The sequence below is a fragment of the Penicillium daleae genome, assembly GCF_028827525.1.
Source record: "Penicillium daleae strain IBT 16125 chromosome Unknown utg000005l_segment0_segment0, whole genome shotgun sequence".
In the NCBI taxonomy this organism is placed as follows: Eukaryota; Fungi; Ascomycota; class Eurotiomycetes; order Eurotiales; family Aspergillaceae; genus Penicillium; species Penicillium daleae.
Window position 1 is genome coordinate 1,142,430 of NW_026623153.1, and position 68,666 is coordinate 1,211,095.

Genomic DNA, 68,666 nt, shown 5'->3' on the forward strand with positions numbered 1-68,666 from the left:
CGAGTAGTGTACACTAAGCGCGTCAAACTACCTCAAGATCTCGATCCGTTACTAGCAGTATTTTGCATGTAATACCTCAAATGCTGTGGCGCATCCATGTCCCAATTGTTCGTTGCGTCATCATGACAACAAGGCATATCGAAAACTGTCGATGTTGCCACCCTTATATTTCTCGACTATTGTTTTCGCTGCGTTCTTGGGATTTGCGTGAACGTTGTCTTAACCATCTTTCCGCACTACTTATCGCAACGTTACAACAGATACAAAATTGCACCACCACCATTCAGAATGACCCGAGGGAATACAATGCAGTCCAAGGCTTACTATAAGGGCCGGACTGAAGACTTCGTCATCTTCGTTGAGGACATTACCGCGGTGCAGAACTGGAGGAAAGATCACACTCTACCACTTGCGCAGGTGATGGATGGGTGGAAAATATTTACCTCACATCAGTAGGTGCCTGCTTTCATTTATCCACGTGCATTATCCGAGTTCAGGAAATATCTATCAGCCTAATAATGAGAACCCTGGAGGCGCACGCAAGGCTATCTGCTAATGGAATCTTGCAACCCTGCAGACATGGGCCTCAAGGGATACATAATGAAGCCAGCAGGGATACTCTTGAGCGCGAGTTCGGAACATCCAATGACCAAGAGGTCATATTTCATATATTGGAGAAAGGGGAAATTCAGGAGTGTGTCGTGAGTACTAATCTCTCCTTTATCTCGCCATTGTTCATATTCATTACCGATACCGATATCAATACCCAGTACCTTGCCCTTGAAGTCGAGTCCTAACTATCAGATCGCATACAGAATTCTGAACGACAAGGAATTAAAAACGAATCCCAGGGATCACGAGGTATTCATTAGGACCCCGAGGGAACTTATTTGGTGACTGATTATTACCTCATCCAATGATTATGGTGGTCGTATTTAAGCTGTTTTTGATTGAAGAGCCTCAGTCTAGTGCACAACAATCTTTTCAGAAGTAGCGGGATGTCTATATAGCTAGTTGATGTCGGTCTTAGAGCCTATTTCCTAAAATCAATGGACATTCGTTTCAGTGAATCTGCCCAGTGTCGATAAGGCCCGACTGAACCCACAATAAAATAATCGAACCCGCGGATTTGCAATATAGATTGAAGAATCAGAAAATTGGGCATCGGTGTTCATTTCTCTGTGACCCTCTCACTTGTTTGAAATGGAGACAAACTTTTCTAATATTGCTCGCAGGAAACTATTGTACTATTGAATTGTCAGGCTAAATCAATAATAGCACTTGGCGCTACTCCTTACCTTCACTGACACAGTGTCCTCATCATCAGGCATCTCGAACTTCATATTTCGGAGTGTGCTTGAAATACCCCCAGTGAGTTGTTTGATTTTTGCCCAGTTATGACCCTCAGATATAACTCGTTGGCTCTCATCATGGAAATGCATAAAAGCTTTCATCATATACTTCGTTTTCCATAAAGGGCAAAACTCGTCATACTCACTGTATCCGTTCTGTTGTAGAAAGTCTTCTTCAACCAGTGAAGCCACATCAAGTGTTATCCTTTCGTGGTCATTGAGTGCAGCCTTGCCGACCAGCTGTATTAGCTGTTTCAAGTTGTCAGAGGAATATAGAAGCTGTTTTATCTTGTCCCTGAGCTGCGGAAAGCCAGGGTGTTCCTTCTCGTAGTATTCATCCAATACTGCTAGGTATTTGCTGTAGGATAACGAGATGTTGACGGACGGAAAGTGCTTTCTCTGTGCTAGCTTCGTGTCAAGGCCCCAAAACACCTGAACAATACCAAGAGTACAGCTGGTGACGGGGTCTGAAAAGTCTCCACCGGGAGGGCTCACCGCACCGATAATACTGACGCTACCCTTTCTTTTCGGGCTCCCATGAGCCACGATCCCTCCAGCACGTTCATAGAATGAAGCCAGCTTGGATCCTAGATACGCAGGGAACCCTTGATCCGCAGGCATTTCACCTAGGCGACCAGATATTTCACGCAAGGCTTCGGCCCAACGAGAGGTAGAATCGGCCATCAACGTTACATTTTTTCCTTGATCACGGAAATACTCGGAGATAGTGATAGCAGTATAGATTGAAGCTTCACGAGCGGCGACAGGCATGTTAGAGGTGTTGGCGATGAGGCAAGTTCGCTTCAGTATAGGCTCGGATTTCCCCTTAAGCTTTATAGACCGCTGGTTTTCAAATTAGATCCTTAAAATCAACGTACGTGCCGGATCCCCAACATACCATAGAAAACTCCATCAAGACCTCAGCCATTTCATTACCACGCTCCCCACAGCCAACATACACGACAATATCACTGTTCGAGAATTTGGAAATGCTTTGGCTGATGACGGTCTTGCCACTTCCGAACGCACCGGGGATACATACTGTACCGCCCTGGGCACATGGGAAGAGAGCATCTAGGGTCCTCTGTCCAGTGAGTAACGGGGCATCGCAGCGCAATCTCTCAGCAACTGGCCGAGAAACACGCACCGGCCAAACGTGCATCATACTATACTCCGTGGTTTTCCTGTCAAACTTAACAGCCAAAAGCTTCTCTGTGACTGTGTAGCTACCTGCCTCTGCTATTCGAGTAATCTGTCCCCCCGCACGTGGCGGAAGCATGATTTTGTGGTCACCAAGTAAATTATTCTCGATGACACTTCCCCAGATATCGCCGCCTGTGATGTGATCTCCCACTCTGAACGTTCCCGGCTTGAAGTCCCAGGATTTTTCACGGTTGAGCGACGGGACATCAATGCCACATGGGATGTAGATGGTTTTTGCCTGGGACGATATAGCTTCCAACGGTCTTTGGATTCCATCGTAGATTGTGCCCATCAATCCAGGACCAAGTTCGACAGCTAGTGGCTGTCCTGTACCAGTGACAGGATCGCCGACTGCTATACCACCTGCGATTTTTAGCCGTATCAGCGGGTGTAGCTGAGCAAAACTTTGCAAACACGTACTTGTTTCCTCGAAGGATTGTATGGTAATCCTGTCTCTCTCTATTCTGATGACCTCACCCACTAACTGGCCGTACCCTACTCGGCACTATGGAAAAGGCAGTCAGGATAATTATGCTCAAGCTGGCCCCGTTATACTCACAAGTTCGTACATACAGCAGCCTCTCATGTTCTCCGCAATGATGACAGGTCCCGAAACAGAGAACACTGAGCCGTGCCGTCCATTTTCAAGTTCTGGATAATCCACTTCGGATGCCATCGGAGATTCTTTCATAGATATTGTTATTTATTATCCAAATACCGTTGGAGATAAGTTGGAATGACCATTACGTCACCTTACGACGGGCCAGGCGTATTCAATGGTTGGAGCGGTTGTGTGCCCATTAAGGAACCTCTGGACGCCCCAGTCAAGAACAATGTAATTAACTATGGCAGTTAGTCATATGACTTTGCTAGTCTTATACGTCACTACCCGCATACTAGTTCACGATATGTGTGTACAGTCATTATCGCAGACAATTCCACCATAGCTTACCCCACTGCTAATAAAGCCTGGATTCCAGTCAAAGTCTGTCGGAACATAGACGGGTAAGTTGACTTTCTGAGAAGTTAATTCTCATAGTCAGGCATAGTCACGTCATAATTTGGGGATCCGTTAACTTCGTCTTTTCTCCGACTTCTGCGAGGTCTCATCATTAACATCGTGGAATTTAGCTCGATATGCCCAAACCCACCTCGCGGCTATTTTATCGCACCGTCGATTTTGCTTCTGTCCTTAAGATCGGCAGGTTATTCTATGGCTCAAAACCAGATTGGGCGACATTTCGCAAGCAATTTCGTTCATATGCCATTAACGCCAAGGTTGGGTCCAATGGAGTCTCTTCAACGCTGGAACGCCGAATACACGGCATTGAGGAGGATACTAAGTTAACAGAGACAGGCCGAGTTTTGTCTGTTGGTGACGGAATCGTTCGCGCCCGTGGCTTGACTAATATCCAAGCTGAAGAGCTGGTCGAATTTCCGTCCGGTGTGAAGGGTATGTGCATGAACCTGGAAGCTGCTCGTGTCGGTATCGTGCTCTTCGGTTCGGATCGCCTTGTCAAACAGGAAGATACTGTCAAGCGGACTGGCGAGATTGTTGATATTCCTGTTGGCCTTGAGATGCTGGGGCGAGTGGTTGACGCCCTCGGAAGTCCAATCGATGGCAAAGGGCCCATCAAAACTACCGAGAAGCGGCGGGCTCAGCTCAAGGCCCCTAGTATTCTACCTCGCCAGTCCGTCAACCAACCTATTCAGACTGGTATAAAAGCGATTGATGCTATGGTGCCAATTGGCCGCGGTCAGCGGGAGCTGGTCATTGGGGACCGTCAAACTGGGAAGACGGCCATCACTCTGGACACTATCCTAAATCAGAGAAGATGGAATAGCTCCTCCGCTGAATCTGACAGGCTGTACTGTATTTACGTCGCTATCGGCCAGAAACGCTCCACCGTGGCCCAGATTGTCAAGACTCTTGAAGAAAATGATGCCATGAAATACTCGATCATTGTCGCAGCTACGGCCTCGGAAGCTGCTCCTTTACAATACCTTGCTCCCTTTGCTGGCTGTGCTATGGGGGAGTGGTTTCGAGACAGCGGCAGACATGCTATTATCGTGTATGATGATCTGTCAAAGCATGCAGTGGCCTACCGTCAGATGTCGCTGTTGCTTCGCCGGCCCCCTGGACGTGAGGCTTACCCTGGAGATGTTTTCTACCTCCATTCACGTCTTTTGGAGCGTGCAGCAAAATTGAACGACAAGCATGGCGGCGGCTCTCTTACCGCCCTTCCTATCGTTGAGACTCAGGGCGGTGATGTTTCTGCGTACATCCCTACCAACGTGATCTCTATCACAGACGGGCAGATATTTTTGGAATCCGAACTCTTCTATAAGGGCATCCGTCCTGCGGTCAATGTTGGACTTTCCGTGTCTCGTGTTGGCTCTGCCGCGCAACTCAAATCAATGAAACAAGTTGCCAGTTCCCTCAAGCTGTTTTTGGCCCAATATCGCGAAGTTGCGGCCTTTTCTCAGCTGGGTTCGGATCTGGATGCCGCCACGAAGCAAACTCTTCGACGTGGCGAGCGTCTGATGGAGCTTTTAAAACAAAAGCAGTACGCTCCTATGGCTGTCAATGAGATGGTACCCTTGATCTATGCTGGTATTAATGGTCTTCTTGATGATATACCTGTTAACAGGATTATGGACTGGGAAGCTGAGTTTCTCGCCCACTGCAGACACAACAAGCCGGAGCTGCTCTCCAGGATCGAAGATGAAGGCAAATTAAGCAATGACCTAGAAGCTCAAATTATGGAGGTCATTGTCGCCTTCAATAAAGTTTTCTCATAGACCGTGAGTTATTCCTAGAGCACTACTCGCCGTTGAATCTCTTTCGTTTGATGCTTTGTTCCTGGAAGGTTTCTATTCGCGATCTTTGCACGTTTATTCAGATAGCCAGGAATAGGCCTGGATCGACATGATTAAATGTATTCCGCCACTTTAGCACTCGAAATTTCTCTGTATTTCTAGGGGAAAAGATGAAACTTTTATATCAAATCCTTTACGGTATCCTGGTATACATATCAAATAACCTTTAACGCCGCTAATTTAGTTTTCAAAATTCGTAGTCTACTTCACCCTTACGAAAGGCTTTTGAAACTGATACCCCATACTTAGATGACATGAACCTTTATTTTAGTAGCTAGTACCCTAGCTCTCTGAACTTGTCGGTTGTTTTCTCAACCGCAAGAGCTGTTTCTCCGGGCGTTTTGTTTTCATAGTAGTAAGCTAGGATGATCAACTTGTCTGTTTTAGCACAAACAACCCCTGTCGTGTTCTAGACATGTATAATTAGTATAATGTCGGATAAATGAAGATCCAAAGTCTGATTTTACCATTCTCCCAGATATAAACTTGTCATCGGCTTGGATGCACATGTAGTTTTTGCCACCCACAACAATGCCTTGTTCGAAAGCAGAGCTAGGGTTCCTGAAGAGATCTATAAGATCATGGAGTTCGCATTGGTAGACCTATCTGTCTCATTAACTCCTGTGCACACAAAGTTCGACATGCTCAGTTAGATCAAAGTACCATATAGCCAGGCGAAATCGCCCAATCACCCCCATTCTCGGCATCAAGAAGAGCAGCGTCTGCTCACCGTCCCTCTCTCCTCACAATGTTAGAAAACAACCTCCGAATCCTATAGTTGAATATCATGAAATCGAGGGCGGGTATAGAGGCCCTTATCAACGATCACCAAAGCAAAAACCTAGACATTCTTCTTGTCTAAGAACCACTAATTACCGTATATCGAATATATATAAACCACAGCGCATAGCGACTATACAAACCAACAGTGGAGGACGACTTAGCTCGATTCCGAAGCCTCATCTATATCAACCGTAGGTTTTTAATAACTTCTCACTGATAAGTGAAATACGACTACCTAGACCTAATAGCAATCAGGATCTTCAATTGCATATTTAATACCAGACCTGATATTAGACCGTCGAACTGCGCTAACAGTCGATCTAGTTCCCTTTTCAATGCGTTGGAAACTGTCAATCAGCAACTCCATGTTACGGAATTGACTGTTGAAGATCAGAGCCAGCGAGTTGAGAGCAGCGATGGCAGCAGTCATGCGTGGAAGCAGGCTATTGATCTGGCTACTCATGGACATTACATATTTCCGGCAGTTGTAGACTTTAGACTTGTCGCTTTTTGCATCGGCCAGTTTGTCCACCACTTTCTGATGGGCGTTGACAACCAGGGTACTCAAATAACCCCCTGGTAAGGAGAACTGCTTAACCCACCATTTCCACTCGCCGGGGTTGTTGTATTTGTCCTGTGGGACGAGATAAGTAGCTGAAAAGATCAAAAAGTTATACCTTCTCTTTCTCCAACTTCTCTTTGTCTTTGAGGGCTTTCTGCTCTGCCTTTTCCAGGTCAGCCAGGTCGGCATCAAGATATGCGATGGGCTTGTCGTATTTTTTGTCCTTGACAGTGACAGCCTTAGAATAATGCGTGGGTCACCGCAGCAGTGATACACTACACTACCGACCGCAGTTGGCTTATATTCGGTGGCCAACCTGCAGACGGCGGAAGTCTGAGCTAGCAGCGGGCCGCAGCGAGACGTATTCTCCCGTTGGCTATTTAATAGTTGCTATTTCTCCACCTATTCCACCTTTTAAACAAGCAGCCTTCCTGCGCAATTTTTGACAACCTTTGTTCTACGATCACATTAGCCACAATGCCTTACTGTCTGGTAAGTAGCTGTGTACCTTATAACCGTGTCATTTCAGCTCCTTTCATCTGTTCGATTTACCAACACGTTGAATGCTACGAAGGCGTTCCGCCTGAAAACGTCAATCAGTACGCCTTCTAATCCAGCAGACTCTAAAATTACGAACTAACTACCTTTTTTTGCAGGATCAAAGAATTCGTTAGAGGCAACAGAGGCGAGATTCTGTAAGTTTACTTTGGTATTTACAGTGCTGAAATTTCCGAAGACCTGGCTCGTTTGAAATCTCACGAGGTTGTAGAAGACGTTGAGCTTGATGTGCTCGCGACGAAACAATTATCTTCAACTGAAGAAGCACCGGCCCATCCTGTGCTAGACGATGTCGTGTCACTAGAGAAGAGGTGCCTCATTCGACATCTAGGCCTCGAAACCACACCAAGTCGAAAACCATTAGGTGCGGCTAATACATGCCGTTATTGTTTTTCATCATCGTCTGCCCCGAATTCTACCCGTGGTGCGAAATGCCGACTTTCCGGGTTATGATCGAATGATCTAACCGTGGTGACCTACGCCTCGCCATGTATCCGGGAATGGACCAGGGGTCCTAGGGAAGACATAATGCATGTATGCAAACCATTTTCCTCAACTAAGTTCACTGTACTTCTGACACCGCTTTCCTTCAGCATTATGCCATATAGTCTGCTTCGAGAAAATCGCTGATTTCTCCCAAGTAGAATTCCTTGCCCGCCTTCAACCTTTAACAAGGAAAGGAACGCTTTCAAGTTCCGAGGCGTGAACGCTGGAGGAATTCTGGGCGGTAACTATTTCGTCAATGTCCATTTCCATTTTCCTGACAAATTTCAATGCGATAATTTGATTTCAACCTTCTTAAGAGACATGATTATCCTGTCCCTCCTTATTTGGAGGTTCTGCATCTTCAATATTGGTTTGCTGGAGGAGAGGACTCTCTTCGGGACTCGCACTCTTCCTATGCAAATCTTCGATGGCATCCTTTTTAACGTTACTAGCGGATGGGATAGGGGCATAAGGATGCGAAATGCTGTCTCGATGTGGATGCGCTTTTCCTGTTTGAATAGCGCCGTTGTCGGTCACGCGATCAGCGGCGGAAAGAGCGTAATCGCCAGAGTCAAAGTAGGTCCGTTCCTTCCGGTAGTTAGTTAGCACGTGTCGTAATAGACTATATTCAAAGTACCTTGGATATTTGACCGAGTAAGCCTCCACGCGGCAGCTTTCCGTACTTACTGAAGTGACGTTTCTCACTTTCAGACATCAGCTTAGGAAATAGTGTCAGTACCTTTGCTTCCAGGCAGGGTAGGGAAAGTTGTTACCTCTGGATGTGGTCCGTTGCCTGCTGACTGCATCTGTGAGATTATCCTTGTGTTTTCCGAGGATTTTTCCTAGCATGCATTGAGAAGTGCATTTGAGCAGGAATACTCTTTGATTCCCGAACCAGCTTTCTATGACGTTTTTGGTGTCATGTGATCCATTTGTGATAGTCATCTCAGCGGGCATGGGAACAACGTAAAATCCGTTTAGGTTACGATACAGGAACATCAATATTCCGGAACCATTCTTGATACAGATTAGTACGTGGTGACACCACCTTCAAGAAATACCGTACTTGCAGGCAGCGAGCCCAGGTTGACGATAAGCGTGTGGCGGCGCACAGGAAACGGTGGTTCATTTCTTGGTGGACTGTCCAAGACTAAGAGAACAGTGATAAGAGGTGCGGCGGAAGGTGGGAGACGCGTTAATTAGCGTTACTAGGAGGATCTGAAAGAGATGGCAAGGGTGTCAGTGGGGAACTGGTTCGCGGTGGGGATCTGCTGCCTGAGTCAAGAAGCTAAACCCAAAAGGGAAGAGAGGATGTTATCGCTTTGTTTGCATTCGCTGGGGCACGTGTGGCTCACGTCATCACTCTCTTAAATCTATCCCGAAGGTAAATCCGAGAGTGTAGAATAAGCGATAAAAATCCACCCCAAGAGCAAGATCAGAGCCCGGAAACAGAATCTGTGGATATTTATTCGATTGAAAATCTGGTCTAAGATGAATCGTCAACAGAAAGCTGTCCTAGCCCAAGACCGTCGGACACCTAGCAAGGTCAACGCTTGGATACTAGGGAGCAGTATTGCGTCATTGGCATCGGCTGTTCATTTGATTTTGGATGCCAATGTGCCTGCATCTCAGATCCATATCCTAGAGTCTCAAGACACCCCTGGAGATGGAATTACCAGTACTGGCGATTCGCTAATCGGATACGATCATCGACCTGGATGCCTGCCAAGCTTCAATGACGTTTGCATGAAAAAGCTGCTTGCTCTGGTGCCTTCCACAAGCGTTTCTGGAAGGACAGTCTTGAAGGACATCGAAAAGTATTATGAGGATAAAGTTTCCCAAAATGTTCGTGTTACACACGTCTTGGCCCAAGGAGATCAAGGACCAAGGAGAACGGACGCTAGGGACCTCGGCCTAACCCTAATAGACCGAATGAAGTTGACGATGCTCCTATTGAGATCCGAGGAAAGCCTTTCCAGAAAACGAATCAATCAGATTTTCAACAAACCTTTTTTTGACAGCACATTTTGGATTGCTTTTTCTACTTTGTGGGCGGCTCGATCCATAAAAATTGGGTCATTCCACAATGCTAAGATGGAATAACAGATTTACCTTCCAGCCGTGGCACAGTGCAGCCGAATTCCGGCGATGCCTTAGAAGATACTTCTACGAATTTCAGAACTTGAACACTAAGAAACCCCTAGATTGCACTCAGTTCAATCAATTTGAATCAATTATCATGCCGATCATCCAGTTTCTTCAAAGGCAAGGAGTTGATTTCAGACTATGCACCAAGGTTACAGACATTGCGACACTTTCAGACTGTGGTACAGAAACAGTTTCAGCTATTCATGTATTGCGCGATAGCTCCCGGGAAACAATCACTGTCTGTGCCGATGACATAGTTATCGTCTCCCTCGGATCTGACACGTCAGGCTCGTCGAGCGGTACCAACAAAAGCCCGCCGTTTTCAAAGACGATGATAGCTGAAAACGAGTTGGATGAAAATTGGTCGCTGTGGCTAAATCTACGAACGCAGCATCCGACACTTGGAGATCCATATAATTTCTGCACTAGAGTCACTGAGTCTATGTTGGAGACTTTCACGGTGACGCTCAAGGATGCTGATTTCTTTAACCGTTTCGTCAAATTGACATGTGACGAGCCTGGCATAGGGAGCTTGGTATACTTAAAAGACAGCAGTTGGAAGATCAGCATGTGTATCCCACGTCAACCATTTTTTCCCCTTCAACCCGGCAATATACAGACCTTCTGGGGTTATGGCCTTTGTCCAGAACGTGAGGGTAGCTTTGTGAAAAAGCCGATGCTCAATTGTTCCGGGGAGGAAATAATGACTGAACTGTTGTGGCACCTTGGCTTCCTCTCACCATCGATCCTGAAAAACTCCATCACAATCCCATCTGTGATGCCACGGATGACAGCATCACTATTGCCTCGAGCTTACGGAGATCGTCCAAAAGTGATACCAGAAGGGATGACCAATCTTGCTGTGATCGGCCAATTTGTGGAAATACCAGATGAGACGACCGTGAGTATGGAGTATAGTGTGCGAGGAGCCCAGTTAGCAGTGAGCCAGTTGATGGGCCTTGGCGAGGAACCAGAGAACACAAGAAAGAGACTTTTCCTTTCTTTTCTGGATTTATGGGTTTGATGGAGATTGCAAATGACACCTAATCTCGCTTCCAAGTACCCGAAGATCGTAAAGTAATGGGTCCTTTCAGGATCACCAAAGCTGTCCATGTGTTTCACCTCTTTCCAAACTACCACAGGCAGATCTGCATCTCCCGATAGCTTGCGACAGCAAATGACAGAATAAGTGGAAGAGTATGATTTCCCACAGAACATGTTGAAACAAACACGGCATGAATGGCGAGCTGGGTCGAAGAAGATGCCAAGATATTAAACATTGTAGAAGGTTGGATAGTAATTTTGGAAAAGTTCAAACTTACTCGGCAAGTGTAACTATGGTCATCTATTGAATTCTGGTTACGGCTGTAGATTTGTGTTTCGTTCTGGAGACTAGTAGAGTAATTTGGCGAACGAAAGAATAACCCATCTAGTACCTATGGCACACAGCCCCCATAGCTGTCGGTGGATGACGCCATTCTTGCCTTGGAGCTAGGTGAATCTATCCCGCGAGCCTGTCAAATAATTGAAGGGTTCTATGACTTCTGGAATCTCAACCCAGTTGGTAAGATACATCCACCCCTCGAGTCTACCTGATAGCGTCTTGCCAAGGCAAGGAACATGCAATATTGTCGGTAGAACAGCTCCTGGCACACCACAAACAGACACTAACTCATCGTAGGGAACCATTCAGGATTGCGCAGCTTTGCGACCACAGCCGCAGTCAGCCCCGAGGATCTCTTTCTGGATCTTCCAGAGCTTCCCATTCCTTCTCACGGTGCACTGGATGCGGGGGTTGATTGCGAGGAGCAAGGTCAACCATTGCCATGGCTGTCGATTGAGCCGTCGCCAATATATCATGGGCCAACCAGCAGCTTTCCCCTGACTATACACTGTCTTCTCTTCCCTAACTGCGAGGATTGCTTCTTTGTCGAATGGAGGGGACCCGATCTATTGTCCCCGCTTACGTACAGCGAGGATGTGTTTGGTTTCCTTCGCTCCACACTCCCTGGCGGGCCAGTCCGTTGGCTTAGCACAAGACTGTCCATCACAAGTCGGTTTTCGGGCCAGACAGTAGTCGATCTTCCATTCACGATTTCACCGAGTAATTGGAGCGCCGACTCACTAAGCAGGTTTCAGCTACATGTCTACGATGCTCTATTACACTGGGTTTCCTATTGGTGTCGGGATGCTAGTTTCGATCAATTTGTGGTGCAATTAGCGATATGGCCGTGGCGAGACCGACAACAGAGAGGCGGAATCGAGCACATGGAAAAGAACTATTCAGAGATCTCTCCCCTTGATCCAGGGATTTTTGTCCACAACATCATCAGCAATTTCTAAAACAAGAATCAACTCTGACTTGTTGCGATAACATGCATCGTATGTAGGGTAGCACCGAGGAAGCCGTATATTACGACTCCGCCATCCTTGCGGCAGTATCCTACCATAGTTACCCAAGGAGGTGACCTTGTCTCCTTGTGCTTTATGAATTTCCTCAGTTGAACTTTACCCAGTTGAACAGACTATCTGGCACGAGTGCCGGCTCTTGGTGTTTAAACTGGTATTTACACTGCTGCAGCACCCTGGCCGATGCATTTCCGGCTCCTCTTGCCGTTCAAACAAGTTTCCAAAGATTTTTCATCTCAACTGGCGGGATGACTGTATAAAATTTTTCTGAGTTAGATTATACCATCTATGCCATCCATAAGCCGGCCTGTTCGCCAGACTAAATGCAATACAGGCTGAGGCACGAGTCGTGTGCTTTCCAGCACTCCATCATCGTGGGTCCCGATGGAGATAGATAAACGTCCCAATCACTAATAAAGTCACTGCGAAGTAGACACGGCACGGTTCCTTAACCTTCAGAATTTTTTGGCCTTTGGATCCGCGATGAATTGGCTTTCTGGAACAAGATTGTGGCTTCATGCGCGGTATGTACGCCTCATAGAGAACCTCAGTATTGATGGTCTGATGGAACAAATCCTGTCAGGTATAGGAGGTCACACTATGTGCCCATGGTCTACGAAGATGCTGAGAGGGTAGGCCATGAGAACACATTGTTTAATGTGGCCCCCGCGAACAACCGGAGTTTTGCGTTGTATACGCTGCCACCGCCGCCGATCTAAAGCCTACCACTGGAAACACTGGCATAACCCCGTGCTAAACCCGGCGTCTGGTATCTGTTCAAGGAAGAGGACGAAGTGCGCTGAGATTCGGGCTCAGACCTACGCCGACAACCGTACAGTCGTCTATGAGCTTCCTGCGACACAGTCACGTACATGGAAATCGGACCCATATGCGGCATGAATTATGCCTGGTACAGAATCAGAAGAGCATTAGCATTTTGGATAATTGGCCATCTTTTCCATTTAGCAGAACGTATTGCCACTGTAGCAAAGTGCAGATCGCATATTCCAGTTTGGGCAATGACAGTTTAGACAGAGTGTTAAGCGGCCCGTCATTCATTGCGGTGGCAGATACTGTCAAGCACCCTTGTTGACACTTGTTTTTTGAGGATGTAATGCAGCTGGTGGAACGGCTCGTGACAGCTTTTCTACCGTCAAACGGCTCCAGCTTCTGCACGTCGACAATCGCGCAGGTGTCTGTTGCTGTTTTATTTAATCGCCTAACAAGCCCGCACATGAAGCACTCACGATAACAAATAACTCCGACTTCAAAGCGTCGGACGGGAGCCAAGTTGGCATGCCTCGAGGAACCAGAAACCACAGACGTTCACGACCCCGAGCTGCGAAGATCACACAAAGCAAGCAACGCGAGATCGAGAGAGATGAGTACAGGCTCTTTACGTATCAGGAGTCTTGCTTCAAGTGTGTCGCGATTGTCCAACTGTCCGACCTATCCGTTGGGCGTAATGCGAGCCGGCTTATTGAAGATCGCCAGAATGTGGTGCGGCTGAAACGGACTTTGAGATCACAAGGATGTTACCGTATGAGCAAAGCTTTTCATGTGCCCGTCGTGATCGACGCGGTGGTCTGGGATGCTGGACGAGTCTGGCTCGAGGCCTCCGCGTTGCCTCCTGATCTGCCATTTGATCAACTATGTAAAAGCCCGGACTACACACTGCTAGCCCTGGATCAAGAAAGTCTCATCACGGCCGCCAGAGCGAGATTCCAGGAGCTAGGTGAAGAAAATCCATGGTGGATAGTGGACGTGTATGTGACTACCTCAGGTCCGTCGACCGCAACGTAAACCCCACTGGCATGGCTGCTGACACAGATCAAGGTCACCCTGGATCTCTTGATCAGGAGCTTATTCGCACGCTTCGAGAAAATTTCCGCAAAGAACGATTTCCCTGCGACGGGCGCATCTACCAAAGTATTCGTTTCTATCAAGGCGCGACTGGTGGGCGTCGTAATCAAATCGCCGAGAACTTCTGGTGGGCGGTCCTACAGAGCGAGCCTGGCAGCCGAAAAGCAGACTACCTGCGTGCACTTCCTCAACCCCTGGTGGACGGATTCGATGCACTTCTGCCCATAAAGGGCCTCTGGGCCGATATGAGTATTGGTGTCTTGCACAAGCTGAGAGCCATGCGATGTAACGAGGTGATGCTACTCGTCTCTACCCATGTTCGTGTCGTCGATGGAAAGATACTAATCCGATATGTGTATTTAGCCCATAATTTGTTACTTGAACTACATCCAGCGCGTTTTCTATAACCTGGTAGGAGGGCAGGTGGATCTCCTTTCCCAAATCGATGCGATGACGGTTCACCTATTGCAGTCCCGAGCGCCTGGGGTCTCAGCCCGGGACTTGAATTTCCTCCGCCTGAAACAAAATAGACTCTTTAAGTACATCGACTGCCAACGAGACCGTGATGCAATCTGGCAGAGAATGGAGCGGATTCATCTCCCCATCCCGACACTGAAGACCTTCTTCCAGGATATCCTCTTCCTCGATGTCGGACAGAGCGTAATGCGCCAACTCTGTCGTAGCCCTTTAACGGCGACGCGATCAATTGACCAAGCTTTGGAAGAACAATACATTGTAGAATCAGGAGGACTCGGGTACAATCTGTCAAGAATTTCTGGAAGTCGGTTCCGGTCGGGACTCTGGAATCTTTGGCGATTCAGCCAGCAGTTCGCTTTCGAGCTGACAACGCAGAAGGACCATCATCGCCGCGTGCCTCGGAAAATGGAGGATATAGAGCGTGCACAAGAATATGGGCTCCATGAAATCCCCACCGCAGAGATGGTTCCCTCTCTCCGATTCCACTTCTTCGGCCTAGCCCGTCTCCACGGGATTCATCCTCCGGTGTCTGTCAACGACACGGAGAGAGCTATATCTGAGATCCCCTTGCAGGTGCAATCCGATTTCCCGCCAGAGGAGGGCCAAGATGTGGATCTGGAACGGCGCTGTGGCAAGCCTTTTACCGACTCTATTGAAGCCGACCGATATGCCCTCTCCTTCGAGTCGCTCGCACATCCTACTATCCAAGTACGTGTCAGCGCGGTTTCGGTGCGACAGTCCGTATTTAATGCCTTTTTTTCATATCTCCTTCCCCAAGAGATTGACAGTCAGGAGGGTAGCGGATTTTGGCAGGAATCTGATGCTGGTGTGACTGCGGGACCTGAATCTTTTAACCTGGCACCTGAAACTTACGAACATGTGCATCCGTCTCCCGTTCGCCCACCTAGGACCCCCGCAAACTTTGAGCCCCTGCAGCCGAACTACAGCCCGATTTTGGGCGATCCTTTCTCTCATTCAGAACAGTTGCACTCTGTCCAGATCACGCACTTCAGATTCGAGATCCCAAGCTTCCGGGAGGGGGCTATTTGGCTTCCCTATAATCGAGGCGCTCTGGACGCATTTTTCGAACATCTGAGTACATATGACTTCCATTTCTATTTTTTTCCAGATGAGGAGAGACCCCTGTCACGCCAAGGAGATAGGACGCTCAGTCATTGGGAATGTGCTTCTCATTACATGTTATTTCCTTTCTCGACCATACGCGCCGTTTACTGTCGAGGATGTCTTCTTCACCCTATTTATTCAATTGGACATGCAATGACAGGCCAACGGGGTACCAGGGGAGTGATAGCTGACAATGTGGAAACGTTGGTTGAGGGAGCGATTGAACTTGTCCAGAGTGCTCAAGCAGGCGCCTTTGAATATAATGGAATTTGAGAAGCAAAGCCTAATGCTAGGTCACCGTTCCACACAAAGGGATTGCCCAATGATTTTTGGGAATCGGCCGTGGTAGTTCCAAACTGAATCAGATAGTAAGTGGTTAAGAGCCGTACATAGCTCAGGTGAATCCTACGTCCTGCTTTATTCGGGGTAAGCACGACCCTAGATTCGTGGTCAACATGGGGTCTTGGAGACGATGTGTCTAGTGCAAGTATTTGTATAGTGGCGGTCCGTTAGTATCCAAACCCTAGTACTTCACCAACTTTCTTGCGGGATTTTCTACCTTACTAAATGCACCCAATTTCGATCAAATTTTTCCTTAATTTAGTGCACTAGCTTCCATTCTTAATCCTCTTTTCTAGTGACTTTAATGGGCATTTGTGTTGTTAATAAATATGCCCAGATCAGTGTAAAGCATCGCAGGGTGGTGCGAAAGGTAGGCGGTGTAGACCAGGTGGTCAGGAGGTACAGGGTTACAAAGACTTGTGGTCAGACATTGTCAAATATGTATTCTGGTACCGTATACGAGTCAGGGATACCGTGGTACGTGACAGGACGCGTTAAGAATCCTTTGAGAAGCGTGATATCTCGGGAGGAGTTAGTTCTAAACGCTTGCTTTCATGGCCGCTGTGATATGCGCTATACATGGCATGCTTTCGGACTCTAGTGTTTCGGCAGTTCCGATAACATAGCCTGTGCAAGATCACAATACAACCGGCAAAGATGCTTGCTCCTAGTATACTGCCGAAAATCGCCGCCAGGCTTTGTTTCGAGGGCCGTCGCGACACCCCGCTCCAATCCAACTCAGTAGTGGGGGTTGAGAAAACAAAACTTGTCGTAGATGATAAGGAGCTGATGATAACAAGTGTTGTAGATGATTGCGGACCTGAGGCGCCCTGTGTTGTGTCCTCTTGCAGGGCATTTTGACTTTCTACCTGCACATGAGAGAAGTGACCAGGTTGGATACCGCCCTCGGCAGACGTGCGGATGAGAGAAGCCTGTGCACGTTCAGTTGGTTCTAAGTCGCCGATAATGTTGTCACTCGGAGGATTATTGCTTCCTGTCGTTGCTGGTAGAACACGCTCGATGCCAAAGTCGACTTGTGAAGTTAAAGTGAGAAGGTCGTCGGGGAGAGAGCCTGGGGATTTCTGGTTCGTTTCGAGTGTGACTAGGCTTTGAGTTAGGGGGTCGGTAGAGGGCGTTGCGCCGAGGGGACTTGGGTCCGGAGGGCTGGTCGCAATAGATTCCTGGTCTTGGGTGTTGTTGAACTCCGTTGTGCTTGGCAGACCTTCTGGTGATGTTGTTGACGGAGTGAAGTCAGACCCACTACCCGAAGGATTTTCTGAAGGTGCCTCTTCAGTCTCCCTCGTGTTCGGAAGGATCTTGACTTGTATCAGCCACCGTTCCGAGGGGGGCTGGTAGAGCAAGTCGTATGAGCCGCAAGAAAATTACCTGATCAGATACAAGCCTGGAGCTTAGATGGGTGCACGAGAGCCGTGCGAAGTATGCTTGCAGTGTCCGCGACGATGCCTTCTCGGAGGCTAGCCGATGGTATGAAGTTGATACACTAGTAAAGACTAGCCCCTGAGGAGGAGTCGGTACAGAAGTCATTGTATGATATTATCCATAAAGTCTTTCGATAAACCCTTTACTGTTGCAGGAAGTAGTGGGTCCTCGACGATGGATAGGCAACGTCGATCCAAATGGCACAATTGTGGATTTATACTCCTCCCAACATTTCTCTCATGGATGCTCGGATCCTCATAAAACACTTCCATGGATAGAGACTCGTGAAACAGTGAAAAGAAAGGATTTAGCTCAGCCATCAAGAAAGCAAAGGGGGTACGTGCAAGAATGCCGCTTCTATAGTGGCACGAGTCGGCTCGCATTTTATTTAATATTCGCTCCTCCACCCATCCTCTAAGCCCTAGTGAACCGTGGGTTTCGGATTCTGATATGCGACTGGAGTAAGAAACACCATGTCCTATGCCGCTGACTCACTCGGTGACCCACCCCCTTACATCAGGCACGGTTCGTCCATGGTTTCCCTTTCAGGTGTACTTTCTCATCTAATTATTACAGACTGGATAAGTGCACTCAATTTTTGGTCAACTTGTGAATCTTGGTCCATTTCAAAGAAGCTGAGGGAGGACTGGCGTTTTTCCAAAGCGGTCTTGAAGACCGCGGACTGGAAGTCGGTCAAAAGCGCGATACAAGCTCGCAAGGACCTCACGAAGGCTTTTCACCAAGCCAGATATTTACGACATCAGGTTGAAAAAGGAACGCTGGACAAGAGAGAGGCGGATCGGAGGGTGAAATCTGTCTTTGGACAATTTGCCGAATCAATGAACAAAGTGGAGCTTTGGACAGGTGAAGGATAATCTGGCCCAAATGAATACGCACTGTGGGCTGACCAAGTGTAGATTATCGTTTTACGGCTGCGGCAAACTCTGTCGACAAGAGATGGGTGTCAGAATAGTCGTATTGAGAAGCCGTGAGCAAGATGAAATGAGAGCGAATGCGCTTGGACGAATCTGTGTCTAGGTCACCTGAACATCCAGATTATTGGCCAGATGTGAAGGCGGATAAACGGCTCTAACAGCCCCTATTACCGGCCGATATTACAAGTATATTACTATAGAAGAAAGTTTCGTAGGAAATGGTGTTTGATAATACAGGAACCGACCAATGCTCAGCTGATTTTTTGCTTTCTCAATCCGAGAGGTGGTATTTTGCCACTAAAAACCAGCTGATTCAACAAGCACCCACCACCGTGTGTTTTTTGCGGTAAATTGAATGGATTATGATTACAGTCATGCTGTGGTACCAAGCCATATCCGTAGGCCCTGAGGCGATGAGTTGTCAACAGCGATCTCCTAGTTCGTTAATGCTGGGAAATTTTGTTGGGACCAGCACGGGAGAGGATCACAACATTCTTTTGCCCATGTGTTAAGCAGTACCAAAGCGATTCTGAATGACTTGGATTGCGCTCTGATAACCAGGTCCTGTTTCAACCCTTCTGGGATACACTCCGCCGCCACCGGAATTGCACTTATTACCGACTTGTACTTGGGGAACCGCTGTGCGATTCTACCGAGTACCTGTTCTTGGGTAATGTGCGTCGTTTGATCAATCTGTTCGGCAAGATAATGGTGGAATTGTTGAACACACTCTGTGAAAGAGGATTTAATCGCCCTGCGAGCTATTGTCATCGTTCCATGGTCGGCAGCTTGCGCCTGCCGTGCAATTGATCGAATCCCTCTCCTAGCTACTTTGCGAAGGAGGCCATACGCTGGCTTCTTGCAAATGAGTACGATATTCCGAGGCTTTGGTGTGAGTTTTGCCTCCCAGTTCAGTTTAAGGTGCCGGTACCTGAGCGAATGAATGGCACGTCGCGGAAATCGGTGGAGTGGTAGAATTCTCATCGGACTGTGAGGCTGATTGGTAACCTTTAGCTCGTCATGGGTTTGACGCCACTCGAGGGTCAACAAGGCACGATGGTGACGAGTTACAAATTGGTATATATAGAGCTGACGGATGGCGTTTGTCTTCTAACAATCAAGAAGGACGGTAGATAGGTATAATATTGTGACAAGGTATCCCGGTATATCATGAGAAACTACGGAAATAAGAGTTGTAGTTGGGTGTGTCCATCCGTACTTGGGGCGAATGTCGTTAATTAAAAGGGACGGAAACGGGGCTCGGTTGTTATTGGGATTGTTGATTCACTGGAACTAGGCACACCGTACCCAGCATTTTCTTGATAAACCCTCAGCACATGTTGATCAATCAAATTATGTTTTCATGCGTGGCTTTGAGCTGAATGATCACCGGTCGTATTTTCATCGAGGGCGCATAATAACAACGTCTAAGCGTTCCGCATCGATAGTTGGAATGCGGTACCTTCAATTTGAGGCCGTGCTGGATCAAATGCAATGAGATACAGTTCGAGCTCAGAAACTCCAAGTAAATTAGGATATGAAGACTGTAGCAAATGTTGAAAGTTAGGCATGCGTTTTCTTGATGGACTGGCGCTTAGTGTTTGTCCGGATCGATTTGGAACTGCGGCACCTTCAAGGGTACCATTAAAGTGGGGATTTTTGACAGCACCTTGGGTTTTCTCATTTGTCTGCTAGAACTACCATCCTTTGGCAACCATCGGCATATCTCAAGGATAAAGCGGAGCGTTGACGCATCGTTCGCCTAGTTGCGCTGTTAAGCCGCTGTTGGCATTCGGCCTGTATCTGCAAATTAGAACAGCCCAGTTTCCCCTTAGGACAAACAACTCGGTTATTGCTTTCCCGGAAGCTGCGTACTATCATTGCAAATGGCCGACCGGGCGCCCCAAGTGCCGGCTATACGACACTCGATATTTGAAGTGCCATGGCCAATGGTGGATTTGGAGGTTACCCGACAACTTGAGGACGCAGATTTATCGAGTGACAACGACGGCTTTCCTAGCGCCCGCCATTGTAGAAAGGTGTCATTGAAGGACAGCCCAGTATCCTGGAAAATTTTCTCAAAGCATGAAGATACCGGGGCTATCACCATGCAACTCCTGCGGGAGAGCTGGAATATGTTCAAGGGTCTGGGTCTCCGGGACTGGGCTGATGATGTGTTGGGTATGCCGTCGACCAAGATGAAGATCTTCAGGCTATATTACAGCAGACTAGCATTTTCGCTGTTTTCTTTCCTTCGTCAAGTTCCTGATGAGATCACCACATACGATTCTATAGTATCGGTAGGAACACACACTCTGCCTTGGACCCGCCCAGACTAAACATGGTAGACCATTCGAACACACGATCGGCTCCTTTACGCCAGTCTCTTGCACGGTCTCACACACGCCAAAGATCGCAGTCCGTACCCGGCTTTGACACTGGATACATCACCTATTACGACCCCAGTCAAAGACTTACTGTCACATCCGACGAACGACATCATCTGTCAGTTCGCGGTCCTCGAAACTCGCTACCAGCGATATTGCAGAAGCGTAGACCTTGCGAATGGGTCCTACTTCCGAACCGCCACCGCATTACTGACCCTTGTAATCGATCAGTCTGTAGTCAGTGGCTCGAGAATCCTGACTCGCGACATACTACGGTCCTTTCGCCAAATCAGTCTTGAGGGTGTCTGGAACGATGACTGTCATCTGAAAGCGCTCGCACGTCGATGGAGCTGCCTCTGCCACGAGGCAGAGGAGATTGCAGCTTCAGGACGGCTGAACACCAAGCTACTGGGGCTCTCTCAGGTTGGTTCTATTATATTATCCAATGAGCTGGTAACTCACACTGTCTAGGATCTCTACAACCACCGAGATTTTTTCTCGCTTACGGCAATTTTACGTGGGCTATCAAACGGAGGCGTCGAGCTGGAACCTGTATTATCTGCATTCCTTGATGAGAGTCGGAATTATGGACAATATCGTCTCAAGCTGCACAAGGAACCCTGCCTTCCGTTTATTTACCCATTTATCAAAGACCTGAAGTTGGGAAATCATAAGGCTGTACAGGGGATTTTTGGTTTCCTTTGCTACCATCAAATCTTCACACAGGCTATGTGATTCCGTGCTGGCATCTTTCTGAGGATTTTTTCTGGATTAACTAAGGCTTGGGCTGTGGCGGGAAGCGACAATTTCCAAGGATGCTTTTCGTATTTTAGTTCTTATGACTGGCTGATATTCTTCGATACTGTCACTGTACTGTATAGGCACTGTTGTGAAAAATGAAGTAAAGAAAGCCCGTTCATCCCCAGATTCTGGTTCTATTCGCCATCCCTAATCCAAGCTCTCCCAAGAGCACCAAAGTACTAGATACTCGGTCTTCCACTGGCCGTTTTGGGTAACTTTTCTTTTTGCTATCGCTTTGATCGGTTTGATCTAAACAGAATGGTGAGACAAGGCTGGCCGCAACATAGGGGTTGTCTCATACCGTTCGGTCCTCGTGGCTTGTGTAGTCATATATTATGCTCATGATCGGGTCCTCCGCATTGGAGTTGTTGTCTGAGAAGTAAGAGAGCTGTTCTGTATCGGAAGCAACGAATGCCCGATCTTCACTCATCTCCGAAGGGACATAATCGGAGTCAAGTTCTGAGTTTGGGACATCCTGGGGCTCTGAATCCTGAGAACCCAGCGTGGTTCCGCTACAAGACGTGTCGTCATGAAAACTTGGTGGTGACATAAGTCTACTTCGAAGCATTCAATCGGGGCTAGACTTGTGACGAGTGATCAATCATAATACTGATGAGAAACTCTTCTTATAGGAAATACATGGATTGAGTCGGAGCTTTATCGGTTCAATTCACCACCTCTCGAAAACCATGTGCATTCTCCAGTGTCTAAATCAAGATTTGAGTGCTTGATTTGAACGAGACGAGAAGACACTAACACGCAATCACTTGGCGTGTATTTCATAAATGCTTCCAGATCGAAAGCGAAATTGTTCAAATTGTCTCTATTTCTTTCTGCAGATGGTTGCTTCTAATGATAGAGACAAGACTTCAAGATTACACGGCGGCCGAGTCCCCGGCATTTGAGAATCTCAGTACGCTGTTGGCAGAGCCTATAAAAAGCCCAAATTGACTATAATGTTTAGAAGAAACTATGCATATCGACATTGCTGTCTATATGAGTTTGACCTTTTATATGAAGCATTCCAAATGAACAATCTGCTCAGATGGCATCCCGTGTGCTCGCTTGGTTAGTTACAGTGTTTTCGATCCCGGTACGTTCTGTGCCCGTCCCCGAAGCTCACAGCTGCTTAACTAAAACGATTAGGTTACTAGTCTCGTCATTGATCCAGGTCATCGGTCACAAAATGTGAAGGTACGGTAATTTATTGTATTTTAACCGTAAATCGATCTTACAGTTGAGATTATTCCGAATGATGTTTCTAAGACTGTGCAGTCGCCCACTCCGTGCAGTTCTTGCAACGTTGAAGAGAGCCTGATGCAAGATGTTTCCAAATCTAGTATGTAGAAAAGGCCACAGTAGACAAATCATCAACTAACCAAACGTGTAGAGTTTCTGTTGGTATCACCAGCTAGGTACTGTGTACACAGTTAAGTGGACAGCATGGTTGTTCCATAAGCAGAAAGTAAATTTGTCGGGACATAACATCCTTTTCTTGGTGTACGCATTCTTGCGCCGAGCTGCGGCTCCGGTGTTGTGACCGCCGAGTGTCCGTGCATGGGATTAAGGGGTATCTTGGAACCTGACCTGACTTGGAACAGACATCTATCTACATCAATCAATTTACTTTCTGCTTTTGGAGCATAGATGCTGTCCACTTAACTGTGTACACATTACCTAGCTGGTGATACCAACAAAATTGATTGATGTAGATAGATGTATGTTCCAGGTCCTCGTCCAGTGCCCCTGAATGCATGCGGCGGGAGCCGCAGCTCAGCAAGATTACGTACAACATGTCTTTGCTTATTCTGACGGGAGGATATGTCCCGACAGTTTCATTCAGCCCAGTCTCATATAATACATCCGCATTTGACCCGTCACAGTATGCGGCAAATTCGGCCAGACGACCATTCATCTTGATCTTCTTTGCCTGCTCGGTTGCCGTCGGTCAGTTGAAAAGGGGCTGCCTGTAGTTTAGCCTTCAATGTTTAGAAAGTTCAAGTATAAGTTAATCCAGAGGCAGGAGGCCGATCGTAGCTCTGGAGGAACCCCCACAGAAAACTACTGAGTACGATTCAGGGAGGCCGTGGATTTGGCGCACGTTACCCTGGTACATGTCCAAATAACTTATGCACCCGCTAGCTATCCAGCGATTGTAGCCAACGTGTAACTGCATTTATCAAATCGGCATTTGAAATTTCAGAACTTCTCGGTCGACAATTGGAACTCAAATAGGATATCTTTATCCTTCGCTGTATCTATCAAAATTGAGATAATGCCTGCCGGCTGTTGCTATTTCTTCGGACCGCAAGTATCTTGTCCTGGAGAAGGGAGAATTTTTATCCCTCTCTACGTAGTTAATTTTGACCGACTCTGGTAAGTAGTTCTTGTGCTAGAGTACAGGCGTATCAGCTCACATAGAGATGGATGGCTGATAAAGAGCCCGTCAACTGTCAACTAGGGTTAATTGGGTGGTCAATCTTTCACATTTGTGCATGCCTGCATGTGCCCCTAGTCCACCCAGTGATTGAACTACACAAATGCAAATAACCTTGTTAAATGAGCGGCTGATGCGAACTAAATGAAGAATGATGGACTGAAATTGTCATTTACACAGCCTGTCAATTTGAACAGTCATCTTTGCTCCATGCGGATCATGCGTGAAGCCAATCCAGGTTATTAACCCTGGCGAATAAACCAAAATAGTCCACTAGAAATGTCTTGACTGCCTACACAAAATGCTAGAACTAGGCAAATATACCGAAGCATCCGGTTTGCCCTAGACCAATGGATCAGTGAGCGGACGTCAACACGCAGCCGTGTCGGGAGGTCATGAGGAGGTTGCCAAGCTGTTCATGGACCAGGGAGCGGACATCAGCAAGCAGGGGGCCGAGCACAGCAATTTGATGATACAAAACAGCGCGTAGATATGGTGATTAACTGTCAGCGATCTGAATGGCAGAGACCCAGGGTTATGAATGACCTCCATCACTTCTCACTTCTCCCCTCTCACTCCTCTCTTCTCTCTTGTCTTATTGTTGCGAAATGCACTCTTTTCTTGAAAACGAGGCTATTATGACGGGCAATGCGCCGATGGCCATACTAGGACACTCAAACATCTGGGCAATCTGACATCGACGAATGTGAACCAGGCCTGGTGGCTTGAGGTCGAGAAGCTCTAGATACTGGTGATAGAGACCCGACATGAAAGACCGAGCTCGGTTATGTCCGTTCTTATATGCTAAGGCCCGAGACACCTCTCTCTGAATTGTTCCTCATTTTTAACTTCCATGGAGTTTGATGGCACACACGCCATGAGCCCTATACAATACGCTGTCCCTCAACTTAGTGCGGGCTCGCTCAATAGTTGATCTGCGCTAAGTCTTTGGTGGTGGGACCAGGAAAGAATAATCAAGTCTGTATTAGTCAAGGTAATTTTGAGAATGCGTGTGCTGGATACAAGTCGGCGAATCCTCAGCATATGTTCTACCTTCCTCCTAATCACCGACCTGGAGTAGCACAAGTCTATTCTTTTGCGAAGCAGTTTGTTGTGGAGAAGCATTATCGATAGGGGAGATGAGATGACGTCGATGCAGCTTATATCGGATTGGGGGGGGGGGGGCAACGGAGGTTGCACGTGTTGGTGCATAATGTGATCTGTCACCCCACAGGTCAAGCGACATGCTTTGTTGAACGTCATATCCATCATGGCTAACGATAGAATTGGATGTCATTCTCTTCGCCATACTGTAACGACACACCAAGGGTGAGTGGCTGTTAGTTGAGGCTTATCCCATTAAGGGATATTGAGGGTATTGTTCGCCTGCGAACAACGCTAACTAGATGGTCAGCATCGGCTAATATCACTTGTTGAGGTTCTCTGGGCCAAAGAGAAACCATCGCGATTGATTATTAGCACAAACCGCACAAAAGGAGGAGGAGGAAGAGGTCTCCCAGCAAATCATCAAGCTACTTGGCGTTAGGTGGCCTTCACATAATTTGCAGAAATCTTCCATATTCCATGGAATTCTACTTCTTGTCACAGGCAATGTAATCTTACGACGCATTTTACTGAGCTCTCGGTTTAATGCAGCCCGCTCAATGAATGATCTGCGCTAAGTCCTGGGCAGTGGTGCCAGGAAAGAGTGTCTCAGTGTGTACTGATCAGGGCAATTTTCGAGAATGACTGCACTGTATATCACTCACTCTGGTTTATTCTACACCACAATAGTGACAAGGTAAAAGGATGACACGGCTGGAACTTGGTGTTTCTCTGTGGTGCTGCCGAGATTGATGGACCTGATCGCAAGGTGAAGAGCTTCATGGAATTCAGAAAAGGTGTCGCAGTGCCGCAGTCAAATAAAGCAGTGTACCACGGCGCCCAAAGTATAATCGGCTGCATGACAAGGGTCAATTCAGGGGTCAAGAATAGTTTCGCAGCTTACTCATCTCACATAGCTTGATTATAAAGAGCTATGTAGCACCCATCTCCAATGGCTTAGCACTCTCTAAATCAACCCCATCATGCAGATTCCGTTACTAGCAGTTCTCATCGGAGTCTTCATTCGCACCTCCTTGGGGGCCTCCCTCGGAGTCATCGACCAGGATCGCCAATGTCTGATATGGTCCAACAACAATCATGGATGCACGGGCTACTCTGAACCTTTTGCAGAGCTTAATGGAACTGACTGTTCAGGTATAAGTCAAATCAACATGAACTACCTTAACACCATATATTGACTGTTTCGCAGAACTGAGCGAGATAGTGAACGGCACACGCAAAGACTTCTCTGTTCTCAGTGTAGGAGCGTGTGGGACTGAAGACGGCAAATATGTCGCCTGGATAGCGGTCAATCAGACCGGTGAAGTCACCTTTTTCAATCAAAATGGTGATCAATCAGGATGCATTTTGAATAATGGACTTCAGGCTGGCAGTTGGTGCAGTGCGTCTGATTATAAGTCAACGACCACTACTAGCTCGTCCTCCACGCCGATGACCTCGACTACGGCAATCTCTTCTTCGAGTACTGTCTCTTCTTCGAGTACTGTCTCTTCTTCGAGTACTGTCTCTTCTTCGAGTACTGTCTCTTCTTCGAGTACTGTCTCTTCTTCGAGTACTGTCTCTTCTTCGAGTACTGTCTCTTCTTCGAGTACTGTCTCTTCTTCGAGTACTGTCTCTTCTTCGAGTACTGTCTCTTCTTCGAGTACTGTCTGTTCCTCGACCACTGTCTCAGGCAGTAAGTCGGATACTGCGGCTTCCACGTCGACCTGCGTCTGTCCATGAAGAGTGAAGAGAACTACCTGACACCGAATCGGACATGCTTTTGTTAGTCCGGCCTTATTGTTGCTTCACGTTTTTGATTTCACTCCTGTTCTGTCTATTACAGTCCAATCCATGTTAAAGTCAAAAGGCTTTGATCCTTTGTGAAGTGTCTAGGGGCCCTCGCTCCCCTTTTTCCGTAACGTACAACGTTCTCTGTAAAAGAGCAAATCATGTTGCCGATTCCGTCGGCCATCTTAGACATATCGGGCTTCGAAATAGCTAGGAGACCCTACACCATTAACGAACGACTCAATTGATACTAGATACACGGACTGATGGCAAACTAATCTCCGAAATACAATACAATACACTGCTTGTATAATGCTATCAGTGACATCATTCATAGATTCTATTGATCACTTCAGTAACCCCCACTCAGCCTCTTCAAGGACCAGCATCGATGAGAGACCAAAGCGGTGCCTACATGAAACCACCAAACTCTGATCCTTGGTAGTCGCAAAGATCTGTTTTGCATGTCGTAGAGATCCGTCCTGGTTGTCGCAGGGATCCGTTTTGTATTTCACGGGGATCCTTTTTGTGTGTCGTAGAGATCCGTTCTGGTTGTCGCAGGGATGAGATTGGTATGTCGCGGGGATCCGTTTTGACTTGTAGAAATTCCCGCACGTTTTATAATCAAGGCGCCGTCAGGGGCTTGATAAGAAATCTCACAGCAACGAATATTTGCACGGTTTCGGCGCAAAGAACACGACTTAAAACACATCCGGCGTCCTGGAACAGTTCTCTGCTTTGATGATACCTCCATGTTTGTTTAGCCTCTCGAGTTCAACTCCAATTCTGAAAGCCTTGACCAACAAACCTAGACACTGCAGCGTTGGTAGAATTATCTTTTTCAGAGATTCCGACCCTACTAACAACGTTTATTTAAATATGAATAGCCAGCGAGAATCTTGCCCTGGAGATATCATTCGCGTTCGCCATCAGGACCATGATAGCCAGGTAGACTATCTGTGTCTACCTCTGATCGTGGGTCTTGAAACCGCAATGGTCATGGACGGAAGTTAGTTATGCGCTATTCCACCGAGACGGCATTTTTTGGCTAGATGGCCATTCTCGCCTGCTCTTGGAGGGAGAGGACTGTCCTTTTAAGTAGCCTTGAGTCACATGGAAAGACATAAAGAGCCGAGGTTTTGAATGAGGTTGTTCTGAACCGCGAACTTTAGTCTTCTTGAACTTCGGGAGTCGGCCCTCGACCACAGGTTAGTGGGGAATTTGTGGCTCTCCGGAAGCTGATTGGACGCGGCTATTTGGCGGTTTGAAACTGCGACCCCACGAGGCTTTGAGTGGCTTCAGATTTTCTGACGTCAACGCTTGTTGCTAACTAATCACCTGACTAGTTAGTTAGTTCGCTATTATTTAACTTAACTAGTCAATTAAAAGGCAGGTGAGTCATCAAATGCCGGGAAGACCGCTTCTCAAGTCTACGAAGAGGAACATTGAATATCCTGTTGATATTCTGTACCTAGACATGATCATTGCTCTTCGGAGTCGGGCGCTTTCATTTTAAGTCTCCAAAACAAGACATTTATTGGTTTTCCAACCAAGACCAGTCGCAACTTCGTCTCTGTGCACAAGTCTTCATTTTACTATATCTTCATGGTGATATGTTTTATTTACCACCTTGTTGATTGTTAGTCAACGCTTTGGATTACTCCATGGTCGAAATATGCACCTGAGCATTTGCTTCAACTTGTGGAATGCCTTTACCACTCGATACTGAATCCAAGTTGTTCTGGCTCTCCCAAAGAAAGCATATGAAGAAGTCTGCACTTCTTCAGGTTCTGACAGAATGTTTTTTTCGAAGAGAAATCCTCTGCTGAGCCGTGTGATCCGATGCCACCGCTATAGCCATCTGGTTCTCCACCATTAGCTTCTTCAGGCTTGGTTGCCTCTCTAGTGCGACAAAGCACCAAAACCCACCAAGATCTGAAACTTTTCCATAAACCGCGAATAACGCGGCATATAACCGTACGCCATTGCGGGGTGGATATTTTTTCGGCTTCGGTGTCTCTCCGCCATCCTACAAGTAGGGGAGCTTACTCAAGTGATCCCACTTGGGGACCAACCTACTTGGCGTGCATTTCTAGCACGTCCTGCAAGATACTAGGACCCGAGCCCGTGGAAGGCTTAGAATAGCAACGGTACTATGGCGAGGAACTCTTGGGATCCACATTGGAGCCAGGCAAGTATAATTAACCCTATATACAATGACCAGTCAGCACCGCGTACAGTAACACAAAGGTGAGGAGGAGACTGACCCAACTTCGGACAGGTTCCAGAAAAGCTCTACGGTAGTCCTTGCCCTGGAATGGCGCAGTCCTACGAACCTTGAAGTTTTAGGGGGCTTTTCTGCTTCGATGAACTTTTATTCCATTGAATTTCTACTCTTACGGTGCTGTGGATGCATCGGATTAGATGCGTACGTAATGATTCGGAGGTACAGTGCAGCGATTCGAAAATGGTGGGTCTCGATAGCTTCCCGAAATGAAATATGAATGCCGGAACAATTATTCGGTGCATTTAAGACTATTCAACAGTGGCAGCAGCACTGTCAACTTATTCCCAGGAAACAAGAAGAGCTCCATTGAGATCCCAGGAGCCTTGGACATGTTATTTGGCGGTGACCATAGGAGCGCATTTATTTACTTTTACTCTAGCTGCGACATAAGTAGATGTCTACGGAGCGTGATTATTGAGTTTTGCACTTTGAACATGGTTATTCTGAAGCCGTTTGGAGTAATTTGGACAATCCTCTCGTTCCTCTTACATCTTCTCCACTGCATCTTTCTCTGCCCTACTGTCAACTCACCCAATCTCATTCCTCGACTAAGCTTCTCACTGTCTATTTCGGCATGCGCATTGCTGGCGATCCAGTCGGCCCTCATATTGATAGAGGTTAACACACCTGCTATAGCAATCCTCCTTGCTACAGTTGGCGTCGTTGTCTCCATACCGGGGGTATGGTGTTCTTCACCCAAAGATCAAATAAGATTTCGCGAGAGGTCTGATCTTGTCACAGTTTGTTCAAATATACGTCCACCTACGACATCCTACCTTCCAACCTCACGGATTAAGGATATTCTGCTTCATTCTTGCTGGCACCTCAACAGTAACAAAGCTGGTTTTCTGCCTTATTGGGAGTCTGACGAACTCACCAACCCAACGCCTGTTCATTGTGTTCATCTCATTTGACTATCTGCGCATCGCTTTGTTCCACTGGTGGCTAGTGCGATACACGATCCCCGGTCTCCAGTTGCGTTTAACACTGAAGCGTATGGCATGGTTTCTCTCTGGCATAGCTTCGACCAGTTGTCTGATCACCGTACTAGCTTATGTGTTCAATCGTCGGTTGTTACCTGTGGGGGTAAGTGCGTCTAACTTTATCTTTTTTACCCCGACGCTGATTAGCCCAGTTACAAGTTGTTCTGACCAGTGCCTCAAATTTGCTTTCTCCATTTGTTCAGTTAGGGTCCTGTGGAGCCCAACCGGCGGATGAAAGGTTACAGAATTTGGATACGGAGTGTGTATAGAGTTCATTGAGTGCAACCCCAGAATGCGAATTTATTTATACCTTCCCTCGCGCGTAGATTCGCGTGTTGAACGATCATGTGGCGACTTTGCAGTCTGAAGGATACCAATGTTGAACGATGGAAGAGAAAAGACAGTCACGAAGATGACAGTAATTCTGCGAATCAGATACAACCAATAGCCAGCCTTGCCCGCAGAACAACGAAATGGAAGATAACAGCAGGTAGGGTCAGCAAAGAAACCGCGGAAACACTCCTGTAACCTCGGAATGAACGTTGTCCCTGCATTCACTCTACACAGGAGTCCGAATTGTATTGCACTTCCGCCTGGTTGCCCTTATAAAAAGAGGTTACGGCCCAGACTCCAACGCTAAGCCAAATCTCTTCTCAATCGCCTGACGGCTGTATGAACAAGTAACCTTTTCAATGGATGGTCCCACTATTCTTACTCTACGAGACTCCGCGGTCATCGTGATTCTCGATATTTTTGGGATCTCCTACTTTGCCTTGTTTACACTTCAATGCCTTCTCTTTCGTTTCCCTGAGTCCCATGCGGATATCAGTAACTCGCTCGCGACACTTCTTTTCGGCGTTGGTGTCATCTCTTGGTGTTTCCTGAGTCTCGCCTACCGTGTCCTTCTCGTCCTCGGTACCGCAAATGCGTGTGAGTGGGAGAAGCTGGAGTTCGGAGGGATTCTGTTGTTGATTTATACAACCACCGTCTCCTACGTCGCTCTTCAGTTCGCCGTTCGCCCTGTGGCGCAGCTTGGATACATTTGCGCTATCTCTTTGCTTTTTGTGGGACACTTGGTCGAAGTCCTGGCACATCCTTCGGGCACTCCCGTGACGAGTCTCAAGTTTCAATATCACTGCGCCTCCCTGGGCTTGCTCGCCCTGGTACCGATGATCCATAGCTTTGCGGGGCCTCTCGGTCAGCCCGTGCCGCTGACTTGGGAAGTTGCTCGTGTTGCCGCTTATAATGGTCTTGGGGTCATGCAGTATTTCGTCCGGCCCCTTGAGAGAATGGGCCACTTCAATGGATGGCAACCCAGTTTATACATCATGCATCTGGTTCTTGTATATAGCGCTGTAATGCTATCATCAAAAATTGTGCCTGCAGTGCACTAGCAGGCTGCAGCGGTTATGATGGAATGAGGATAGCAGTATCCAGTGCGATCAATAGAAGCTGAGTCCCTCCGATGGGAGCGGAAATTCAGCCAAAAATTGTTCACGTTGATCAAATGCCGCCGTACTCTCACGCGCACAGATGGTGACCGGGAGATCGTTTGTAACTGAAGGGAGGATTTCTACTGGCTCTCCCTTACGTTGCTTCGCCACCTTGGAAAAGCGACTGGGAACCCAGGTGAGCGCTACGTGGGTCTGTTGGGCTATCCCCACTATTTGACGCAGTTTCCGAACGGCCACCTGGCTTTAGGGTGAGCTATCTCTGGTAACTTTAGCCATTTTCATTGTTATTTATGTCTCTGAAAACTAGATTGTCAATTAAATAGACTACTGATTTGCATACTAGGTGTTTGCATGAAGACAGCCGATAGCGCATCCTCTGAAAGAGGGTGTCGATGAGTAATATTCAACAACTCTGTATCCACACAGCAGAAGACGCGATCGAGAACTGATTTCTCTATCGGAAGAGTACAGTGCTACAGGTAAATTCGAAATTGCCTTCCATGTTCTCCACATAGAAATTTGTTCTAGAACCCTGAGCCAAGACATGGCATTCCAATTTCGGCTAGACAGTCCGGGGTTCGATCCATATCATAGGTCGAAGCAGTATAGCTGGATCCGTTATTGCCCTAGTGCTAGGGTCCCAGATAGTTTCTCTGTGTAAAATGTGGAAGGCAATTTCGAATTTAGCTGTATCGGCTTGAATTGTAGACAATATGGTGCCGTACAGTAGAAATGCGGGCCGTGTGCAGGAAAATCACACAAGGGGCCCTGATCTACCCTGTAGATTGTTTTGGTCCAAAGAACTGTCATTCACATGTGCCAGGCAAAGTTCGGTAAGATATTGACACAATTGGTTGACTTTGCTTTCGATAACGTCGGCCCTATGGGTGTCCCATTGATCTAAGATCGCAGAAAGAGCGAGAGCTTCTGTAACTGTTTTTTGCAGAGCTACTAATCGATGACCATCCAAAATAGCCTCGGCCTGGTCTAAAGCCGATCGCAGGCTAGGATGCCCTCGATTCCTCAGGGCAGCCTGGACCTCGAGCTGATCATCGTTCAAAACCCGTTTCAGTTTGAAAAATTTGTAGACGATTAACGAGACGCCGAACAGCACAAATGTCACTGCTGTCACAATAATCGTCGTCAGAGCCATGACAGAGCAGGTTCCGGATTGTGAAGCCAAAATATTGACGGCTGTCGTCAGCAACCCTGCAGTCGCGTTAAGGCAAGCTGGACTGTGAATTTTTCTCAGTTCTGGAAAACGGGCTTCTGCGCAGGGACCTTACAGAAAGATTTTGTTGATGAGCCAGGGATAATTGTCTTTGAACTTGACCCAGAGCCAGCCCAACATGGCACCCCCAGTAATGAGGAAGAGAAACGCAATGACAAGGAGGGGAGGGTTCTGAATCGTCTTCAGCGCCGCCCGACCTGCCCCATTCTTTTGGAGTACATCTTGGACTTCGTTCGACTTTTTCAAAGACGTGAACGTGCCCGGGATGATCACATATCCCGCAAGCAGCACCCAATTGGCTGCGTTGGCGGAAAGGTTGAACCTCCAATCCATCTGTGCTTCTTCTCTCAGCATTTTCGTGTACTCGTTCCCTTTGCTTGTGCGACGGTGGACAGTGCTTGCGCGAATGTGCTGCCCACTGCTATGAGAGCGGATAGTCTGAGTAGCCATGATGTGGACTACTATACGGAATTCAAGAGTTGAAGGGTTTTAATACTACCGACCAAGGTCCTTCAAACCCACAACTGGGAATAAGACGTTTTAATTGAGAATTTGCATCGTCGCAAAGCGGATCAATAGACGTACTTTTCAGAGGTCGGCATCCGAGGGCGATCAAGACCGTAGCCCAGAAGTGAGGGCGGGCAGATGGGCTGTTGGCGGCTGTCGTCTGGCCCGGTGATATATATTCCCAGTCTGTCAAATTCTTAAGGTTTATTATCAATTCCTTATGGGGGCGGTTTATGACTTACCCATTGTCGACTGCAGCGTCACAAAAGCTGCGGGAGAACAGTCACTTTGGAGTGTTCTCCAACGAGGTAAACTCCAGGCCAGAGAACAGTCATTTAAGATGTAGTATAAAGTGCACCCTGTCTCATGCCTTCGCCGTGACTTTTTTACGGAAGCTCCTTCCCTACCACTCCTACTCAATGGCAGCCTGGCTCGACACCGCCAGAGGGAACTCGGGCTGGGCCCTGACGGATACTGGTCGGCTGGAAGCACTGGTGCAGTGGATGACCCATCCCGATACTCAGTATCCCTGCTTGGTTTGTTTCGCTGGAAACGGAAATCGGGTCAGGGCGCTTCGGGCCCTCTTTCCTCATAACAATGTCACTCGCAGAGGCCCCGCTGCTCTCATGCGGCTACACTTGAGCACGGAAACTGCTGGAAAGGACCATCCGGTGCTCTTCGCCGAATGTGGTGCCTATAATAGCTCCGGCTGTGCGGACCCAGCACTGTACAGGAATTCCGATCATAGATTTCGGCAATACTCAGTGTCCCAACGGACAAGCGGTTCGGCGGCAGACGTGAACCTACATATAATCTCACAGGTTATCTTGCCCTGGACGCAAATCCTCTGCCTTTTCGTAGATAGTGTGTCTGAAATGCAAGAGCTTCAGCGGCTGCTTGATCAGCCCCCTCACAAGATACAGGTGGGGTCCCATTCAGTTACCGTTCGCTTGAGAATTCTCATCGTTCTCACCACTTCTCAAAACTATGCTCCACACGAGCTGGCCGCGGCAGTGCCGCAGGACCATTCCGGTGACGTGCTTGCTCCTGAAGTCACATTTGTAGATCTACGAGATCGGTCCGAATTGTCCCCCATGGCTGCCTTTGAGCCATTGCGCGGCATTATTCTTGACAAACTTCAGTCAGTTCGGATTGAACAGACACAGGATGGAGTGCTGTTCTCTGCTACTCATCTTTGTGCACTCTGGAAAAGCAACTTGGAAACCAAGATGCGAAGACTAGACACTGCAGCGTTTGATTGTCTCCGCGTAGCGCGAAAGAATTATCTATCACCGCTGAGTAGAAAGTCATGCATTGTGGAGTTCTTGAGGCAAGCTCAGAAAATCGGTTGCGAGGCTGAGGATGTTAATACGTTTGTCGCTTCGGCCATTTTGATGGACGCCTATCCGCCAGGGATGCATTGTGAGTCTGCCCATTCCCTTACTTGTCGACCCTACCTCGCCCATCCCATGGCCGGCATGTCTCTAGCTTTCTGGCTTTCTTGGCTGACAATCTCAGCTTTCAATCCAAACCACGTCTTTGATGCGCTGTACGAAAGTGACTGTACAGCTGCGTGGACCACGCAGAGTATTGGTGTGAGCCCGTCCGAGTTTTGCGATGGAGTGCTGGCTAGCTTCACGGATCTTTTCAAATCAACCGATCCAGTAACCCCATCTGCGGCTGTTCGACGACGCGTCCTAAGCAGATTTCACCGACGGTGGGGAGGCTTGTACTCCTCCACCAGTTGCTTCTTCTGCCTGACCCGGGCACCGGAACATATGTTGGCTTGTCGACATGCGATATGCGACAACTGCGTGGTAATACTTGGGTCCAAAAGCTCAGCCGCGGAGCACTACTTCGAGGTCATACAGTGCCCGATGTGCGGAGCCGAGGCTCATCTGGCAGTGCGACAGGTGCCACCAACGAAAGGGCCGAATATATTGAGCCTCGACGGCGGCGGCATTCGTGGAATTGAGCAGCTAGGTTTGCTTCGGTCTTTAGAGAAACGGTCGGGTGGGAATCTTCTGACAGGAGTATTTGACTTGTGCGTAGGCACCAGTGTGGGTATGTTCGAAGTTTCAGTTTGCCTCGCTGTTGCTGAGCTGGCCTTGAGTCGCGTTTTCCTGACACTCTCCCTAGGGGCTTTGAATATCATGGACTTGGTCTTCAACCATTCTACCGCAGACAGCAGTTTCCGCCGATTCCCCGACCTCGCACGAAAGATTTTCCAGCAGCCAGCAAAGCCGGTTCAAGCTCTCAAATGCCTAGTCTGGATCTCTGGTTTGAAGCGTCTTCTCCTGGATGGGAAGTATGATGATCATATGCTAGATGAAACCCTGAAGGCTGCGTTAGGGCCGGATCGCAGAATTTTTGACGTCGAAACAACATGCGGCACCAGGAGTCGGGTAGCGATCATTGCCAGCCGAATCTCGGACGGAAAAGCCTGCCTGGTGGCCAACTACCGTGGCATTGGTCGGCATACGGGGATGTCGGCGTACGAATTCTTGATTCCTCGAAGCCAAGATGAAAATCCATTATTGTGGGAAGTGTACGTGATCACCTCTATTTCTGTGAGGCCATTATCATGGGTAGAATCAATCTGACTGTCTTCTAGTGCACGATGTAGCGTGGCTGCACCAGGGTAAGAGCAAAACGGACCAGTTGCGGACAACGCTGATACATCTAGGTTTTTCCGAACTAAAAACCTCCCTGGGTTCGGCCCGCTGCAAGACGGAGGAGTACGAGCGAACAACCCGCTGTCGATCGCCCTGAAAGAGTCCACTCTTATCTGGCCTGGTCGAAACAAGCCCGATCTGCTGGTTTCAGTGGGCACGGGGTATACAGCGCCGGACCAACAGCCCCGCCACAAGGGGCCAGGTGGGATCTTGCAGGACGGGGCCGTTGCTCGCTTGATTCGAGCCACCGTATCGTCCCCCTCCATGGACGGTGAGCAGGCCTTTCTCGAGGCGCTGAACTATGTTTCCAGCCACATGCGGGCGGACATCTACCGTGTGAATCAATTGCTCCACGGACCGCTTCCGTGGTTGGACGACGTGGAAAAGTTGGATGAGTTGGCTGAGTCATCATTCAGTGTGTCAGATGAGTTAGTTCGGGCCGTCTTGGTGACAGGGACATTATTCTTCGAACTTGATGGATGTCCAACGGTGAAACAGGGGATGATCTTCTGTGATGGTTCAATCCTCTGCAGGAGCACAGAACCTCGGAAGATGATCGGTCGGATTCTTGCTGAAATCCCGGGCGCAGAGTTCCAGATTGACCGTCAAGGGCCTCTGGGTTCAATTGGAGAGGACAATGGCTGTCATGACTGTGGATACTATCGCAAGAAAGTATCATTCACGGTCACTAGTCTCGAGGAAACCCTCACAATCCAAGTTGGAAATACCGAGTCTCAGACGCGACTGGGAGGCTTTCCTAAATCCGTTCAAAAGCTCTTGGATGAGCAACAAGTGCAGAGTTCCTTTGGCCGTTCAGATCACCGGACTGATGCCTGGCCGCCTACAAGACAATGCTTCTGTCGCCGTGGAACCAAGAGGCGGATCGCATTCGCCGAAACCCCCCTTGGGGAAAAGAGGAGGCGGTTGTGAGTCTTCGTGAGTCGTTGTGGAAACTCCGTTCGAATTGTCTTACCAGGGCAAGTCTGGCCTCCGAAAACTGACCTAGTAAAGACACCGCATTTTAGTGTGCCCGTTCCAGCATTTCATAAGAGATAGTAATTATAAGATACCGTTTACGAATGATGTTGTATATCTAAATGGTTCAATGACTACACTCAATCCTCACACCACCAAGTTAAGCTACGGTCATCTGTACATTTTGGACGGAATCTCTGCATGGGACCTTCCATCTTTACACATTCTCTATACCGAGGATACGCTATCTGAGTTTCCACTTCCACTGCTTCTTCTATCGGATGGTTTGTCGGATGTTAGTCGGATATCTAGAACGAATATGTTTGCGCTAGTAACGGTTCTTGAGGGGCTCGGTGTTGTCAGGAACATAATAGATTTGTTGGGGTTCGAGTGAGTCTTGTGCCATTGCTGTAGTCGTACAATGCATGAATTATTTACATGTTGAAATTTAAACTCAGTTCGCTTCCCAGCACAGTTTTGCCCAAACCAAGACAGACCGTAAGTTTTCTGAACGTTCAAGCATGACTGTCAGCGGATCATTATGCGACCTCTATGAGGCAAGGTGATTAGAAGCAAGTTAACTGGATGATGGTCTCCTGAAAAATAACCATGGCATTCACAATAAGGTGGCCATTCCTACAGTTGCGCACGAATGAATTTGTCATATATAATTTCCAGTAAGAAGAGTCATCACAGCCGATTTCACAGCTCACACGTTCCTGTCAACATGTCCGATCCCTTCGTATCGAAGGATGATGCTTCCAGTGTCTATAGCCGGTCGCCTGAATCGCCGAAACTGCCATCACTAGAGGAAGTGATACCTCCTTTCAAGTTCAACCTTCCTGAGATCAACACCCTTGATCACCAACTTGCAATGTCTCACGGGACCAGTATGGCCTTAGAAACTACGCGATCTCGGTTGCAGCGGTCCAAGAGCAGACACAGAATGTCGTTACCCGAGCTTCGAGACAGTAAGCTTCGCCAGTGGGAACAGCAATGGCATGAAAACGAATTTTACGCTTCTTGCCGAGAAAATTTTCTCAGTCTGTCAAAGGCAGCATTGGAGGTCTCCCAACAGCTCATACTGCAATATCACTTTGAGCCTGAGGTGAATCCAGTGGGCAACATCCGCCTGCTGCAAGCAATCCAAGCTTTGAAGGCCTCGCTGGACGAATCTAAACGGCGAGAGCTTGAGGCAGAACAAAATTGGAAGCGAGAGTGGAGGGTTATTCGTATCCAACGGTCCCGAAATTCATGGATCTAGCTCTACAGAAAATAGTATATAGCCTGTCTGTAAATGGTGGGTTAGCGTAAACCATCACCGGTCAAATGTTCTTTCTACAAATTATCTTCCAAACATATTCTGTGCAACCCAACATTTGACACACTTCGTAAAATATTTCGCATGACCTCACTCATGACAAGATAGAATGATCGCGAGTTTGCATGCACTGATTCGTCCCCGAAACTCTGTGGTGTGTATTTCTTTCAGAAGGATTGCCGGTCGGAGTGAATTGCCGTTGGCATGTGGAAGTGAAGATGACAATTACCCAAATATCATGGATCATTCCACCGCAGTTGGTTGGCTTCATGATTCTATTCCACATGCGGCTGTTTCATGAGGCTTCGAAGGCTGATAGACTTGGTGGGCTTATCATGGCACGTCTCTTTACCCGATTTCAGTTGTAAATGCATCACGCGCAGTCTTCGCCGATAGAGATTTCTAGCAGCCCCAGAGAGCGGAGCGGAGTGTCACGAGCAAGCTTGGCTTTGACTCGAAACCGAAACAAACGAAGGCCTCATATAAAAGCATCGAAAGCATCAACATCCTTCTCTTCCGGCAATACCTTCGTGCGACCACACTATGGCCCCAGTTTCCGTTAAACTCGCTCACTGGCTCTCAAGGGTCTCCCTCCCTGGAAAGTATGGTCTCTGTGTTGCTCTGATCCTTTTGGCTTGTCTGCTTTATCGCATTGGACGGGATTGTCTAGCTTGGTCCCTGAAGTTGCAACGTGCGGTCTCTTGGAGGCGATTCCTTCAGTCCCCAGTGCCCAGCATCCTATATCGTCTAGATATCCTGTCATATGTACATTGTCTCCTACTGACTGGCCTCTTGGCATCGAATGTCGTTGTTTTGGTCTTTGCCGCTCACTCTTTTGCCGAAGTGCAGAAGAGGGCTGGCTCAATGGCCGTCATCTACTTGTTTCCACTATTTGCCGGGCCCACGTTCAGCCAGATATCCAGTCTCTGTCGCTTGAGCCGGGATACCCTGGCGTGGGTCCACCGCTGGGTGGGTCGGGTATGTCTTGTCCACTGCGCCCTCCACGGCACCATGATAGTAGAACTCGCCCAACGGTCGACACCATTATCAGGTCCTCTTTTGACCGCATTCGGGGTAATTATTTAAATCTCTTTGTTCATCGTTTTCCGTTAGGCGCCACATTCAAGAAGCTTATGGAATATAGGCAGTGATTAGCTTTCTTGCAATGCTACCAATTACACTTGCCGTAATGCTGCGACGCCATCCTCAGCTTATGCTCAAACTTCACTATCTGTTGGCAATCTGCGGCACAGCGTTCCTCGCATACCATCTGCGAATTGCTGGATCAGTCTACTTCTGGGTGTTGGTCAGCGCGGCGGGCCAGTGGGCCATGTCATGTGGGGCTTTGTGGGCACAAACAATGAGCGCGCTTCGGTCCTGGAAAGACGTCCGGCTCCAAGCTGAGGCAAGAGTATCCAAACAACTCCTCTGGCTCGAGATCTCGGCACCCCGACAGTGGAATATCCAGGCCGGTCAGCATGTACAACTGTGGATGCCGCGATCGGGGTATCGCTCTTGGCTCCATCTGCCGCTTTTCTATGTGGCGTATGTGGGAGAAGAGGAAGAGCAACAGCAAAATATTGGCTCTCACACTTCCAACCGCCGTCTACACTTTCTCGTGCACTACCGCCGAGGTCTCACCAAGAGACTCGCTTTACAGGCGGTGAAGGCCAATTTTAGCTTCCCGGTCTTCATGTTCGGACCCTTTGGACACCCGCCCTGCTTTGGAAACTACGGCACGGTCTTGTTTGTGGTTGAAGATATCGGCCTGTTTCGAATTCTGCCCTTCATTCAACAGCTGGTTCATGGCAGTCGCAGGAGAGAGACAGTGGTGCGGAAGCTGGAGATTCTGTGGGCGGTGGATTGGAGCAGTATCGTTGAACTGGAGCTTCTTGTCGAGCCCAGAATGGTTGAAGCATCTGTTTCGGCTAATCATGTCCCAGGGATCTTTGAGCGGTCCAGATATAAGTCGTGGGTCTGGGACAGCATCCAGCATCTTTTTGAACTCGACCGACAGCGGAATCCTGCCCTGAACTCTGGGGATACGCAAGCCTCGGTTAGTTCAGCGAGCATGGGTCAGCAGCAAACGGGGCTTGATGAGACCGGAGGGTTTGACGTAAGCGGGCATCGCTTTCTGAGTGGTCGTGCCGCTAACAACTCGCAGATTTTACAAATGCGGATCTACTGTCCAGATGCTCCTCAGGAGTCCCACGGGCGATTTCCGCAATCAAGGCGTATTCAGTCTCTATTCGAAGACCTCATCGCAGCGAGGGAGGTCGAGGGGTACATTGATAGCCAATGTGGGAAGATGATAATCGCTGGTAGGGTGCCCTGGCACAGATGTCGCCGTGAATGATATTGTTCCAATAAACATGAGGCTGACTTTTCTTCTGCATTCCTCTCCGCCCTTTTTTGCATTCGATCACTGATGCTTTTGCAGTATGTGCGGGCGAATTCATCCAAATGGAAGTGGACCACGTGACGCGACCAAACATCAGCGAAGATCTGCGCTTAGTCAACCTGAGCCTGGAGCAAGCCTCTGGTTGGACAGGCGATGAGATCCCAAGCGGGCCACACGAAAGAACCGACGATCACCGCAACATACCTTCTGCTTCGCGGCCACCAGGTAGTACTTTCGGCTGTATCATTTCCCTTTCTCGCAGTCCACAGCTAATATCTACCTACCCGTGGTTAGAGGAGTTATCGGACATGAGCAGAGGCCCTCCTCTGGTGGCGAAAAATGGCACCTCTGATCACGATAATTTTGTCAGGCAGAGAATAGCCGAGGGGAGGAAAGTAAGATGAGAAGTTGTGAGGTGCTCCGTAAACGAACAGGTCTACCAGAGCTCGTGCGTGTTTACATGATAGTCTCTGGCAGAAGTTGAAGTAATATAACTTAGTGCCTGGTACCAGATTCCCTTTCGTCCACTCACAAAATTCTCCAACCCTAACCTAAGACGCGCTACTGAATATTCAGATTAGCTGCAGATAGTGGCTTGAAAACAGTACAGTCACTCTTCATTAGAGTGTGCCAGAAGTACATCCGCAAAGTTGGTTGGGACAAGCCCCGACCGAATTCGGTTTAAGGCGATCGAAGCTGGGACTGAGAAAGAAGGCCTGAGTGTCTATGGGGTAATCTGCTTTCGACATCTACTGTAGTCCTCAGGCGTCTTTAGTCCCGGGGGACTGAAGACTCGGCAGGTTTAAAGACACCTAAAACTTTATTGCGACCACAGCATAGGTCTTCGACTTTTGCACAGCTGCACGGAAAGCTCGAGTGGAATTTGAAGCCAGCAAGATGCTGTAGGACATCAGCCTCCAAGAAGTTGTTGCATTTATATAATCGTGGGATACAACTAGAAAGGCGTTTCATTACATGAAGCACAAATGAGCAGGGGACAAAACAGTATGTGAAGGTGACCAGCTATTTGCACCCCGGCTCTTTGAGAATCATTTGTAGCTATGTGCCCCAGTTTCTATGTCTTGCTCAAGGTTGTAATATCGATTGGCGTTTAAAGCTTCCCAAAGCGCCTTGATCCAATCTAGGTTATCATTTTGCACCACAAAACAGAGTATGCATTGGAGTCGAATCTCATGGCTTGTGATGTCGAATGTCCCATGCGATCCAAGGTGAGGTGTTAGAGTAGTGGTAAACTGCCAAAGTGAAGTTGTCAGCATCCCCGGGGATAAGATAATTTCATAGTATAGGCACGTCATCATAATGGTGCTTACCCACTTCAAATAAACCTGTTTGAATGGACAACCTGGTATCCCGACCCGTCGAATCTAACAAAAGTGGGATAACTTCTTCCGAAAAAGTGATCGCCGTCATCATTTTCCGAGTCAGCGATGATGGGGAACTCCGCCAGGAGGCCGAGCTGGGTTAACACGCTTTCTTTGAGGGGCGTTTTAGGATATACTGGCTTGGGGCATGTACCCTGGTGGGAGCAGTATCCTATAACATTCTTCCTCCAAGTGTCCAAATCGCCACATCCAGATATGAGTCCCCGTACGTCCTCAAACACTTCTGCAACGATATGAGCTATTTCAGTCGAGCGAATGTCTTCAGGTAGTTCCACTGCTAGTAGCCTTTCAATATGACGATGGTGTAGCGGCTGTCGTAAGCAGGAGCCAGATTTCCGAAGCCTCTGTTCTCCGTATTGGCCAAAAGAAAAGACTTTATTCCTGTAATCAGAGTCACTTACCTTCGGCGTGGGGAAACGGGATGTTGTAGTAGTTCGCAGAATCTAGCCGGGTGAGTGGCTGAAAGGAACCATGTGAACTTCGACGATCTAGGCCAAGACCATTGGTGGGCCTTAGGGAAAAAGTGTGTATGTCTAAAGGGGGAATCTGTTTTCGAAAACCACTACTGTATCGACATCATCATATGGGGAAGCATTCTGTTTGATTTTATTTGATTATTCTAGTCTTTCTAGATCGTTAAAAAGAAGAAATACCGGCCTTTTCGACGTCGCTGGAATGGTGCAAAAACTTATGTGAAGGGCCGCCAGAGCCGATTTTCTTGATACATTTCGGGAATTTCGGAGGCAGAGTCATCGATAGAGCTTCAAGACCAATCGAACTACTAGCAAAATGTGACTTTCAGGTTTGTATGAACATCACAAGCCTTGGTTGCATAATTATCATCCGGCTGGTAATATGTTGATTCACATCGATATACATGCATGGGGCAATCGACCGTCGCGCACCAAGCAAAATTAGGTTCAATCCGGACGCCATACTCGGCATCGGATGGGTCATTAATCTTTGAGAGATCGTAATATATCATATTAGCGGAGCGGCAGTCGACTTTGCTTCCATTCCCAAAACAGGCACTATACTCTATCTGGGTGACCTTTGAGCTTCCCCGGCTAGTCGATACCTTGAGACAGTTTCCTGTACCATGATGTGTAGGGCGAAATCGATCCCAAAATGTCCCCTGAGGCTTTATTTCTATATCGAAGTATGTGGTATTTGCTACCCCTTCAACATATAAAGGAAAGGAACAATTGTTGTAAAGAGAAATGCCACCTCTCTGGTTGTCACTGAGGCAGGTTACCAAGGTCAGATAAATCGATAGACTTAACGTATATGAAAGAGGTTTCCGTAGATACATTGTACTCGTTGTATTGAGTCAGTTAAAACGGTAGCCATCTGGAGGATATATAAGCAGCATATTGTCCGGCTGCAAAATTTGGTTTTCGTATCTGGTGTAACACAGTGTTCAGTGTAATAGAACACCTACCTTTGGGTATTAATATTTGACGATTGGATCTTGGAGTAGAACTTGAAAATGAACCCCGGGAAGCAATAGCTTCATAGACCTTTGGCCAGGTTTAACAAATACTCAAGGTATGAAATCCACTGGATCCGGTCTGTCTTTCGGTCTCAGAGATACCGACTGTAACTTGGATTCCTGCAACCAAATCTTGATTGTCTGCAAATGTGTTATATTGATGTCGAGCATATCAAGCAATTCCGCTATGGCATATGAATTGGTTGAAAAGACAGATAGGGTGGACACGCGCCTCATGAAATACATTTTCTCCACTTACCCATTGGTAGTCCCATATTTTAAACTAGACAAATGTCGGTCTTGAATAACAGTAGATCGCTGACTCAAGATGAATCCAAATCCGAAGGAATCCATACGGTACCAAGTACTCAAGAAATTCTGACTCCGGAGCATCTGTGAAGCTGTTCAGGAAGATGGCTTTGAAGTAGTGAGGGTTTCACCACAATCCAGCTGCATTGTCGAATCATGAAACAGACTCAATAGTAAATTAGCTAGAATGCTTGCATTTTGTTAATGTGTACCTGTTGCTTCTACGCGAAGTTGAAGTCCTAGTTAGCCATGCTCTCAGGGAACTTGAAGCAACGTAAGAGTTCAAATCTGTCGGTACAGTATGTTCAGCTACGTACTTCGTACACAATTAAGTATCCACTTCTTGTGTATTCTTTGAGTAAATCATTGGTCCATTCATATCTCTACTTCTCCATCGGAAAAATGACCCCGGGACCCACCATCTCCCCTCGGGAGGGCTATCTGTCGGTTGCTGGTCCTCTGCCGGACCGATGTATCCTGACACAACTTGAACAGCTTGATCCCTATGTTTGGTACAGTAATGAACTCATGCAATGGACTAAAATAGTGATTATGTACTCGTATCTACTATCCTTCTTGTTTTGATTTCCTCGGCCTTGGCGCCGACATCCTTTCTTAGGTCTCCAGTTCCCCATCGCAAGACCCTCTTCGAGCACATCAACATGTTGACGAGCATTTAAAACCACGGTTTCGCTTTTTCTAAGTTCTACAATATCATCTGTATTGTCTCATTCTCTTTAAAGTTCTTCTCCCAAATCATAAGCCAGATGATGTTGAGTGCTGTTGTAGAGGCCCCGTCAATAGGAAACAAGCTCATGATAATTATGACTATGAGCCATCTACTTGCCATTATTAACGCCGACCAGTCTCTCTGGTTAGGCAAAAGATAACCGAAGACACCATGGCGGTCCTTGGTCACTAGGAATGCTTAGAACTGATCGGAATGAGTCTAATCGATTACTGATCTGGTCTGCTTCTATCCCAAGAAACGGAGACAGCGCATTAATGGAAAGCGGAACAGCAAGAAGGATGATGACACCGACTATTTGCTGGAACTCTTGCAGGAGCTGCCGCTGCTCCGACTCATCAGTCTCTTGATCGTCCAGTAGTCGCGTCAGAATTGGCAGGTATGTCTTATCCATTCTTGATACATATTTAGCTTGGTCTCTCAGAAGCTCTGCGAGTCGCGATTTAGGCTCCCATTTTGCGTTTTCGATGTAACGGCACACAGTGGCAGCCGAAATAAAGAGTGGAACGGACATCGTGACCAATTCTTGGATGACGTCATCGCCAGGCCAGTCGGGCGCAATATATCTGTCGTGTTTGATCTTCGTAAATCGGTCCTGTAGAAATAAGTGTATGTCATGTTCTGTCACTTCTTCGGGAATCTCATGAAGAGCTAGGTCCTGATATTCATGATCTGTGATATCTGCAAAGCCGGCGCTGATTGGGAGTTCAGGCCTACTAGTCAAGAAGATCCGGAGACGACCCGCTTTTGCCTTCTGCAAAAAAGGCAGTAATCGAAGTATGTTTCGGATATCTTGATCGTGTTCACATTCGTCCAAAGCGTCGATCACCATCACAGCGGTTTGAGGTTGTCGACCGAGTTGGTCAAGATAAAGCAGTGGTTGAAGGAGTAGTTTCTCAAATTGCTCCTTTAGCGATTTTGACGCAATGTCAGGGTCATCATCAAGTGCCTTTTGCACGCCAGACCTCAGCTCGGAGATCCTAAGCATCAGTTGTCTTATTAATGTCGGGAAAAACTTCTTCGCGTTCCCTCGGTCCCCTTCCCCCCTCTTGAAGAAGAAGCTGGCGCCTAGATGGTTGGCGTCCTTGAGCGACCTTGCCACAGTCCGAGAAATTGTGGATTTCCCCGTCCCAGCCATTCCTTTTAACCAGAAAATGCTTTTTTGGGACGGCGACATAGCCCATTCCATTATTTGCTGGAGAAGCTCGGTCCTAGTCCCTTGGAGACATTGGACTTCGTCTCGATTGGCGAATGATTCAAACTCTGCCTCCATCGCGCCTTCCAACTTCGCAAGATCCATATTTTGATTCATGCGATCAGTATTCTGGGCCACGCCGACAATCAGAGAACTACATAGATTTTGAATCAATTATACAGAGTCATAAAGTTGTGCTCGATAAACGTACGTCTGATCCACTTGTAAAGATAAGAGGAATGAAGTTTTATATCGCTCGAGAATCTGAATAGCGCCTTCCACTTCTGCACGCTTCAAGGGCCACTTTAAGGCTCGTAATCCGACTTTCCTCATTAGTTTCTTTCCCTTCCCTGGATCAATTTTCGCTTCTAAGGCTTGGAGGTCGGAGAGGCAATTGGTAATATTGCTGGCAAGTCGCGAGGAGCTAGGTAGGGCTATTCCGTCGTTGCTTTGAAGCAATATAAGTAGGTCTTGCAGTGTGCCTTGGAGGCCTGTAATAGCCCGTTGTAGGGTGAAAATTTCGTCTCGTTCATCTTTCACCTCTTGAATGTAGCCTCCGCAAAGCTTCACGAGGCTGCCCGTTAGTTGAATGACCGCGATAACGCTCGCCGCCGAGGATAGAGCATCCATTTGGAAGAACACGGCATAAAGTCGTATATTTCAACGGTAATAGGTAAGCTAGCGACTAGAGTGCAACAATATCGGGATCGTGATTATATGGTAGGCATTTCTGGGGAGATGAAGAGGGGTATCATAGGGTGGGCTGTAATCCACAAGACACGTGGCGGGTACAGCATTGGCTGGTACTGATTGACGGCTCGATAGTCGGCCCGAACCGTACCAGACCCATCGATGCCGCTGCCATTAGCCTTTGGCCACCTCCTCACCTGATCTTACCCCGATCGAAGAGTTCTTTGCGGAGCTCAAGGCGTTCGTAAGACGGAATTGGCAACATCACAGAGGTCAAGGTTTCAAAGATTTTCTTGAGCAGAGTTTGGATGTCGTTGGAGAGAAGAGAGAAAGTGCAGAAGGTCATTTCCGACACGCGAACATTGTGGTAGAAGAGGAATCAAATTAGAAATACATGCTGAGGGGCAAGCCTTTGACCATTATACAGCTCAGGGAGTTTCATTGATCTAAAATTTGTCTACTGTATAAGATAACATACCATATCGTGTAGAAGCTCAAGACCGTCCACTGATATCTTTAGCCGCGAAAGCGACTTATATCTGTCCTCTTTCCCCCAGAAAATTGCAAGCCATTTGCGCTCCACAATCCGCAGCTACATTAGGTTAAGCAACATGGTCATGACGTAATGTACACTGGGCCATTTCACTGCACCCAATTTATAAACTAGCGGCTTGGCGGTGGGGCCCAGAAAGAGTGAATGAGTGTAAGTTGGTGAAGCTGGATTTGCACTTCTCTGTATATTGCATGTATCGGGCAAATGAACCCCAGACTGCATTCTGACGCTTCGGAAGGGAAGAGGTCGGCGCCTTGGGAATCGTTAACTTCGTAGACTTCTCCGGCACATAGTCCGCGGGAGTTCGGTGAACTGCAGGTCGAGAGCGAGTATTCTGCAAGGTCTTAGAATCATTCATGATATTCAACGCCACTAAAAAGCTCACCATCTCTTTCACTGTCGGAACGGGGACATCGGGATGGGAATGATAAGTGTAGATTCGGCCATTCGGCATCTCCATAGTTAGCCAGCTCCGGATGGAGTAAAGACGCCAAAAGTCGTTATGGCGTCGAAGAAGGTTGTTACGACGTTTGCGCAACTGTTCCTGTTTCACACGGCTGGTCTTTGTCGCCATTTACGGTTTTTGCGAAGACGATAAAGAGGAAGAGGACGCCAAACTGATCTTGTCGACGGGAATCCGGATAGCTGATACTTAAAGCGATGCGCTCGGTTTGGGATGGAGCACAGTTTTGTCGTTTGCTATACTGTTGCAACTTATTTTCTACGGTCATCTTCCGCCGGTCTCTTTGCTGTCGAATTGATTTCTTCGTACTAGAAACCTTCGATAGTTCGCGAGGGGCCTCCACCATCATATTGTGAGATAAATAGTTCGATCGAGTTAAAAAGGGAACAGCAGGTTCAATGCTACGTATTTATAGCACGCACTGGGGATGAAAAAGGGCAAATGAGAAAATATCAAAATGCGAAAATGCGAAATTATGCCTTTTGGTTCCTCAAAAGCCACGATGTGGCACCGTAATCTCTCAGTGTCAACGAACCACGATGTTGCCTCCATGACTGAGTGGCATGGTATGCGAATCTAGCTGTTCTCTCCACAATATCAGAAGGTGAGCCGGAGGTGAGCTGAGCTGAAGATAAGGAGGGCATAGTAATTGGAGCTGCGGACGCTAGGCACCTCTCTCAATGCTGTTGGCCCAGGTGAAACAAGCTAACCAATCAGCTTTGACTGATGAGTCATCCTCAACTCTAACTGGCTGATTATAGGTTGAATCGTCTGCGACACTTTTCTTGGTCCCCTGCGACTTCCAAAACGGACCCCTGCAACCAAAGCGGATACCTATACTATCAAAGTGGATGCCTGTGATTACTAAAGTGGTACCTACGAGGAACTACTAAACGGCTCAGTGGAGCCACCGCGACACATTTTTTGTTGCTTGTGTCGAGGCTCTCCCACAGTCCGCACAGTCCAGGGAAGCACTGGAGGTCCACATCCCGTTGATTCCCAATGGATTTCATTGCCCAGGCGTGGTATTGAATATTTTGCTGTAGCGCTCTCAATATTCTGGGGGCACCAGACCGAGAACCTTTTTCTGCACTAGACAGGTGTTCCCTGCCAATACAAAGTCTCCCGAAGAGCCCCTTGGAATATTAGCGGCAGAGTCCGACTACTATACTTCCGGTCTTCAGGACCATATCAGCAAAATTATACATAGCACGGGATCTCCTATAGGGGCGTATGCAAGATCATGGCCTATCTGCATCAAGGCGACGGCGAAGCCTGGAACACAATCCCTCAGTCTACACCACACCTCTATCAATGCTGTATGTGCTATTTTCTAAATTAGCAACTCGGAAAGTTTTTACATGAGAAAAAGTCTTTGGATGGAATCAGTACAGGGGGATGTACTCCATTGATCCTGATGACTGCGCTAGACTGCATGATAGAGAGGGCGCGAATTGTATTGCGTTGGTGTTTGCTTTCTGGGACAGTAAATTCCTGTGCCCCGTAAAATCAATTGGTTGCACCAACGTGTATAGAGCCAAGCGTCGACTCGAATTTGATGCGGGGGTGGGGCCGAGCGACGACCCCGGACCCGGAGAACTGAAGTGGAGCCGAACATGGGGAAATGCGAAAAGAAGCTGGCGAATTTGACTAAGCACCTCACAATCTAACGTAATTCCCGCCCGAGCGAGCCACCCGCCCGTGCGGGCCACCCCAAAACACCATACAGAATGAAATATTTCATGACTTTATATTTCAACAACGAGAAGATATTTTGGCTTGATTATTGGTATATGATCATTCCATGGTATTGAAATTAGCTTAGTATAGCTAATATATTCAGAAATTAATTATTTACATACGTTACCAAAAATTACGCTTCTATTGAGCCATATAGTTAGATATATCTATATTCTCATGCCCTAAAATATTTCTCGAGTTTATTAGAGAAACCTAATATAATATATATAATACTTAGATACCCTAAGACTATATATAAGCCTTGAGTGTTGAGATATAAAGTCATGAAATATTTTATTTTGTATAGTGTTTTGGGGTGGTCCGGCACGGCCGGGTGGCCTGGTCGGGCGGGAATTACGATACCTAGTTTAGCATCAAGCTTGGCAATGGAATGGTTCTCCATAATGTGAGTTTCACGCGTCATCTAACATCTAGAAAAGAATATAAAGGCGTGGACTTCCCTGGGTTTCTTTCCCTCATCAGCAACCATCTCATCCCTCAGTCCTTTCCAGCACACATCCTCAAGTCTCTCGACTCGGTTGAGTTAGCAACTCAAAATGCGCATTTCACCCCCTTCCGATTTCCTCAACCTTTCGGTGGGCCTCGTAATGGCCATGTTCGCCGTGGGCGGGGCAGCTTTGCCGCATGCCGCTCGGGCTACCATGAGCTCCTGCTCCCGAGCCTGCATGACCGCTATCATCACCGACGTCTTGGACTCCATGGTGGCCCATGACCCGTCGACTCTGCCATTGGCCACCGTCTACAAGGCCACTGAAAACTCGCACCCAGCTGCGCTAAGCATGATGACCTCGTGGCGCACTATCGTCAACGTTGCCCCCCTAGCCTGCTGGCTATCGATGCCGCTCAGGGTACTGGGTACTTCGCCCTTGATGTCAATGAGGGCAACGATGATGTGCAAACCATCCTTCGTGGTCGCATTGCGGTTGTCGACCAGAAGATCACCGAGCTCGAGTTGTTCCTCAACCGTAACCGTGGCGACCACGGCTTCTCCTTCAACGCTACTCAGCTTGTGCCCAACTACCGGACTCTGATGATGCCCCCGGCTAATCGCACCAAGAATAGCCGCAAGACCCTCGAGACTGTGAGCGAGGCTCTGTTTGCTACTTCCAGCGAGACTGTGGTTACTGTCGATGACAACTGCCAGTTCACTGAGCTGGGCTGGAAGGTTGTCGACACTGGAGTGTATGGAAACGGCACTACCGACCCTCTCGGCTGCAACTGGCCTGACAGCCACCCTACCGACGACAACGCTCGTGTGAATCTGGTTATTGATGAGGAACTGGGCTTCATCGTCACCAGCGGCATCATTCCCGGCAAGGTCTACCCCTACAACGGCAACGTTTCTGCCTTCATCCCCAACAGGATGACCGACGCTCAGGCCGCTCAGGATGTGTGGTTCGCCGAGATGAAGGCTAAGGCAACTCTGCCCGTCCTCTCTCCCATGAACGCTACCGGCGATACGCTCGAGGTTCTCCAGTACTACAACGGCAAGCTCCAGGCCATGCAGATCAACGTTTTCATGAACGGCCCCAGTATGACTTCTGCTTGGTTGTAAAGGAACCAGTGATACGAAGCAGGAGGGAATAGATCAAGAGTCCCACTCACAAAGACTTGACTGACTGAAGTCCGATGGACGTGGGGGGTTATCTGAACATTACCTTTCTCTATTCTTTTTGGCCGGTCTGTGACCAAATCGACCAGTTAAGCGGCGTGTATTTAGTCGCCTGGCTATTCTTTCTGTAAGAAAGAACTTTAATCCAAATTTATTCATCAGTCAATTGCGCGCGGCCCGACAGGCCCGACAATTTTCTTGTGATTCGGCGAGAACGAATACAAAAAGAGTTGGGAGAGGGTGTAGGGGGGGGAGCGTACTCAATTTATATTATTAAGATCGATATCGGCAGTAGTCAGCTTCTGGAGGGCCGCCGATTCCTTGGAAAATACCTCTTTCGGGAACATGGGGCTGATTATTATCGTGGAGCTGTGTAAGAGTCATTTTTCATGGTTGACTCTAGACAGCATCGTCCTCATCGCAGGGGGATGGACGGGTGGTTTAACCGCACATGATAATTCAATTCAATTCGCATACAATTCAGATCGCATTTTTAAGCGCAAATCGTTTCAAATCGTTTCAAATGGCATGAGTTATGGGCCATCAAAATCGTAGCCTCTCATTGGCCAAATCATAATTTCTTATGTAATCCTCCGGGCCTGGTTAACTAACTTAACTGCGGTTTGTATACTGTTACGATATCACCCTGGGCCGCAGTTGCGCGGGTCTCTTGACGCGCCAGGAACTTTGTGTCGAAGAGCGTTATTATGGTGGGTCTCTTCACACCCACCCCCAAACCCCCCCGCGGCCATCCTCGAAGCGACGATGACTTCTATGACCACTCATATATACACAGGTGCCAAAACTGGATACTGTGGTTTTTAAACCACTGAACTCTCATGACTGTGGTTGTTATACAGATCGTCAGAGACCTGGGGGACATGAAACTATTAGGAAATTAGACTTTGGGTGGAGAAGGGCTTGTCAGCTAGCCAATGATTTCAGTCCTACTGTACGGAGTACTTTTAACCAAGTTGTGCACCACTTTTAAACGGCCCTTCTTTTAAAAGCCTGATGAATTGAAGGGTTTGGTCATAGTTTCACCGCCCGCTTTCATCACGTCGACCAACACGTTGAACCTCCACATTAATGGTGAACTAATTCCATTTCCACAAGATTTTATAACTTTATTAATTGCGGTCAGATTTGTCTATTTTCCTTGTCATTTGAAATGTTGAATTCGTTTGACCAACGCCCTGCTTTCCTACTGATTTTCGAAGTTTGACCAGCCTTTTTTCTTCAGCACGCACTGTTTGGTTCGCAGGTTAATCGCCTTTTGAACGCTGTCTCAACGCCTCGACTTTTCAATGTTCAATTATTGAATATCTCTCTCTCAACTGTGGCACTCGGTTGGATTTCCCCCTTTCTTGGTGGCTTTTATTAAGTTGATCAAAATTATTCTCACTTTTTTGCCTGTTTTGCCTGGAACAAACCGACTTACCCAATACATATTAGCTCCTTATATTCTGCCAGTACTGTGTTTTAATGAAGCTAGTGGGTCAGTGGCGTTGTTTAAGATTTTGAATATTGATTTATCTACTCCGTACCCTACTCATAAAAAAGGGCGGCGGTATGTTCAAATGTGAATATAAGCAACGGATCTCAAAGAACTAAGGGTCCGAAATAACCACACCACCAAGAGCACGGTTTTTCGCGATCAATTGCACACTTTAACTCGGATATCAATACCTAGGGGAAATATATCGGATTTTGGAACCAATGTCGGTACTATACGTAGCGATAGGAAAAGAAATTGGATCAACTATAACTGCCTCAGGCAGAGAAGACGTCGGACCAGCGAGAATTGGCCTAAAAGTTACTAGAGGCTGGGAGGATCAATTCTATTTTTAACCGTCCGTTTGCTGATTCTTTGCAGTTATCTCGCCCTCGAGTGTGACGTCATCTTCAGATTGTGCCATATCGCTCTTTCCAGCCCGTTCCAAGTTCTTTTCTGTGACTAAATTTGGGGTCGGATAGTATAGTGGCGACCGTTATTGCCTTCCATATCAGGCAACATAGAGTTACTCTTTCAAACCCTAATCACACCGATTTTGTATATACATAGTAATAATACCTGATATTGTACCTAGCTGTATGGATACAAGGCTTTCTTTAATTGCCACATCGACGGCATCTGTAGTACAGTATCCACTAGACCTAGCAACGGCCCCTTTTCAAAAGATTCCTCTTTTTCCTTTTCCGTTGACCGTGTAGCCTGCTCCTGAATGCGAGTTTCGGCAAAATCTCGACTTCTTTCCTTTATGTCTCGCAGAAAAACCTTGTTGGTACAAAGTCCAAAGGTCCTCCTCGGTCCCGCGTCCCACAATGGCGCTACCGTCACACATCGTCATCGTGGGAGGAGGGGTGTTTGGATGTGAGCCTCGGGGAACATGCACTTTCGACCCAAACCATTGCAAATTGACAATAATGCCAAGTCACACTCGCTAACCACACACAGTGTCCACCGCACTGGCCCTGACCAAGCGGCACCCCGAATCCCAAATTACAGTGGTGGATCGGGGGCCGATTCCGGACCCGGCCAAGTGGCCCGTCGACAACTCGCGAATCGTACGCGCAGACTACGCGAACGTAGCCTACTCTAAACTGGCAACGATCGCCATCGAGCGCTGGCGTAACACTGACTGGGGCCGCAACGGGCGGTACACGCAGAACGGGCTGCTGCTTATGTATCCGGACGACGGCACCAGCACCAAGGAATACGCGCGCAAGAGCTACGATAATGTCAAACCGGTAGGACGGGATAACGTCGAGTTCCTGCCCTCCAAAGCCGATATACTCAGGGCATTCCCGACCGCGGACAGTGATAGGCTGGATGTCGCGGGCGGGTACGTGAACTGGGGCGCGGGCTTATCGGACGTCACGGCGAGCTTGCGCTTCGTGAAAGAGCAGTTGGACCGTGAAGGAAAGGTCGTGTTTCACACCGGTTACGCCAACCGCGTGCTATACGATTCACCGGACGACAGACCAGGCTCTAAGCCCCGGGCCACAGGCGTCGCGCTCTACGGGGGCCTATCTATCCACGCGGACCTAGTCATTCTCGCTACAGGCTCGAAGACCTGGACTGGATTGGTTAGTCTGCGCGACGGGACCGTCCTCACATCCCGGGCAACAGCGTTCATGCGCGTCTCCGACGAAGAGCAGCGGGAGCTGGAAAACCTACCGACCATCCACAACATACACACGGGGATTTGCGTCCTGCCGCCGAGAGATAATTGCCTGAAGATCGCGCGCTGTACCTATATATACCGCCACGAGACTCCGGTGAACGCCTCCGAGGAGGACTTCACTTTCCCGGGCAACGTCGTCCCTATCTTAGCAACAGATGCCTTCCGTACGGTACTAAAGCAACTACTGCCGCAGTTCGCTGATCGGTCGTTCTCCTCTCTGAACGTGAGTCGGCGGGCGGAGAGGTGAGTCTGCCAGAGTATTGCTGGGGGAAATAAATGGCATACGCAATGATTGGCTCACTAATACCATCGCGCAGTCCAAAAGCCGACTTCACCGTATCCTACCACCCCGCCTACGAAGGCCTCTTCCTTGCTATTGGCTGCAGCGAACACGTATCCAAGTTTTTCCCGGTGATTGGCGATAAGGTTGTCGATGCGCTGGAGGGCTCGCTCGAGCTTGAACTGCGTGACTTATGGGCGTGGACGGGTGGCCCGGTGCCTGTTTCTAATGGGGAGGATGGGGAAGATCGCTTTTGATTATCCAGAGAGAGGATATTGGATTTGCGCGCGGAACCTGAGAAACGAGCGAGACTGGGAGAGATATGGCACTACCGAATAGCCGCAAATTCTTGCGTATGTTAGTGATAGAACGCTCACTACTTTGCCACCTTTGCCATTTGCGACGTAGTGAGTCTGTTATTGCTGCAGATCATATGAACAACCATCTTACGCTGCCAGGAATCGTTGTTCTTAGCCGTTTTGTAGGTGGTTTGGGTGACTGCAGTTGCTGTGTAGGGAGGAGTGTGGAGTATGAACGAACGACGCCATGGTGGGGTCCCTGGGCCCGACCCCTGAGGGGCGCTGTCTAGCCAGCTGAGCTCGAGTGACGTGGCACCATACGTTGTAGTTTAGAAGATAGATAGGTTTGATGTCTACAGACTTGATCAACCATCTTGGTTTGGCAGTGGGCCTGAGTGTGAAGGCGGGAGTGAAATTCTTCAATTTCGCCTAGGTTAGGGCAGCGCCGTCAATTCTGCTAACCGCTTGTTGGCTTGCCGTGTCGGTTGTGGAAATACGCCGCCTCGTATTCATATGGATGAAGCGGGCAGATATCCACATCGGTAACTGGAATGGTATTTTTTACTAAAATGCGGACAACCAAAAGGGTGTCAGGGGATTCCACAGCGATCTACCCCGCGGCAAACACAGGAGAGATCAGGAAATTTTTGGTCCTTTCTTCGTCCTCAACTTGTATGCGCTGAAAGCGTGCTGATTCCGGATTTTGAATAAGGCCCCTACTATCCAACGCCAGTTCAGTACCGGAAAGAGCCTCTAGACGGCGCGAAGACTTTCTAACTTGCTAATACAGAATAGGCTACAGTATCTCTTCAGACAATTTGAATTGATGCGGGGCTTCGTAAGCTAAAATTCAGTACAAATCCTTCTTGAAACAAATTCAGTCCCTCCATCTAGCTAGTGATTAGCTTCCAGGGGCATGACTAAACCTGCTGAAAAATCCTGTGTTGAAATGCCGTGTAATAAAATGAGCTTGCGGTAGAAATAGAACTAAATAGGAGGAAAATAGAATAAACGCTCACAAGGAACTTGTCTTGTTGGATCCCCGAAAACCAACGTGTAGAGGTTATTGCAAGTGCGCACAGACCTCTGTGTCCACATGATGTACGGAGTATCCGTGCCTTTCTGCCCACCCAAACCGCTACCCGCTTTGGGTGCGCCCCTAATCCTCGTCTATTTCAATTCCTCGTCTCTTTTCTAAGAAATCTTCGAATTAACCACCCAATTAGCTATTTATCAACAAAAAAAGGCTCTCCCCTCTCTCTGGCTTCTATCTCATTGGCCATTGCCTGTTCAATACTCTCTTTCGACCTCTGTGTAGGTTTATAGCCATACACCTTTTCAAACTGCTTAGCTAGCTTCCTCTCCTCCGCGGCCGCATCTTTTGCCTTTCTATCGCGAATTGACCGATTCGCATCGCGAGGCTTTAATATACCAGTCTGGCTAAGCGGTTTAACCTGCCGCTTAGTATTTTCTACCGAAGTGTTTTACCCTCACCTTTGAGCATGGTTAGCGAAACCGTGACTTGGTGCAAGTATAGAAAACTGCTGATGGGCAGCAAAATTGAGACTACTTAGCTAGTTAGCACCCTTCTTTTATTTCCTCTCTCCCTCACTTGTCTAAAAGTGACGCTTGAGCCATCTTTTTATTCGTGGAAGTGGCTACTTAGAAATGGCTGTTGCACCACACACCCGACCGAGTCGACTTGTTCCGAGCAAGAAAGCAAAGCGTCAGAAACAGTGTCGTCGTAAATCAACTCTGATGACAAAGGCATGCGAATACAGCAAGATGTGTGATGCAGATGTCTGCCTGGGCATCCGTCTCCGTGAGACGGGCCAAGTATACATTCTTTCGGCGGATGCTTCGGGATTTTGGGCCTTTCTTAACTCTCAGCTAGTACGTCGCCAATGCTACCTGGTGGGAAGTCCACTAACGCTCCAGAATTCATATTATCCGACCCCGAAGCTAGTAACGGATCGAGATCTCGAGGTAGCTTGACGTGCATGCACTACTCGGGGATATTATATATGGATCAAGAGATCAGATAACAAAACTGAGGGACCTCCCTTCCCGCCATTCTGACTTGGCGCTCGTCCAACCCTGATATCTACATCCTTGATGACCTATGCTTTCTTCTAAGTATAGCGTCCCTCTCCGTGCTTCATGGATGACCCCCTATTATACCTTGAATTATCTCCCATGATAGAGCTCAAGTGAACTTCCTCGATAGAGAATACAGCTGTAATATGTCTGCTTCCTTCTCGCGCCTGCTTATGATTTATTAAGAGTGTGCACTCGCTGTGCCCGTTATTTTTCTTTTTCTAAAGAGCCAAATCGTGAAGCCACGGAAGTAGAAGCCGGGTGAGAGGTGTGGACGCGTAGAATACACGCTTTCTAGAAAATAGTGAGTGGCGCACGGATAAAAGTAGAATTTAAATTAGTTTCTCCGTATCAAAGCGGCTGTCCAAGGTGATTATTTAGAACCACAGGCGACCACCTACTTAGTTCATTAGAGATTAGAGATCTACTGACCATCCTAGCTCATTCCAAGAAACCGTGATGCGGCCCACGGTAAAAAGAGCCAGAAGGCGGATTCTGGCGCATGGTGATCATGCTTTTCCAAAAACCGTGATGTGGCCCACGGTAAAGTGCGCCGGGAGGCATGAGGTAACGGGAGGCAGGCACTGGCGCATGGTATCCGTGCATTTACAGATACCGTGATGTGGCCCACGGTAAAGTGCGCCGGGAGGCATGAGGTAACGGGAGGCAGGCACTGGCGCATGGTATCCGTGCATTTACAGATACCGTGATGTGGCCCACGGTAAAGTGCGCCGGGAGGCATGAGGTAACGGGAGGCAGGCACTGGCGCATGGTAACCCTGCATTAGAGAAACCGTGATATGGCCCACGGTAAAGAGCGCCAGGAGGCGGATACTGGCGCCTTGTAATCGTGCTTTTACAGAAACCGTGATGTGGCCCACGATGACTCGAGTGCCTTCCTCCGCCCGGCCTCGTTTCGGCTCGGTTTTCCTCATTGCAGTTGAGATGGGGCGTTTTTGCCCTTGATCCGCAACCTCACACATCAATCGGTTAGTCGATCGTCGAACCTCGGCGCCTTCAGGTGCTTTCACACTTCGCTTCTGGACCATCGCGGCTGTACAGGGGCTTTAAATTTGCCCCATGGGTGCAAGGCTCCGGCAAGGGTGTTGGCAGCCTTGGATGATGATGTTCGGACCATTTCAGGACCGAGGATGACCGAGATATTGCTTCGATGATTAGTGACGCTGTTACAGGAAGTGGCTCCTATGATGCGTGATCAACGGAACGCAATCTGTCGCGTGAGGAAGGCATCTCTGCTGAACTCAGACGATCTGAACGATTGACAAAAAGAGCTAGCTTGACGACGATGTTCAAAATCCAGAGAGGCAGACTTGCTTGCAGTTGCAAGCAGGCATGTAAGCATGACGCCGCATGCCTCCACTGACCGTGTCTCACACATAATGAGCATGAGCCTGTCCCAATCTGCGCTCCACTTCCCCCTCAGGCGCCTTGAACAGTGCTCTGACTACCAGTGATGACTAGGCTGAGTCACCCACCACAACGTCCAACTCGAATGCCGTGTCCTATATGACCTTCATGGACGGCTGTGATGCATTCCCATCCTCGAACATGATGTCTACTGCGTCCTAATTGGTGCCCGTCCCGAAATATGTCGTACAGAACCAAACCCCCGCTCCTTCGCGGATCCCACAAACGGGCCCATCCCGGGAGACCGTACCGATTCCCACCCCAAATCAGACGCCCAACAACGCCACCACAACCATGCAGATGCGGCAATTCAGAGACTTGCTTGTGTATGACTCGGAACTGCCTGTGCAGCCCACCACACCCCTATCAGGATCCAGCGGTGCTCATGGCCACTCACGCGGCGAGTCCCAGCCTAGCAATAATTTCCATAACTTGCACCAGCTGCAGATGACCCCGTCCAGGACCAGCTCGCCCCAGATCCAGGCGCTGTCCACCGAGGCTCAGTCCACGCCAGACCTCTGCCCGACACCCAACCCGCCGCTGTCGCCGGCGGTCATGGGCACAGCGCAGGCTGCGTTCGCGGCCAAAGAAGAGGGTGATGCCGTTACAGTCTCCCATGAGGATCTGGACGGGGAATTCAACCAGTTCGACCTGGGCTTGGAAAACTCGTCGCTGCAGGAGCGGGGTACCTGCTTGTTTGACGAGTTCCTGGTGCTGGACGACTTTGCTACCTTCTATCTACGCTAATTTCTTCATCTGTTTCATTTCTCTTCTGTCTCTTTCCTTTTGAGAGTCTCTGCATGAATCCCTAAAAGGCTACAAAATTGATTCCCCGACCCGTCAGTACATAAACTCCCTGCTTGTACATTTGCTCCTGCACTGTACATTGTTTTCCTCTTACTATTACCTACTTTTTCAATCTAGATTCTGTCTAACTTCGCTCAATATAGCCGAATCCTTTCTGGATGAAATGGATGACAGTACAATATGCATACCAAGATAGTTATAGCTGTTGTAGCCTTCATAGTGTTTGATTCCGACAGTAAAATTATATTAATCTATCCATACATCCATTCATTCAATGAAATCATAAAGCGTTGGTGTTCCCAGCAATGTCGTGAGGGCCACTTTGGAGTCCGACATTTCATACCCGGGGAGAATATAGGCCGGTGATAAGACACATGAGGAAGTGAAGAAAAAGACAATTAATGTCACAAAAGAAAATACCGACTAAGAATTGGACTAAGAACTGTAATGCAAATGCCTCGGCTCCTGGCCTCACCGTTTCTTTTGCTTTAAAAAAGAAAAGGAAAGGAAAGAACCAAGTAGTTGCCACGGGATAAGGCGTTGTCACCCCCCGATCGTCGTGCAATTGGTGCCTGGCAAACTTGTAACTGATAATATTGGGGATCCCTTTCTCCAAACTCGGGGAAGTCGCCCTAAGGCACGCCGAAAGAGGTATAGGAGTAGGTAATCGATAAGATTCGTGATAACCGGGCAGGCTTTATATTAGAGGTATTTAAAGGACCGCTAGGCGTTAGTGATAATAAAGTACCTAATAAGCTAATAGGGCGTATTAAGCGTATAGCCGACGTGGCTAATACTCTTATAATTAAACGATCTATACGGCTCTTTAGTGGTTACGACTTTAGTAAGAATTTAGCTACACTAAATCGGGAGTCGGAGCTTCCTGTCCTACTTCTATATAGTGACTCGGATGCTAGAACTCCTATAGAAGTGACCGCGAGGCGTGTAGCATAGATGATTCCCCGGTTAAAGCTCAAGGTATACTAGAATACAAGCTATAGTAAGTATTACCTATTTTCATAGTATACTATACGTAGCAGAAGAATACTAACGTGTATATCTTTTAGTTCTTATTATTACTCACGCTAGCTATATTCTAGAAGATATTATCCTGTTTATGAAGTCGATATAAACCTTGCTCTCGATACCTAGTAGTATTCTTCTTGCAATTATAGAGCAATAGTAACATGGAATAAATCCTGAATAGTGCTTTCCGTATAGGAGTAGCTGGGCTTACGTTAGGACTTAAGTGTGAATGCTTTTAAATGTATAATATATTGTAATTTATATACCTAGTACATACTGTGAGAGTATACGTAAGATAGCAAGTGTACATCATCTCAAAGGTGAATAGCCGGCGCTGAATGCCTGGCCGCCGTCAAGAACTATTTCTACTTTATAGGCCTAACTCTTATTATAATAGCTACAATCGCGGTATATTTCAATAATAAGGACATTCGACAAATTGAGTCAGGAGGTCAGAGACATATCCCAATTATTTTAATCGGAAAGTGATCCTCATGAATGTCAGGAACATACGGACGAGCGCCACCTGAGCCTATCGCACCGAGGCTATATTACTAATTGTAATCATACGAAAAGCGCTAACGCCACCTAAAAACTCCGTAACTTACCGGGGTCGTATTACTAATTATAATCATCCCGAGAGTATTTACTCCAGCTAATTCAGGAAAAGTAGGTAGGAGGTAAAGACCGAAAAAATATCCATGAACTAAAAGAAAAGAATAGAAATGTCCATTATACATTAACACTTAAACCGAGGGAAATTAAATAGCGAGTTACCCCCCTTTAGACGTTACTGTCCTATCCTTATAGCTTTCAACATTAAGATCTAGTCAAATAAGCGCTGCCTTACGCCTTTCGAGTATTATCCGGCGTAATTTACACTTATCTACTAAAATAGCTATCCCCCGTGAAGATATCGAGTTCAAGACCTACGATAGCACTATGCTTCGCGGTTAGCTCTACCTATAAGCTAGAAAGTCACCGTGCGTGATAATAATATACGGGGTTCGTGATGCTAAATGCCTCCTATTTTATTAAAAAGTTTATAGGATTAACGTTTATCTGATTTTTCTAGTTAGGTTTAAATATTTTCTAGTTCCTAATATCGGGCTCATCCCACTAAAAACGACCCAGTCTGTTCAGCAATCATCGAATTCTGCTGAGTTAAACGTAAGTTGAAACACGCCACATATTTTTGAAAGCTGTTAGGCATACTTCAACAGATAAATTTTTTCCTAGGAGCTTGATTGGGTCTCGTTACTGACAGAATGCTTCGGTGCTTGCGTCGCTGAAAAACAGTTGCTAATATGAGCAGTTTGTTAGAGTCATATGATTGGCGGCCTTGGCTGACCACCAGATGTGTGTGTTTATAATCTGCGTGCAAGATACTAGCGGAAACATTTTGCTGTGCTGGTTAGTGATTAGCTTATTTAACAATGAAATCCTTCCGGCAAAACATTTGAACCGTGTCAATAGAGGAAAGCATATTAAAAATGGCAGAATGACCAGAAGAGTGACTGGATGATAGACAAAGAATATTTCTTCGCGGTAACAGGTATACTGTTCTATTTAGTAGCATCATGCCACAACTTCGAATATTGAACAGCGCGTATAGTGAAGTTTGCCTGGGTTATTGGTAGGTGGGGCGTAGGCGACGCTCGTTTTGCGTTTCCTTTGTTTATTATGCTTGCGTGGCCGGGTCTGTCTTGCCCCAATATATGCTGCTAAGCGGGTGTGCTGTCGGGCCTGCCCTGCCGACAGCTTCAAGGCCGTTACCAGCCCACTGAACAACTGTTTCATAGGGCTAACTAGGCGAGATTCCTGAGTGGTTGTTTGACAATATTACAGGTGCAAATGAGCTACATCGTGCAAATGAATTCATCATCATCATCGTCGTCGTCGTCACCATTGCAAGAAAGTTGTCTTGAACAAGGAATATCTAAGGAAATATTACCCCATACAAATCATTATGAAAGTATAGTGACTACTTTAATAGTAATATAACTAGCAGAATTTGCCATTACAAGTTAGTGGACTGTTTAATCAGTTAAAAGGATTCCGTAGTGGAGGAATACGGTATACTGTCAAGAGTTCATTTGCTCTGTCTAAGAAGGAGGGTTATACCTGCTAACGAACCAGTTTAATTTGGTCAATGGGTTGTGAGTGCAAATGACAAGGTTAAACAGAAGACACAGATTTGAATTATGTAAAATGGAATGGACAGTCTTGAACAGGGTTGAGCAAGTTGAATCTGAAGCTACTTATTGAATATCTCGACTAAATGAAACGCGGTATTTTATTTGGCCCATCAGTTTTTAAACTGACTATCCAGTTATTCCACGATCATTATTAGCTTCTTGCACATGTTTTATGTTATTGACGAGATAGCGTGTGAATTAAACACAATGATGAATTACACAGGTACATTTCGAACATTGTTGATGATTTTGGATTATTAACAGTTGTTGCCAGATTCCACAAGGGAGGGGCAAAATGTCGTGTAAAACTTGGACGGATCTTGGCTTCCTCAGCCTGAACTGAGTAATAGTCTCCAGCACCACGAAGAGGCGTCTGTCAATAGCTGGAGGGCGGGTGTGGAACCTGTCAACACAGCCTGACCTGGTGTTTGAACTAGGATTTGCACAAGACAGCAGTCCGAGTGTGGAACTCAACCCGACCTGCGCATTGAACATGATTTTTCACCTAATACTTGATCCAGAATTTGAGAGGGTTATTCTTGAGGGATTGAGCAGTCATTGGTCTCGCTGCTCTATTTTCGCATCTTCCGCAGGAACAGTCGGGGGCGTGGAACGGTCACCAGGTTTTGGTGAAGTTTTCGGACTCGGACACCATTGACGCATGAAAGATTGAGCTGAGTCCGGCTTTGGAATTGTTTTTGTCTCTATGCCCGGACTGATCTAGTTAGCACGCCAGCTATTGCAGTTGACCAGCATTTCACATTTTCTGCCAGTTGATCACCTTCTATCAATTCACCAGTTTCAATTCAATACTCTTCTATGAACTGCAATACGTAATCGGGTATTTGTCGGATTGGGTTCTTCCAACTCATCAAAGTAGTGGACATACGAAATCGTTATAGTTATTTGCTCCTTGGAGGATTTTCACTGGCTCGGCCTCCCTCTGGGTTTAAACGAATAAAAATTTATCTTCACAAAAAAAAAGGCTTTCGTCCCTTTCGGTCGCTACACTGTGCCTCTACCCCAGCAGTAACTTTGAGCTGGCGGATACTTACAGTACCAATGGTTCATGACTGAAATATACTTGTTTCTAACTAACCGTCATTATGTAAAATACCCCAAATCTGTGGCTTTGCCGTGCGGCGCTGTGGCTGTGCGGTAAAGCTTAATTGTCTTACATACGTTACCATACGCGAACCGTGTAACTCCTCGACACAAGTACTATGAATGCGGTAAATTGCAAAACACATATCGATAACCAGTTCTAGTTCTCACTTGAAATTTTGTACACGCATCTATGAGGATGTATGACTCCGACATAGAAGGCTGTTCCGTAATAGTGTCCACCGTACCGTAACTATTTTCGAATTCTTCCGTTCTCAAATGAGCCACCATTATCTCGCGAGGCTTTAGTTAACTAAAATGAAGAAGACCCTGCCAAGATATTTCCACCAGCTAGGGTTTCATTTTTTACTAAACATAAATCTGATACAGTCTTTAAATACCCCCACGTACTCTGAAACGACCCCACGCTGTTACTGCTGATCCTGTCATGAAGAACCGTTTGGGCTCGATTTTCCGTGAATATTTGCGTTGAAGTCGGCTCTACCGGCCTTTAAATTTATGACTGACATATCATGCACCATGAGACGAGCAACTTGATTACGGATGTGTTTGAAGCCTTCACCATGGCCTTGGCGTTAGGATTTGAGATAGCTTCTCTGTTGAAAACATGGAAGCCAATTTTGAATTCGTGTGTATGCCTCAAATATAACTAACTTGACGTAAGTATTAGTAAAATACACTGTCAGCTTGCTCCATGCCATCTAGAGACTTAGATACGCGGACGAACGTGTCGGAGCAAGCGAGAATAAGTCAAAACCCAAACCCATGCCCGTTTCATTCCCCTCATCGTATCTTCTTTGGCTCCCCTCTTTTTAAGGTAAGCTTCCGTAGCCGCAAAGGTTTTGCTTTTAGGGTTGCCGGCATGTATCAGCCATGTCAATGGTGTGCTGCCCTCATAATCCATTGCATTGACATTTGCTCCTCGTTCCAGCAGAATCTTCACAACGTCCAATGAACCGTATTCAGCAGCATATGAGAGGGGTGTTCGCCCGTACATATCACGAGATTCAATGTCTGGCGCACTTTGTAGGAGATAATAAAAGAGGTTGGTGCAGTCCCCCATGGCAGCGTAATGAAGGAGAGATCTCTTGAAATAATCTCGTCGATTGGAGGCTTTTTGCGACCGAAGTGACGAATATGACTTTTCGACAAACACAACCAGATCTCTATTGAGAGATATTTCCCTGATTCTTTTCAGGCGGTCGAATTCTCGGTCTATATCTGCACTGCCAGGTGTGTTTCTCATGGTCGTTACAGCTAGTAGGGCTTGAGAGAATCGAATGCAAGAGGATATAGTTCAGTATAAAGAAAATTGTAAAGGAATTGAATCGAAGATCGATAAAAAAACAGCACAAGTGTTCAAAGAGTGAACTTTGTCAACGAGGAATAAAACTCCAGGGAACTTCAAAAGCTACGGCTTGCTCGATTATTGAGTGACTAGATGACTATAGCGTAGAGGAAAATTCTAGGGGTTGGAGGTTTTATAGGTATCCACGATTGTAGCAAAAGATGAAGAACGTGGTTATCTATTCTAGTTGAAGCCTGTTCAAAAATATGTTTTTCATTTTGCTCCCATTCTTTGGGCTTGACCTTTGGCTCCTGGGAGGTGAGTGTGACGAAGGTGACGATTGGGATAGAGGAAATTGCCATGGAATTCTCCAAGACGGAAGTTATCACGATTGCTGGAGGGGGTTTAAAAAGGAGCCTACATGATAGATAGCTGTCTTCTTCTTTCTCTTCCCTCTCTAGTCTTGATACCTTCGTTGAATACTACTATGTGGATTTGACATCTTTATGCTTGAGTGTAACAGTGAGAAGCTCTATTTCTTCTGCAAAAAAAAAATATTGAATACAGTAACGAGGGGGTCAAATCTGCACTTATTTGTTAGTACTGGTTATTTCCTGATCTTCACGTTATAGTTATCATAGATTTACACCATATGAAAATCAAGATGAAGGGTGGGTAATTTGATCCTCAGGGATAATCTTTGGCATTATTCCAGTCCAAAACATGAATTACAGCCTTTCCGGTGGCTCAAGAAATTGGCCATATGTCATTAAGGGTGTAAGCTGTTCAAAACTGTACAGTACAGTGCTTGAGCATACTGGTAACAGGCGAACGTGGGAAGACTCACGCAATGGCTATACTGTACTACCTTGCTAGAGGTCACTATTTGTGATATCCGAGTCGTTCGCCTGATTCGACAATTAAAACCGTGTCTCATTTGAAAATGACAGTCTTACGATTCGCACATGTCGCTTACGTGAGAAACCTGACTGCTGAGCAGCTTAGTTACCCCCACACAACTAACTATGTTCAGGAGGAGCTATGACCTCTTGACTTTGGCCTCCAAACTATTAATCATCAACATTTCCCATGCAAGGAGAAATCTCCACATTGTACTACCAGGAGTGGCTATTAACATGTGGCCATTCTTTCGGTATCTGGGAATCTCCAGATGCGGTTTTTGGAAACGGTCTTACTCCTGAGAGCCTTGGATGAAGTGCGAGGGGTCCCTACGAGGCCACCTCGTCAGATGAGGAACACCCTGAGTATTTGGAGGAGAATCCTCATGGGGAGTATTAAGACCTCGGCCTTAAACCTAGCAAGTTACTTCAGCTTATCATTTCAACTCTTCGTCATCATTACTGTACAATATGTGTGGTGAAATGAGAAACATAACAAAAGCATTTAAGCCACCGTGCCAGCTATCACTCCATCGTAGCTATGAGGAAATTTGAAACGGGTCACAAAGTTGGTAAATTCCAGGGCATCTGCCTCAGCCTGTTTTAAACCGAGAACAGTGCCCTGGCTCCTCCTTTGCTGTCCCATAGCCGCAGGATACTAGCACCTTCTAGGTGATGAAAAGTTAGATCCCAAGAATTTTTGTAATGACCACTTCCAAGTTCCTTAATCTCTCCAGCAAGAATATTAAGGCGGTACAAGAGGAGAGGACAAGATATGTGATTGTACAAGCCGCGCAGACGAATCGACCTTCGAAAATCGTCGAAAGACTGATGAGTCGGTTGAGAGCTTTGAGGATCCTCGAATTCGAAATGCGAATTCACGGAATTCCATCGAAGATTGTCATCGTACCAGCGAATTTGTTCGCTCATGTTTCGGGATGCGTGTCCCGAATCTGGCTCGGAAATGGTTATCTTTGATAAACTCCACTTTAGTTTGGTGTGTTCCTGTAGGGAACATACCGCCTTCCGCTCAGCGAGAGTTAGGCGATTATTGATCTCATAATGCTTCAAAACCATCCAGTCAATACGCGGACATGAGTTCTCGAAAGCTTCCCAAGTGGCAAAACCTCTAACCATTCTATTGAAGTATTGCTCTTGGTGCAATCCTTCGAGACGCTGGAACCTTTCGTAAGACAGGGTTAGATATTCCGTAAAATTTGAATCATCACCACAAGATTGATGACCTTTCTTTGATCCTGTAAAATCTGCTACTTTAGTTTGATTACTATTGAAACACACCAGTCAGCAGAGTTGACGTACTTGGTTCGATGCTGTTTATCTCAATTTCTCTCCTTGCCGGCTGAAGGGAGGCCGTTGCTGGGTCTTGAACAAAGCTGGTACAGGCGAAGTGCTGGCAACTCGGGTAATTCGAAGATGTGGAAACAGGAGTAGATTCCGTGAGTATCAGGTCCTTCGGTATAATTTGGAGATTCTCCGCATTTACTCTCCCCGGAATTCAGAGGAACTCATCCGAATGTTGTCTCCATTCGGACTTCGTTTATCCGATATACCAGGATCGTTAAGTTCATTATAGCAGATAACTGATTCAAGGTTGCATGAACCTGATGGCTCGCGATCAGCCATAACAGCGAGTTCTTGAGTTTCGCAGATCTACTAGTCGTTTAGCGTTGTCAATACCGAGTAATGCAGAGATGAATGTAGATGAAGGATACCTGTTGATCGAATCAATTTTGAAGAGGATGATGAAAATGGACCTGAATATCACAAGGCAGGATATTTTATATCTTGAATAAATCCCCTCGTCCTAGAATTCAGCTTACTGATAACCATGGCGATGTGGGAATCCACACTCCCAGGACACTCTGAGGAATTTGAATAACCTTGACTTCCTGGGATCTGTAACGGAAGGTGCAGGTACCTGGTGGGCGTTTCATCACACTGGGCATTTCATGTCAACGGGATAGGGGTTACTCTCAGTAGGTTTAACGCCTCCTACCTCTGGCACGTCATCAGGAGTACTAGCTACGCTTTGAGTTCCTGGGAATCTAAATGATTAATGATTCTGAGGGAATTTGTGAAGCCAGCTTACAGGCGTGACAAAATGTGGAGCTTGATGTGCTCCCAGGACTACCCAGTGCGTTCGTCGGCTGGAGTAGTGTAATCGATTATCCAGTGGGTTCCCAGGAGCGATCTCTTCGGGGGGGAGGGGGTTCTCGGCCAAGGGTAGACGGCGGTGGATTCACGTAATTGCTCAAAGATTAGCACTTCCTCCATGCCTATCCAGGAGACCGTGTAACCAGTAGGCAAAGATTCCCAGGAGCATACAGATTTATTGATTGACTGATTGGGTAATTAACGACTAAGCTCCATCGAGGCGCAATGGATACCAGTAAATGAAACCCCAGTTTATTGATGCCCATAGTTTTTCGCGTGGGGGCAATCTAGGTACAAGGGTTCCTTTGGATGGGGCTAGCATGTTGCGTTTTATTGGGGTGCCTTACTCAGGCTATGCTCAGTGAGCAAATCAGAGCGCTCGGTGAGAGGGTCAGACTTGATCAGTGAGCAGATCAGTGAGCTTACATCATGCTCACTGACCAGATCAGCGCTGCTCACTGAGCTTACATAATGCTCACTGATCGGATCAGAGCGCTCAGAGGCGTGCTGGGCACCCAGCTCACGCGTACCCAAAAAAAGTTCACACGGACCCAAAAAATTCTGACTAATTTTGGGTACCCATGAGGTACCCGACCTCGCACGTACCCAAACCTCTAGATTATATAATATTTTTTAATGCAGAAAATTTTTTAAACACCTTATTTTACCCCTTTTCAAGATTGTTACCAAGTATCGAATTCCACAAGATGTCGG

General features: G+C 47.3%; 18 protein-coding genes across 18 annotated transcripts; 12 read left to right on the plus strand and 6 right to left on the minus strand.

Moving 5' to 3' along the window:
* Positions 1-288: 288 nt before the first annotated feature.
* On the plus strand, positions 289-797 carry N7458_004691 (SBDS family protein; the record flags this gene model as incomplete). Its single annotated transcript, XM_056908073.1, has 2 exons — positions 289-452; positions 524-797. The coding sequence occupies 2 exons, from the start codon at positions 289-291 to the stop codon at positions 795-797; spliced, it is 438 nt and encodes a 145-aa protein (XP_056766691.1).
* Positions 798-1,190: 393 nt separating this feature from the next.
* N7458_004692 (vacuolar ATP synthase catalytic subunit A) lies at positions 1,191-3,231 on the minus strand (the record flags this gene model as incomplete). The annotated part of the gene is made up of 5 exons (XM_056908074.1): positions 1,191-1,247; positions 1,299-2,195; positions 2,251-2,918; positions 2,976-3,060; positions 3,115-3,231. The coding sequence occupies 5 exons, from the start codon at positions 3,229-3,231 to the stop codon at positions 1,191-1,193; spliced, it is 1,824 nt and encodes a 607-aa protein (XP_056766692.1).
* Positions 3,232-3,692: 461 nt separating this feature from the next.
* On the plus strand, positions 3,693-5,357 carry N7458_004693 (F0F1 ATP synthase subunit alpha; the record flags this gene model as incomplete). Its single annotated transcript, XM_056908075.1, has 1 exon — positions 3,693-5,357. One exon carries the CDS (start codon positions 3,693-3,695, stop codon positions 5,355-5,357), a length of 1,665 nt encoding a protein of 554 aa, XP_056766693.1.
* Positions 5,358-8,136: 2,779 nt separating this feature from the next.
* Positions 8,137-8,630, minus strand: N7458_004694 (uncharacterized protein; the record flags this gene model as incomplete). Its single annotated transcript, XM_056908076.1, has 3 exons — positions 8,137-8,412; positions 8,462-8,542; positions 8,598-8,630. 3 exons carry the CDS (start codon positions 8,628-8,630, stop codon positions 8,137-8,139), a joined length of 390 nt encoding a protein of 129 aa, XP_056766694.1.
* A 685-nt stretch (positions 8,631-9,315) lies between these two features.
* N7458_004695 (oleate hydratase) lies at positions 9,316-10,996 on the plus strand (the record flags this gene model as incomplete). Its single annotated transcript, XM_056908077.1, has 2 exons — positions 9,316-9,872; positions 9,931-10,996. 2 exons carry the CDS (start codon positions 9,316-9,318, stop codon positions 10,994-10,996), a joined length of 1,623 nt encoding a protein of 540 aa, XP_056766695.1.
* A 2,681-nt stretch (positions 10,997-13,677) lies between these two features.
* N7458_004696 (uncharacterized protein) lies at positions 13,678-16,119 on the plus strand (the record flags this gene model as incomplete). The annotated part of the gene is made up of 4 exons (XM_056908078.1): positions 13,678-14,164; positions 14,218-14,561; positions 14,638-15,817; positions 16,007-16,119. 4 exons carry the CDS (start codon positions 13,678-13,680, stop codon positions 16,117-16,119), a joined length of 2,124 nt encoding a protein of 707 aa, XP_056766696.1.
* A 607-nt stretch (positions 16,120-16,726) lies between these two features.
* N7458_004697 (uncharacterized protein) lies at positions 16,727-17,733 on the minus strand (the record flags this gene model as incomplete). The annotated part of the gene is made up of 3 exons (XM_056908079.1): positions 16,727-16,815; positions 16,865-17,537; positions 17,587-17,733. The coding sequence occupies 3 exons, from the start codon at positions 17,731-17,733 to the stop codon at positions 16,727-16,729; spliced, it is 909 nt and encodes a 302-aa protein (XP_056766697.1).
* A 2,716-nt stretch (positions 17,734-20,449) lies between these two features.
* On the plus strand, positions 20,450-21,685 carry N7458_004698 (RasGEF domain-containing protein; the record flags this gene model as incomplete). Its single annotated transcript, XM_056908080.1, has 3 exons — positions 20,450-20,863; positions 20,912-21,373; positions 21,422-21,685. 3 exons carry the CDS (start codon positions 20,450-20,452, stop codon positions 21,683-21,685), a joined length of 1,140 nt encoding a protein of 379 aa, XP_056766698.1.
* A 4,590-nt stretch (positions 21,686-26,275) lies between these two features.
* N7458_004699 (uncharacterized protein) lies at positions 26,276-26,992 on the plus strand (the record flags this gene model as incomplete). Its single annotated transcript, XM_056908081.1, is given in 3 exon segments — positions 26,276-26,447; positions 26,503-26,798; positions 26,813-26,992. The coding sequence occupies 3 exon segments, from the start codon at positions 26,276-26,278 to the stop codon at positions 26,990-26,992; spliced, it is 648 nt and encodes a 215-aa protein (XP_056766699.1).
* Positions 26,993-36,772: 9,780 nt separating this feature from the next.
* N7458_004700 (uncharacterized protein) lies at positions 36,773-37,221 on the plus strand (the record flags this gene model as incomplete). The annotated part of the gene is made up of 2 exons (XM_056908082.1): positions 36,773-37,146; positions 37,197-37,221. The coding sequence occupies 2 exons, from the start codon at positions 36,773-36,775 to the stop codon at positions 37,219-37,221; spliced, it is 399 nt and encodes a 132-aa protein (XP_056766700.1).
* Positions 37,222-37,922: 701 nt separating this feature from the next.
* N7458_004701 (uncharacterized protein) lies at positions 37,923-38,459 on the plus strand (the record flags this gene model as incomplete). The annotated part of the gene is made up of 1 exon (XM_056908083.1): positions 37,923-38,459. The coding sequence occupies one exon, from the start codon at positions 37,923-37,925 to the stop codon at positions 38,457-38,459; it is 537 nt and encodes a 178-aa protein (XP_056766701.1).
* A 1,246-nt stretch (positions 38,460-39,705) lies between these two features.
* On the plus strand, positions 39,706-40,872 carry N7458_004702 (uncharacterized protein; the record flags this gene model as incomplete). Its single annotated transcript, XM_056908084.1, has 1 exon — positions 39,706-40,872. One exon carries the CDS (start codon positions 39,706-39,708, stop codon positions 40,870-40,872), a length of 1,167 nt encoding a protein of 388 aa, XP_056766702.1.
* Positions 40,873-44,996: 4,124 nt separating this feature from the next.
* On the minus strand, positions 44,997-46,694 carry N7458_004703 (uncharacterized protein; the record flags this gene model as incomplete). The annotated part of the gene is made up of 2 exons (XM_056908085.1): positions 44,997-46,218; positions 46,276-46,694. The coding sequence occupies 2 exons, from the start codon at positions 46,692-46,694 to the stop codon at positions 44,997-44,999; spliced, it is 1,641 nt and encodes a 546-aa protein (XP_056766703.1).
* Positions 46,695-47,410: 716 nt separating this feature from the next.
* On the minus strand, positions 47,411-47,881 carry N7458_004704 (uncharacterized protein; the record flags this gene model as incomplete). The annotated part of the gene is made up of 1 exon (XM_056908086.1): positions 47,411-47,881. The coding sequence occupies one exon, from the start codon at positions 47,879-47,881 to the stop codon at positions 47,411-47,413; it is 471 nt and encodes a 156-aa protein (XP_056766704.1).
* Positions 47,882-50,067: 2,186 nt separating this feature from the next.
* N7458_004705 (uncharacterized protein) lies at positions 50,068-51,086 on the plus strand (the record flags this gene model as incomplete). The annotated part of the gene is made up of 2 exons (XM_056908087.1): positions 50,068-50,246; positions 50,354-51,086. 2 exons carry the CDS (start codon positions 50,068-50,070, stop codon positions 51,084-51,086), a joined length of 912 nt encoding a protein of 303 aa, XP_056766705.1.
* A 2,382-nt stretch (positions 51,087-53,468) lies between these two features.
* Positions 53,469-54,868, plus strand: N7458_004706 (NAD(P)/FAD-dependent oxidoreductase; the record flags this gene model as incomplete). Its single annotated transcript, XM_056908088.1, has 3 exons — positions 53,469-53,517; positions 53,602-54,574; positions 54,649-54,868. The coding sequence occupies 3 exons, from the start codon at positions 53,469-53,471 to the stop codon at positions 54,866-54,868; spliced, it is 1,242 nt and encodes a 413-aa protein (XP_056766706.1).
* A 2,575-nt stretch (positions 54,869-57,443) lies between these two features.
* N7458_004707 (uncharacterized protein) lies at positions 57,444-58,055 on the minus strand (the record flags this gene model as incomplete). Its single annotated transcript, XM_056908089.1, has 1 exon — positions 57,444-58,055. The coding sequence occupies one exon, from the start codon at positions 58,053-58,055 to the stop codon at positions 57,444-57,446; it is 612 nt and encodes a 203-aa protein (XP_056766707.1).
* A 673-nt stretch (positions 58,056-58,728) lies between these two features.
* N7458_004708 (uncharacterized protein) lies at positions 58,729-59,181 on the plus strand (the record flags this gene model as incomplete). The annotated part of the gene is made up of 1 exon (XM_056908090.1): positions 58,729-59,181. One exon carries the CDS (start codon positions 58,729-58,731, stop codon positions 59,179-59,181), a length of 453 nt encoding a protein of 150 aa, XP_056766708.1.
* Between the last annotated feature and the right edge of the window lie 9,485 nt (positions 59,182-68,666).